Source organism: Tachysurus fulvidraco, chromosome 21, assembly GCF_022655615.1.
Source record: "Tachysurus fulvidraco isolate hzauxx_2018 chromosome 21, HZAU_PFXX_2.0, whole genome shotgun sequence".
Lineage (NCBI taxonomy): Eukaryota > Metazoa > Chordata > Actinopteri > Siluriformes > Bagridae > Tachysurus > Tachysurus fulvidraco.
This window is the reverse complement of record NC_062538.1, coordinates 13880344-13952432: the sequence shown is the minus strand read 5'-3', so window position 1 is coordinate 13952432 and position 72089 is coordinate 13880344. Positions and strand designations below refer to the sequence as shown.

Here is a 72089-nt window from a genome sequence, read left to right as displayed (position 1 = left end):
TCCAGGAAGTATGTGACACTGCCACGCTTCAGGGTCTGATTCCTGCCCAGCCATTCAGTCTCAGCCAGGCCTACACACACACACACACACACAGAGAGAGAGAATCTTGGGTGAAACACTGTTTGCAAGATGATTAAAGAGTACACAAATAAGACTATTCATATATTTCTATTCTCACCTTTTAGCATCTGAGGACTTGGTTCAAAAATGAAAGCCGTACGAAGGCCAGTAAAACCTGACACAGAAGTAACTGCTAGATCTTTTTTTTTTTTAAAAAAAGAGAAAGAATACGTCATCCATAACAAAAAAATAGCTCATTCAGATCCGTATACTAATGGGTCAGCACTATATAACTAAGAAGCACCAGGATCACCTATTATCACAAAAATTATCATCCAGTGCAGGACTAACCACAACAGAAACATTAACATTTACAGCAGGAATACTCCAAATGGTAGTAAAATCTCATCATCAATAAAAGCTGTATTTACAGGAAAAATCACACATGCTTTAGAAACTTTCCAATGGCAGGTGTGTTCATGTAATTATAAGAAAGAAATCAGAATTAGACACACAACAAACTAAAATCACCTTTTTGTTTTAGATTTTACAAAGCCATATTATTGAGATGAATTTATCTATATTAACTTATTAAAACATCGTTAATATCAGAAAACACTTTGAAACTAATATTCCTCTCACCATTTATTTTGACACCCGAAAACCACACACACAATAAATCCAACAAAAGTTCAAGCACTTACTTTCTCTAATGCTGTCATGTTTTTCACTACTCATATTGAGACATTTTGTAGAAGTACAGGTAAACAGAGACACTAACCTGCGTTGCAGCTCCTCTGAAGCCAGCAGTGTGTGAGCTGTAAAGCAAGTGAGGCGTTGGAGTACTGGTGCTGTCCGGCCAAACCCAATTTCATAGAGCTCTTGTACTGATCCAGCTCAGGGCACAAAAACAATGGGCACTACAGACACACCCACCCACCAGAGAATGATGGTTTATTTTTACTTCATAGGAATTGCATTAACCAAACAGTAACAACTGAAAACAAAAACAAATAATTAATTGATTTTTATCCTAAGCAATTGATCAGCTAAAAATTTAATAAACAAACATAAATAAATAAGGAATACACTAGCCCTCCCTGAGGAGCAGTCACATACTTCAGAATAAAGACTGGTGATTGAATAAACAGAATATTTAATAAGTTTAATAAATTTGTGATAAATATGGGCATAAACACAAATAAAGAACTGTTCATTTATTTGTCTGACAGCTAACAGGCAAAATAGTTTATGATACTAAATATACCACAGAGATTATATCAATTATACGTCACAATTCTATATCCTAAGGTGAGCTAAACATAGTCTGATGTTTTCCTAAACGAATATTTCACTCTTGGCCACAAAAATGCTAATAATTACAATTACTCAATTCTGCTTGACAGATTTGATCAGTTTTATAAACACAAACAGTATTCAATCAAAACAGCTGCTACTGTATGTACTGATGTCTAGTTATGTTAAGAATGATAAACAAATGGTCTCTCTTTACTTTACACAGATATTTATTTCACAATGACATGTTTCAGGTTTACTGTATCTATAGCCAAAATTTGGAAAGGGATTATACTGCCAAACTCATTTGAATAGTAAGGGTGTCCACGACACAGCCAATAGATGGCACTGCAAGCTTGTGCAGAGCTATTGGAACCAATACATGCATGAAATAATTGTATTTGGAAAAAGCAGCCTTTGCACCCTGAACATGTTTCACAGTGTTTTGGTCAATTTTCTTCAAGAGCCAAGTCAAGTCAAGAAGCTTTTATTGTCATTTCAACCATATATAGCTGTTGCAGTACACCGTGAAATGAGACAACGTTTCTCCAGGATCAAGGTGCTACATAAAACAAAAAGACAGGGCTAAGGACATGCAAGTAGTCTTAGCCACATAAAGTGCAACTGTGCAACCTGGTGCAAACAGTGCAGGACAAGACAAACAAGACAGTGCAGACAAAGTTACAAGACAATACAAAAAGTACAAAAAAGACAATAAACAGTAACAGAAACCACTCCGAACGACCAGTGTAAATACTGAATGTTCAAACAATATTTCGTGCAGTAACATTAGAATGAACACAGTTTCTTAGCAGCAGGTCCTTTGGATAATATATAGAGTTGTGCAAAAAACAGCAAATGACTGAAATATTGTATAGTAATGGCTGAGATATTGTACAATATGTGCAAAAACAGCAGAAGAGTGTGCAAAACAGTGTGTGTTTTGTGAGGGTCTATGCAGTCCATACAGATGGTGTATGTTGTGCTCAGTATAGTACAGTTCAGTTATTGAGAAGTCTGAAGGCTTATGGGAAGAAACTGTTACGCAGTCTGGTCGTGAGGGCCCGAATGCTTCGGTACCTTTTTCCAGACGGCAGGAGGGTGAAGAGTGTGTGTGAGGGGTGTGTGGGGTCATCGACAATGCTGTTGGTTTTGCAGATGCAGCGTGTTTTGTAAGTGTCCATGACAGGGGGAAGAGAGACTCCAATGATCTTCTCCGCTGTCCTCACTATCCGCTGCAGGGTTTTGCGATCCGAGATCGTACAGTTCCCAAACCAGACAGTGATGCAGCTGCTCAGGATGCTCTCAATGGCCCCTCTGTAGAACATGGTCAGGATGGGGGGAGGGAGATGTGCCTTTCTCAGCCTTTGGAGGAAGTAGAGACGCTGCTGGGCTTTCTTGGTGATGGCTCTGGTTGAGTGTCCAGGTGAGGTTCTCCGCTAGATGAACACCAAGAAATTTGGTGCTCTTGACGATCTCTACAGATGATCCGTCGATGTTCAGCGGAGAGTGTTCGCTCTGTGCTCTCCTGAAGTCCACAACCATCTCTTTAGTTTTGTCCACATTCAGAGAAAGGTTGTTGGCTCTACACCAAGCAGTTAGTTGTTGCACCTCCTCCCTGTATGCTGGCTCGTCGTTCTTGTTGATGAGACCCACCACGGTCATGTCATCGGCGAACTTAATAATATGATTCGATCTGTGCATTGCTGCACAGTTGTGAGTCAGCAGAGTGATCAGCAGTGGACTGAGCACGCAGCCTTGAGGAACTCCAGTGTTCATTGTGGTGATGCTGGAGATGCAGTTCCCCATCCGGACTGACTGAGGTCTCCCAGTCAGGAAGTCCAGGATCCAGTTGCAGAGGGAGGTGTTTAGTCCCAGCAGGCTCAGCTTGCCAATTAGGTGCTGAGGGATGATTGTATTGAATGCTGAACTAAAGTCTATGAACAGCATTCGTACATAAGTGTCTTTATTGTCCAGATGGGTGAGGGCTAAGTGGAGGGCTGTGGTAATGGCATCGTCTGTGGAGCGGTTTGGATGATACGTGAACTGTAGGGGGTCCAGTGAGGGTGGTAGCTGGGTCTTGGTGTGCCTCATGACAAGCTTCTCGAAGCACTTCATAACTATGGGTGTGAGTGCAACGGGACGATAGTCATTGAGGCAGGACACTGTAGACTTCTTTGGGACAGGAACGATGGTGGTAGTTGAGAGGCACGTAGGAACAACGGCGCTGCTCAGGGAAATGTTGAAGATGTCCATAAATACATCCACTAGCTGTTCTGCACATTCTCTGAGCACCCTGCCAGGAATGTTGTCTGGCCCAGTAGCCTTTCGTGGGTTAACTCTGCATAGAGATCTCCTCACGTCGGCCGTGGATAGACAGAGTACCTGGTCGTCGGGACGAGGGATGGTCTTCCTTGGCGTAACGTTGTTCTGTACCTCGAACCGAGCATAGAACTCATTCAACGCGTCTGGGAGGGAGGCGTCACTATCACAAGCAGGTGAAGCTGTCTTGTACTTTGTGATCGCCTGTATGCCCTGCCACATGCGCCAGGTGTCTCCACTGTCCTGGAAGTGGCTGTGGATTGTCTGGGCGTGTGCACGCTTTGCCTCTCTGATGGCTCGGAACAGTTTGGCCCTTGCTGTTCTTAGGGCCACCCTGTCCACTGTTCTGAAGGCTAGGTCCCTAGTCCTCAGCAGAGCATGCACATTAGCAGTCATCCACAGCTTCTGGTTGGAGCGTGTGGTGATGGTCTTGGAGATGGTCACGTCATCAATGCACTTGCCGATGTAACTGGTTACTGCTGACGTGTACTCCTCCAAGTTGACGGAGTCGCCATTGGTTGCAGACTCCCTGAAGATATTCCAGTCAGTGCACTCAAAGCAGTCCTGAAGAGCAGAGGTGGCTCCTGCTGGCCAGGTTTTCACCTGCTTCAGAACCGGTTTTGAGCGTCTGACGAGTGGGGTCTGTATGCTGGAATTAGCATAACAATGATGTAGTCTGAGTAGCCAAGGTGGGGGCGGGGCTCCGCACGGTACGTGCCGGGAATGTTTGTTTAAACAAGATCCAGCGTGTTTTCACCTCTCGTAGCAAAGTCCACATGCTGATGGAATTTAGGGAGCACTGACTTAAGATTTGCATGGTTGAAATCACCGGCGATGATAAAAAGTCCGTCGGGGTGAACATTCTGTAGGTTGCTAATAGCTCCGTATAGCTGACTTAGCGCCTCTTTAGCATTAGCGCTAGGAGGAATGTAAACTCCGACAATGTAAACAGTAGTAAATTCCCGTGGTAAATAAAATGGTCTGCATCTAACAGTCACAAACTCCACTGGCGATGAGCAGTAAGTTGAAACAAGCACAGAGTTCTTGCACCATTCCGTGTTGATATAAACACACAAACCACCACCGCGAGTCTTACCGCACAGAGCTGCATTTCTGTCGGCTCTAAATGAAGTTAGCCCGTCCAGCTGAATGGCGGCGTCCGGAACTCTGTCGCTGAGCCATGTCTCCGTGAAAACAAACACACAGCAGTTTCTAACCTCTCTCCGTGGGACCAAACGTTGGATAGTAGAATGGACGGGAGAGCCGGCCAGATAGGGTTGTTTTTAGCCTAGCATGGACACCCGCTCGCTTACCGCGCTTCCGCTTCCTCGTGCACCGCTTTCGGCGTCCCCTCTCCTGGTCTCTGGTATCAGGCGACACCGGGGACTGGAGGCCTGGTCTCCGCAGCAAGCCAACTTATAAGTGGTATTTTCATAACCATCATGTTCGTTGCTGTTCCCATTTAAGTAAAAACTGAATTATTTAAAAAAGAACCCTCCACACACACACACACACCACATGTTTTTAGGTGCGACAAGCTGTTTGTACAGAGTGAGCGGTAAGCTTTTATTTCTCTGAAGACGACCGCAGTTGCTGCATGAACAGTGTGCATGGTTTTTGATTTAGGGGTGTGTGTTAATCTTTGCTTCTCACCCCAATCTCTTCTGCTCTCTCCTGAAGGACTGCCGTTGGTCCCTCTGGTTGTTTCACAATGAAGGCTGGAACCCCAGGCTGTGACCAGGGGAAAAGGGTATAATTTATATATATATATATATATATATATATATATATATATATATATATATATATATATATATATATATATATATATATATAAAAATAAAACATCAATAAAATAAAACAAATAAAAAACAAATAAAATCTAATGACAATTACTCTTAAATGCAGCACATAAACAAACGCACCTTAAAAATTCCTCCCTTCTGCCAGGCAATCTTCTCAATTGTATCCCCAAGAATGCTGGTGTGGTCAATGCCCAGTGAGGAAATGCCACACACCCATGGCCTCCTGCAGGATTAATAGATTAAGTTTTGATGTTTTATGTCATGCAATACAAGCCCTGTGTTTGACTGGAAAGTTTGCTTTAATAAGCAGTTTACCTTCCTTCACATTTGATATACCAAATTAATAGCTTTTATCAAAGAACACTATACACTATGTTTATTTACCTGAGTAACTTCTCAGAACATTTTTTTTTATTTTACTCACAATAATTTCAGTCAACTAGCTCAATTAGCTCCATGTGTGTATATTTCCGTACACGATTCACTGCAATATTACGATTTATTATTGACCTAACCTAATTTCAGTGTTTTAATGAATATGAATGACTTCATTAAAAAAAAAAAGCACACTGACAAGTTTCTTAATATTATTGGGGTTTGCAAGAAAAATGCATTTTAATTATTGACATATGCATGTTTTGTGATCCAGAATAAAATTAGATCCTTTTTTAATCATGGTTTTATAAAAAATGGTTCAAGATAGTTTTCTTTTAGATGACTAACGGAAATCAAGTGAAGAAGATTGTCATTTTGACCAAATATAGCTGATGCAGTACACAGTGAAATGAAACGACATTCCTCCAGAATCCAAATAAAGACTAAAGCTACACAAGACAACACAGAAATAAGGGCTAAAATAAAAATGTAACTATTAACATAAAGTGCAACCAATTGAAAGAAATCTGTCAAGAAATGAGAGCAATGAAGCAAAAAATACAAGTTTTCACATATCTGCATATGATCAGTCATTACACTGTACATTTGTTATTTAGTGTGACTAAGATAAAGTCTGTGATTCAAAACTGTATAAGCAGAAGATTTGAAACCAAGAACAAAGAATTTTAACTGGATTAGAATCAGTAATTGATTGATGGGAGTTAAGGCAAGCATAAAAGCCAAATGAGACAGTGAAGGATCAAATCAGAAATGCTACACTACAACTGTAGGGAAAGACATCATACCCACAGTCACACACAATTGGGACAGACATAAATAAATTGAACTAAACTAAATATTTTCTTACCTAATTATGTTAGTGCAGTCATAGGCACCACCTATTCCCACCTCAATGATTGCTACGTCCACCTTCACAACACATGTACACACAAACACATGATCAGGTTAATGGTTATCTATGCACACAGTGAAAGACAACGGTCATGTTTGCGAGGCAAAATATCTGGTCAGTGGTCCAAGTCAGTCTTAAAATTGACTAAGGTTTGAAGAATCCAGCATGTTGCAATATAAAGGATGCAAATGCTGTCCGGGCACAAAACTTTGACCAACCCATTTTTCCTTTTACTTTCTTAATTTTAAATGTTAAAGCATTTTGTTTGAATAAGAGAGACGGGTTTGCTGTAGATAGACTCACTCAGAGACTATCATAAACTGCTATTGCAGTAAACATTTGAAAATTTAATCTAGAAGGAATTAGTCTTTAATGAACTCAAATTTTACTCTGAACTATTAGTCCCACAGAAACTCTTGGTTGCACAATTCCACTTGACTACAAACTGTTGTAGAAATTACATTAGTTACATTTACATAATTTACTGTCCAGTGTCACCCAAAAGAGAATAGGTTCCCTTATGAGCCTGGTTCCACTCAAGGATTCCTCCTCATAAGTTCTCAGGGAGTATTCCCTTGCCACAGTCACCTCAGCCTTGCTAATTAGAGATACATTTTAGAAATAAATAGTAGCTCCATGTAATTAGTAGTAATTTCTATTCTACATTTCTATATTTTTGTAAAGCTGTTTTGAGACAATGTCTACTATTATTCTAAAATGTATTCTACTTCCAAACCTGGCACTTAGCTAAGTTATGTTACATGGATCATTAATAAATAGGACTACTTGACAGAGCTACAAGGAAATATGAGAAAGCAAGGAGGATAAAAAGAAAAATACTCTAATTCGGACTTGATCAAAATATTTAATAAACTCTACATATATGTATAGTGGATTACTAGGAGTGTCATTGTTACCTTTATGCTACATGACTACAGATAATGATGAAACAATTTTAGTTGTTTAAATACATAGCAGAACAAGCCAAAGTCAATGCTTTCAGTTTCTCACTAGTCATTTTTATACTGTTCCAATAATTCTGATCAAAACAAAACACGAACTTCTCACAAAGATAACCTAGTAAGGTAGACAGCAACATGATTGCTGAAGTGACATGGGCTATGAGGTCACATACCTTCTCCTGCAGAAACACGTGGAAGGCAAGGATAGTCAGAAAGCGGAAATATGCTGGCATACTGCCACTGTGTGCATCCTAAAAGATCAACAGGTAACAAGATAAAATTAGTCAGGTTTTTAATAAAAAGTATACCTTTTTGCCTCTGTGTGTGTGTGTGTGTGTGTGTGTGTGTGTGTGTGTGTGTGTAAATCCTGCTGTGCATTCCATGTGCTGTCTGTTTTAATTGATAAAAATAGGAGACCTTCTGTTGTGAATGAAGCAAGCAGGTTATGAGAGAGTGAGAGAAACACAAATACAAGTCTTTCTATCCTCATAATGTCTTCCCATTTCGATTACTGTAGCTACTCAATTCAATGCCTAAAACTAAACTTAAATTTAACTACAGAAACCACAAGGTAGGTTTTGGGGTGTCCTTATGGGAACCAGACAAATATCCTCACAAGGTCAATACCATCAGTTTTATTCTTATGGTGCCAATTAGCCCCATCATCAAGTTATAAACACACATGCACACACCTTAGTTTCCTCCAGCCGGCTGTACACTTGCCAAAAGTATTTGGTGAAAAGGTCTCTTCCAATGGGGCAGCCATTCACACGGATCCTCTCCCTGACCTGTACTAGGTGTGGTGAGCTGAAATGGGACAAATACACACCATCAATTCAAACAGCAAAAAAAAAAAAAAAAAAATGGCAAGAGTGGTATTTCCATCCATGTGTACAATGAACATCAGAAAACATACAAAAAATAAAACCAGATGTTCTTATTGTATTCCATTTCAGAATGTTGCTTACTTAAGCTAAATTAACACAATGTGGATTTCCATTAATGTATTGACAAACATATCTCCTCCCACTCAATTTAACATAAAATCCCCCACATACACATGTGAACTAGTGTTGCTCAAATGAGTCTGAAGTCCATTGGAGTTACAAAAAGTTGTATTGCACAACTGTGCTCTAAACTTATAAACTGGCCTTAGCAAACAGACACACACTCACTCAAATGTTACAGCAATACCATCTGCTGACTGCAGCCAGCCAACAAACTGAAAGATCACAAATCTCATCCTCACAATCACCTAATCAAACAATCACTAAAAAGAATTTTTAATTTAAAACACAACTTGGTGAACACAAATGCACCAGATTCACACATGCTTTCTAAAATGGGATACCTGTAAAATCCAGTGCGGAAGCCATAGCTCCTCAGAATTTTCTCTGTGAAGGCACATGTTGAACCCTGACAAGACAATTATGTTGGTCAATTATTTACCACAGACTTTCTATATTTTACCAGATATTTCTTGTGCCTGCTATAAAGTAAGATACATTCAATTCATCACAACCACTATTCACTCCTCACAGTGTGAAAACACTCACTTTATTAGAAATACTATAATGATACTGGCTAGGGTAAAAAATTAAACAAATAAATTTGATGAAAAAGAAAACGTGCACAACCAGTTTACCTTTCCCTTTGTTCCAGTTACATGTATGACGTTAAGATGATCAAGTTCCTCCACCTGAAAAAAAGATAAAAAGCAATTTTAATACGAGAATGTGTCTATAGAAGAACCTTTTCATTTCACAAGCACTTTTGACATGGTGTTCAAAATGAACTATAATTGTGTAAGATTTATTGAACGCAAGCACACATGCAATGAAGTATTGAAATGATTGTGCATGTTGACTCTTGTAATGCACTGCTAAACAGTTATGACAAAATGCCTGTATGATCAGAGATGTGATAGGTGTGTTGAGTGCACAATACCGCGAGGCCTGAACGCTGCAAGAAGCTTCTCATGGCCTGCAGCTGGACTTGTGGGTGAGCTCGCTCCCTGCGCACCTGCTCCAGTGCACTCGCATTGGTCTGTAGTGTGTTCAGTGTGCAAATGGCATCCTTCAGCAGGACAGGCAAAAAGAAGAACAGATCAGCATGGTACATCATCTAAACATCACACCCTCCAAATAATGATACATCATGTACATAAAATCTGTAAAATATCTGCAGTTTAAAAAAAACTGTAAATCTCAAACTTTTACTATGGACTTAATATTCTAATCATTTAAATGTAAAAAGTTACAACCTGCCATACAGGACCAGCAGTTTATTTTTAACTACAATATACTGCAAACCCTAGCAAATTAGACATCTTATAAACGCAGATAAAGCTTCCTCGATGCACTGGCCATTGTTTGGTTTGAAATTTTTTAGAGGTTTTAATTTATTTCTATTCATTCCTTGCATTTGCACAATTATAAATAAAGTTGGTTTGTTGTGAATTCGCTAACGCTGAGCCAGTTTAGCGGCCCGGACACGCACGTGGCCGTGAGGAAAAAACACGAAAGTGGCCGTGAGGAAAAAACACGAAAGTGGCCGTGAGGAAAAAACACGAAAGTGGCCGTGAGGAAAAAACACGAAAGTGGCCGTGAGGAAAAAACACGAGAAGCGTTTCGAATTATTTCATTCAGTCAGGATGAAACGTGTCCTGAAGTTTCTGCTCGTCATTCAGTGCAACATGCTGCTCAGAATGTTGCCGTTATTGTTGGCTGATGCAACATTGCCGCACTTTTGCTTTGAGATTTCTCGTGTTAAATAAAGCACGGATTTTAATAAACGGATTGTTTACTAACAGAACAACAGGAATCGACCCACTCGCTGTTTATACCTACTTATTTTACTAAACTCATTGGTGCCATTTATCTCCAACAAACTACTCACCTGATAATCCATTCTTCTGCAGCTCGGGGCGGCTTTAGTGCTGGACAACCTCAGGGGTATTTCCGTGATATTCCGCCACTTTGCACTCTGCTGGAAACTGCGAAACGCGGTTAGTTGACCTCGCGCGCGCACCAATAACGCCGTCATTACGAACGGCCGCATGAGCGCAGGAAGGTGTGATAAAGATGACCAAATTTGGGAGGGACTTCCTCCTGTCAGTAACGGCTGCTGACGTCATGCCACGCCTCCGTCAACAAAAACACCAAAAACAGAAACTAGACCTTAAGGTTACATTCTTTTTTTTGTAAACATCACTGATAAAGATCATTTTACACACGTGTAATGAATGTCAAAGGATTTGCGAATTTAGTTGTCAAGAAAAGTTAACTATCATGTGCAGCCCGGTTGCTATAAATATTTACACATCTGTTATTTACATCGACGAACACGCAACTTCAGGTTAATATCTAATTGTATGGTATTTAAAACGGTCCGCGTCTGACGTGCATCCCTACTTCACGAGTAGCTTTTACTTCTACAGCTTTATCGCGTCTCATAAACATCAAGCCCAACACCGCCACCAATTGGCCTGGATACTTATTGTAGGGTATCAAACGGAGATATATACACAGATATATACCCATAGATATATGTATATATCTATGGGTATCAAACAGCAGTTTTAACATAACGTTCTAATCAGCTGCCCCTGCACAATGCACACACTTATTTAAAACATAAATCATTTTGTTTTCCATGTATGTTTCTCCTTAGCATCTTTTTTTGTTGCTGAGGGTTTTTTTTTTCAAATCCTGATATTTGTGCGCTTGTACCATTGTGCATCCACTAGGTAGCATCAGATGACAAGTACAGGACCTAATCAGAATTAGAATCAGAATCAGGTTTATTGGCCAAATGTGTTGACGCACACAAGGAATTTGGTTCCGGCTGTTTGTTACTCTCAAAAATACAAACGTAAATAACACTATACTATATATTTAGCTTGGACTATACAAGACAAGACAAAACAAAACAATCAATACAGACAAGACACGACAATACAGACAAGACACGACAATACAGACAAGACAAGACAAAACACAAAACAAAAGACAAGACAAAACAAAACATAAACAAAAAAAGACTATATACACAAAACAGACAAGACAAGACAAAACATACTATACAAGACAATACAGACGATGTGAGACAATATAGACAGTATGAGTATTAAATATGAATACAGAATATATGACTAATCAGTTATGACAAGAGAGTGTGAGAGTGCATGGTAGTGCAAATAACAGTATTGTGCAGTATTGTGCAATATTATTAAATATGCAGCAGCAGTAGTGTGTGTAACCTATATGGAAGCTGTGATGACTGACAGTTCTGATAATGCAGTACTTATAGCTACGAAGCAAGGAACATAATTATGGTGAGTTGTTAATCCGGGTGATTGCCTGGGGAAAGAAACTCTTCCTGTGTCTGGCAGTTTTAATAAACAAAAGAGCGGAAAGAGGTGTGAAGGGTCATTAGTGATTTTCCTGCCCGGTTTCTGGTTCTTGTATTCAATGACTGCAGTGTAGAACATCATCAACAGCTCCTGTGGCAGACCGTACTTACTTCATTTACGTAAAAAGTACATCCTCTGCTGGGCCTTTTTGATAATAGAGTGTATGTTGCACTCCCATTTCAGGTCTTTGGAAATGGAAGTGCCCAGAAACATGAAGGACTCCACAGATTACACAGGGCTGTTGGATATTGTGAGGAGGAGTAGTGTTGAGGGGTCTTTCTTAAAGTCCACTATCAGCTCCACAGTTTTGAGGGTGTTTAGCTCTAAGCTGTTCTGACTGCACCATAGCACCAGCCTAGGAGTTTTCAGGAGTTTAACAGTTGAAACACTTTTGGTCACTTTAAGTGCAGGACTGATGATAAACTTTCTATAATCTACTTAATATAGAACACTTCAGACGATGCAGTCCATATGTCTTTACATCGCTATAGTAAAGTTAATACATTTTATCTGATAAGCAAAACAAGAGAGAGAGAGAGAGAGAGAGAGAGAGAGAGAGAGAGAGAGAGAGAGAGAGAGAGAGAGAGAGAGAGAGAGAGAGAGAGAGAGAGAGAAAGAGTGAGAGAGAGAGAGAGATTCACATTAGAGGGCTGCATTGGGATTGGGCTCCCGCGGTACCCAACGCAAATCTCGCGGTAGCGGGCGGTTTCACCTTTGCCCCGGGCGGGAATGGGAAAAATTTAACGGGAGATCCGCGGGACCTGATGGGATTTGGTGTGTAGCCTAATAATAAGAATGGAGTCAACACATGACGTTGAGAAGAAGATTAGTATTAGCATTAGTATTAATTTATCTTATTTAAATGCAATCATGTTTAATTCTGTTATTCTGGACATTAGCCTGAACTAATAATTAGTCTGATTATTTGTATACAATCAAAATTTTCACAAGCTCTCAAGAAAAAATCTGCGGGAGTGGGCAGGAGTGGACACAAAGATTGCGGGTGTGGGCGGGAGTGGAACACACAGCTTGCGGGCGTGCTCAGTCCTGGTCAGATATTCAACGGGAGCGGGCGGGTGCAGGTTTATAAAAACAGTCCCGCTCAGGGCTCTAATTCTGCAGTAAAGTGCCCATTCCTTTCCAAAGTTTCTGCAGTTTCTTGGGAACTGCACTGTCCTGTTCTATTTGCATATGGACTGCACAGTCCAAGCCATCAACATTATCATTTGGGGAAAAAAGAAGGCTAGTCTTTTTTGCATGTTTTTAAGTAGAGTAAATATAGTATAATGCAGAGTTTGTATGTACATTGGAATGCATAAAAGTTGGTATGTCCGATTATATTATTACAGTAGCACCTGACAAGGGGCAAGATATATTAGACAGAAAGTGAACAGTCCGTTCTTGAAGTTGTGTTGAAAGCAAAAAAGTGCATCTGAGTGACTTTAACAAGAGCCAAATTGTGATGGCTAGGTGACTGGGTGAGAGCATCTCCAAAATAGTAGGTCTTAAGGGAAGTTCCCAGTATACAAGTAATTATTGCCTACCAAAAGTGGTCCAAGGAAACACAACTGGAGCACATGACAGGTTCATGGCCACCCATGGCTTTTTGATCCTGGAGAAGAGCAACAGTAGTACAAATTGCTGAAAAAGTTAATGATGGCTATGATAGAAATGTGTCAGGACACACAGTGCAGCTCAGCTTGCTGCATGTGGGGCTGTGTAGCTGCCCATGATAACCCCTTAACACTTTCAGCTGGATAATGCTCCCACACTGCAGAAATTGTTCAGTTATGGCTGGAGAATACTTCACAATAGGTTTTAATGTTATGGCTGATAAGTGTATATTAGCAACCATAAAAATAGTAAATGCTGCTTGAAACATAAATTACATGTTAAGTATATTTTCTTAGTTTACATGTCTAATAATGTGTAATAATGAAAAGGTCATAAAGAAGACTTTGCTTCTTTCTACCAGGAGAAGATTGAGGAAATCTGCTGGACCTTCACTTCAGCCCCGACTGCACTTACATCTCAGAGTATGCATTCCCCTACACCTTCGTTGTCACATTTCTCAACTGTGGCAGCAGAAGAGATTTTACAACTCATCCAGTCCTGCAATCCTACCACCTGCCCATTGGATCCGCTCCCTACCACTATGCTCCAGACCATCTCGCAAGACCTTTTGTCCTTCATTTCCACTATCGTCAATAGATCCATAGCATCTGGTCAAGTACCAACTACTTTCAAGAGAGCAAGGGATATTCCCATCCAAAAGAAACCTGCTCTGGATCCATCAGACATCAGTAATTACAGACCGGTCTGTCTTGAACGCATTGTCTATAATCAACTGTCTGTCTATCTCTCACAGAACAACCTCCAAGACCCCAACCAGTCTTGCTTTAAAGCAGCTCACTCTACAGAGACAGTCCTTTTGGATGTCTCTGAGAAGCTACATGCTGCTAGATCAGCCAAACTGTCATCCATCCTTATCCTCCTTGACCTTTCAGCAGCGTTTGATATGGTCAACCACAAGACTCTCTTATCTACCCTCAAGAGTCTTGGGATTTGCGGATCAGCTTGGGAATGGTTTGCTTCCTACCTGGAAGGACGCTCATATCAGGTAACATGGAGGGGAGTGACATCTGCTCCGCGCAGACTCTCCACTGGCGTCCCACAGGGCTCAGTACTTGGTCCTCTTCTTTTCTCCCTATATACTCACTCTCTTGGTGAAGTTATTTCATCACATGGATTCTCTTACCACTGCTATGCTGATGATACACAACTTATCTTCTCTTTCCCACCCTCAGATGCCACAGCTTCTGACCGGATCTCAGCATGTCTGGCAGAAATTTCATCATGGATGACTGCTCATCAGTTAAAGCTCAATCCTAGCAAAACTGAACTGCTGTTCATCCCAGGTGATTCATCCCCAGGTCATGATCTTGCTATATCCTTGCACAACGATCTGATCTCCCCTTCAACCACAGCTCGCAACCTTGGGGTAACCATGGACAATCAACTGTCCTTTTCCTCTCATGTTGCTAATGTGACTCGCTCATGTCGGTTTCTTCTCTACAACATTAGAAGGATTCGGCCATTTTTGTCCACACAGACTGCTCAGGTACTTGTTCAGTCTCTTGTCATTTCTAGACTGGATTACTGCAATGCACTGCTGGCAGGTCTACCTATGAACGCAATCCGTCCTCTGCAAATGATCCAAAATGCAGCTGCCCGGCTTGTTTTCAACCTGCCAAAGTTCTCACATACCACCCCGCTGCTGCAATCCCTCCACTGGCTTCCGGTAGCTGCATGCATCAGATTCAAAACACTGATGCTGGCCTACAAAGCCAAAAATGGACCAGCTCCCTCTTACCTCAAAGCCCTCATCATTCCTCGCACTGCACCCCGCAACCTCCGATCTACCAGCACTGCTCGACTGGTTCCACCATCTCTCAGTGTAAGAGGCAAGTATACTACAAGACTCTTCTCTGTTCTGGCACCAAGGTGGTGGAATGAACTTCCCCTAGAGGTCCGGACAGCTGAGTCACTGGCTATTTTCAAGCGGCAGTTGAAAACCTACTTATTCAGGAAACACTTCAACTAGCACTTCTTTCCTTATCTTTTGCATTAAAAAAAAAACACAAAACAAAACAAAAAAAAAACCCTTTGACACTTTCATTGTAACTTTGAACAAATGTTTTAAACTCATCTTAAGTATGTAACCTAGTGAGCATTAATGTATTCAATGTTAGAGATTTAAGCACTTATGTACGTCGCTCTGGATAAGGGCGTCTGCCAAATGCTGCAAATGTAAAATAAGTCATAAAAAGATGAAAAGATGATAAGCCACAGATAACGACACCATCACCGGCTCTTTATTCCCTTAAATCCTATGCGTGATGTGAAGTGAAGCTCAGATTTACTACTAAAACCTAGTGAGATTCAATCTTGATCTGTTTCATTTGAACACACGTACACACAAAATCATACACACAGCTTTAATCCATAGTGCATTCAAGCGTTAGACAATCTTAAGAAGCCACATGGCAAAGATTTGGATTAAGAGACAGTGAAGGAATGAGTAAAAGTTAGAATTCTTTTAGTTCAATAAAATAATTTAAACTTCAGCGGTATTACATTGTATTATTAAGTTTTTCCTAAGTATCAGTAAAACACATTGCCATATAAATTTAGTTAAGTTTTTTTCATCATTTTCTAAACAATTGTTTCTTTGTTTCTATTTGGCTAAACAAGGATAGGACAAAGACTAATTAGTACAAATAAGCATGACAACATCAATGTTCAATCACTTTATTTTCCATGTTTTATTTCATGTTGAAAGTGATGTGTCATATTTTGTGTAGGCATAAAGCCATAATGACTTATTGGGCAGGTAAAACATACACAAATCAGACAGCAACTGATTGTAAAACACATCTCTAATATTATTCGTAATACATGTCATACTCTGACTATAAATCAATTAAATATCTTTAGTCTATTGTACAGTAGAAGGGGAGTGCAGTACTTTCTTAATTGTAAGCAATCAAGGTCATTTTAAATTGGAAGAATTATGCCAGAATTTCAAAAAGCACAGTAAGTGTAAAAGTAAGGTTCAGAAAGATTTAAGAGAATGTGTCTCATTGGGAAATCTAATGCACCTTAAAAAATGTTTTAGCAATTTTAAAAATATACAGATGAAACATCCAGGGAATGGAAATGAACAATTTTACTCACATTCTTACATTCAGTCTATAATGTCTGTCGATGGGTGATTATTCGGTATACAGTAAATGGGCTAGAAGGCTTTTATCTACACATTGCCCCCTGCCTGACCTACTGTATAACAGTGTGCACACTACCAGAAGGCTTTTAGAACCAAAAGCATATAATTAACATTTAACCTTTTTACCTATGCAAATATTTTATCTGATTTGCTCATTTAGATTCCACCTTTCCACCATTTTACTTCATAAAACATGACTCAAAGTTTCTGACACAAACCTAATTGAAACTGCTTAAACATGGACACAGTGGGCAAAAGTGTTGCGTTAAAAAAACACTGCATCTTCCCATACTATATCTTTCCTACTGAGTTACTGATACTGGTAAAAAAAAACCCATTAATAACTGATATTGATTTCAATCTTATGGACTGGCCACTTTAAAAGGAATGTTGTACACCTGGTCATTTATACAATTATCCAATCAGCCATTCATGTGACAGAAGCACAATGCATCACAGCAGCAGATACACAGATACAGCTTAATATTATAAGCTCATTGTTTACATCAAGCATCAGAATAGGGAAAAATGTGATCTCAGTGACTCTGACCGTGTCTTGGTTGGTACCAGATAGCCTGGATTTAGTATTTCATAAACTGCTTATCACCTAGGATTTTCACACACAGCACTCTCTAGAGTTTACACTTTAATCGGGTTGAATTAATACATTAATTTTAAATAACTAATTAGTAATTAAACTAATTAGAATTATTTCTGTTTATTGTCTCTTGCAGATATTAATCTATAATTCACATTTAACAACATTACCTACATATCGTATAAAAGACTATATGCTAGATCAATCAATCTCTTTGTTAAAAAAAATGAAGTACAATAAAAATATATTTGCACAGATGATACTCAAAGTACACTTAATAAAATCATATTTTAATCTCTTCAATAGACATCTTTCATTTACTTTGTACTGTAGAAAGACACAGATTGGGTTTTGCATAGTTTATGGATGATTATTATAATTTGTAATAAAATGATGACAGCAATCTTGTGCATGCTCTTAAAAGAGCTATATTTCATCGCAATCACTTTTTATCTGCATAGATCAAACACACAGTGCCTGGCACAATAGCACTCTAAGAGGTAGAGCTATGATTCAAGGTAAAATATAATAAAATGTACTAATCAGTAAAGTATAAATAAAAACTCCATGTGTGTGCAGCATTGGTTTAGCATAATGTACAAGATCATGAAAGGTTGTTTTTGTTTTTTGTTTTAGAACTGAGGTTTCTATTATTTATATTTGTTTATGAAAAGATTTGATCGATTTGATGTAATTCGCTCATAGACATTCTGCACAAATTTAAGAATCATTATAAGAGAATAAGATATTACATAATAAGTACAAGCTTAATATTAAATACAAAATTCTTTGCTTTACATTTGCCTTCAAATGAAGACTACATGATGTTAACTCATTTCAAACCATAATCTGTAAATGATTTAATTTTAAATATGTACAGTATTATTCAAATATTTAGAGGAGTGTTTTATCAGATAAAATACAGTATTTCCTTCTTACAGTCACAGTGGGTTTTAGGTCCAGCATTAGCATGGGATTTCCTCATACTCTCTGTATCCAGTGAGTTACTGATACCGACTGAAATCTAATGCAGAAAAAAACTGATATGAGATACAGTATACAGAGGTCTTATGGATAAATAATAAAGAAAAAACAGAAGATGCATGCTGAGAGCTTGTTCAATAAATGCTTTGTGCCTGTAATTCTGGATGTTTTTAACATTTACATTCTGTTTGGACTGAAGTTACCTATCTATACATTATTTTTTACAAACACATTCAACCAGCTGCTTAGCATGTATGTATAACTATATATTTTCATAAATGTTTTACTTATAATCCTTTTACATTAGAAAAATAAGTTGTATCATATTGTACACATGTATTTGTATACATCTAGTGCAGTGACTTTTGAAGATATTTTGCAATGCACAACAAACGATCTGAAATTTGCATGTTTACCTTGACCTGGAAGGAAAGAAACCAAGTGAATCAGTATGGAGTGAGGAATGACATGGGCTTATTTCCTGTAAAATATAAACATGAATCATTAAATTCATAGAACACAGACAGATTATAAATGATTATAGGTAAATTGCAGCAAAAAAGAATAACACAGAAAAAAGTCTGTAGCATCCAGGAAGCAAAAAGAGTTAAGGCTGATTCCAATCAGACCAGACTGACTAGGAATATTAGTGAATTAGGAAAGAAGTAAAGAACTCAAGAGGAAAAGTGAGTGAGGCAGAAAAAAAGTCAATGGAAAAAGTACGCTTAAAAGTTTGAGGGTTTTAGGCACCCTGGCTTTCATGCCGACTTTCTGCCCTACTCACTTTCTGAGGGTTTGTCTCCCCTCATTTGCTCCTCCTCCATCGTCTCCATGGATATCTTTATAGTGGGAATATTGTCATTGGCTGGATAGTCTGACTGTAAAGTGCAGAGAGTGGACAAACACACTAAAATGAAGCCATACTACTCATATGATGAATTACGATCCAGTGACCAGTATCTGTTTTGCACAGCAGCTGTTTGTCCTTTTTAGATAATCACAGACACACAACACAGTTTTCTTACATAGTTTAAGTCACTGTCAATGCTGCCCTTCTTTTTTTTCTTCTTTTTCTCATCCTCTTTCTTCTTTTTTTCTTTCTCTGGCATAACATCATCAAGATAGCCAAGATCATGCTGAGAGAAAATATAGTCCATTGCCTTCCTCACAGCTACCAGGGCCAAAATCTATGAAAATTGAAGGGTATAAAAGAGAATCAAGGTGCTAGATAGACATCCAAATAAAATCCCTGGAAAAGAGTGCAAGGGTGCTTTTATACTTTGGCCCTTTCCAAGAAAGTTTTAACAAATAATCCACTGGAAAGTGATTTTCAATGTTATCCAGGGAATTGATGTTTATGGTCCACCAGAAAACAGTGGTCTGGAGTTGTCTGCTTTAGTTTGTCCCCATATATTGTTTAAAAAAAGAAATTGCTCAATTAATTTATGAATTGGGTATAAAAACAGTGCTGTAATGATGAACAGAAAGCTTGAAATAGGGTGGGGCAAAATGTCAACTTTCAGAAACTTCAGACTTACCATGACTGGGAATATTATAGCTGCCACAGTGGACTTTAGGATCCAAAGCAGGGCAAGGCAAAGAATCTGTGCAAACACACATGTAGTCAAAATTAGGACACCCTATGAAAGCCTGTGTTGTTTTTTAAATAGTTAAACATATGGATATTATATATTCATTTCAATATTGGAAAACCCAAGTAATATAACTATGCAAATAATTAAATAATCTAAAAAAATGTAATTAAAAAAATTCTTCTGAGGAAAAAGTAAGGACACCCTCTCATTTATTAGTACTTAAATTGGATAAAATTACTTACAAGAGTAAACCCCCGGGTGCAAATTATTAGAACATTGTTACAGAGCACTTTGAAGAAGGCTTATGGTTTTCAGACATTTAGTTTGTTTTGATCTTAATTGTTAAAATGATTTTTTTATAACCATAGTGAAATCCTGCCAACATGACCAGATCAGGGTATCCAAGCAAATTCACCCCAAGAGCAGACTGCAAGATGCATAAAGAAGTCTCCAAAAACTCTAAAATATTACCTAGAGAAAACTCTTGCTACAGTTGATGTCAAAATGCATAAATCTACAGTAAGAAAGACTGCACAAGGAGGAAACCTTTGCAGTCTAAGAAAAACATGAGGGCAAGTTCGGGTCATTTCCCTGCAATAACACAGCTACAAAACCAGGCTTTATAGCTCGGAGTTGGATAACTGTGCGGCATTCTAAAGCTGGACACTTCATTATATGAAGACACAACCTGGATGAAGGTGAACAGGTGAACTCGGCGCAGAGGGACGTGGCGCAAGTAGATCAGATCTGGCTGGTGCTTTGCTGGCATTAGAAACAACTTTAAGCGATCCATGAACTACACACACACACACACACACACACACACACACACACACACACACACACACACACACACACACACACACACACACACACACAGGAACAGGGAGACAAACATTAAAATATCTCACTCACTATATATTAAATATATATTACCATAAACATTAACAATTGTACATAATATTTGCAATCATTTTTACAGATTCCAACGCACAGACACAGAAACACTTACCTGCACTCCATTTAGAGAAGCTACCCCCATATAGAGAAAGACACCATAAAGCACCGGCATGGGAATAAACTAAAGTGCAAAGAGAGCAAAATATATGCGAAAGAAAACAAATATTATGTAGACAACACATTAGAAATAATAAGTACCAAAATAAAATACATAAATAAGTAATATATAATAATATATAATAATATATAACCTGAAAATAGGCCAATTAGGAAAATTCACCTTTTCGTCCTCATTACTGACTCCCAAATAGGGGTGTTGTAGCAGAGCAGCTAAATCGGTGGTTTGAGAAATTAATATTTCCACTGAGATGCTCATTTACTTGTTTGCTTAGTTTAACTAATTTACGTTTTAGGGCCACTTTTTAGAAAAATTAATTGGCTCAATTGGGGGGTCAAGGCTGATACACCTGATTGTAGAAATCACAAACCATATTTATTTACAATATAAAGCTAAAGTAGTTAACCATGTGTACCTTAAGAACAGGTGCCATGAAGACTGATAGGCCAGTTAAAAGGAAGACACTCACTCCAGTTACTCTTTGTTCCCTAAGTACAGAAGATTAAGCACACACATTATTTATAAACAAACACTAATATGTATGTCTGTTCACATGTATCTGCATGTAATTATGTATATTTGAGAATGAGGTTGGAGCAAAGGCTAAACTGAATCCATCACATCAGGGACTAAAACTAAAGCCATGACATTTCTTGCAAAAATATAAAATGACCAGTATAAATGGATAACACATAAATGACTCATAACATTATTCCTCATTACCATTTGGATGAACAAATATTTATGAACTAAATATTTTATATACCATATTATACTAAATATTTTATATTGCAAACCAATACTGCAAACCAATATTAATATACATTTGCATTTTATGTTTACAAGTAACGACTACACCAGATATGGTCTCCCTTATTCTGTACCTGACTCCCAGGAATTTTGGCTGTTCGCCTGGTGCTGATGTCTCTGTCTCCATCTTAAGTGAGTCAATGTGGGCAATAGAGATGACAGTGGCTGCCACATACCACGGCAGGCCCATGAATGAGCACACGATCATTAGCACAGCCACCCAGAACAGGTCCAAATGGTAGCCAGCACCTTTCTACTCTCCAAACACAAACACAACATTAAGGGAGGAGAAGGACGAGATCCTACTCCCAACTTTATCCCAACTTACTATTCAATCCTACAGTGTACAGTGTAGTTAAAAACATGCATAAACCTCAAACAGTTTACAGTCAAAAGAATAAGCATGGAATGTTAATTAAACAGACTATTTTTTTTATATTATCAGGACACATGAAAATGAACAGGATCATCTATATTGTCCTGAATTATTGTGTTCCTATTGTGCATCCGTGATTGTAAATAGGAATGTGTTGTTGCCCAGTATCAGTTCATTAAATGGGACAACACACCTTGAGTTTATTCTCCTTTCTGTTGACAATGACGGCAGTGATCTGCTGGTCCATAAAGATGAGGATGGTGACAAGAAGTGCAGGTAGGAAGGAGGCCAGGTACACCCACCAGGGGTTTCCACCAAAAGGGGGCACAAACCAGCCACGGGTTGGATTTGTAGGCTTTGCACACACACACACACACACACACACACACACACACACACACACACACACACACACACGAATAAACAAATGCATTCAACAAAAGAGAAATGCTAGTGATACTCTTTACAAAGAATGAAGCAGAAGCGCTCTCTTTCTACATAATCCGTAGTACAGGAACAGAGTTTAATGTAAGACAGTAGAAAAACACTTCTCACAGAAAACACACATTTACCTTGAATTCACTTGGAACTTCTAGTTTTGGTGTGTCCACACCAACCAGCGCATCTATCCCACAGAAGATCAGAATGGCCAGTATAATTGCAAAGTCACTGATCAGCTTACGCACCTGTCAAACAATCAATCAATCATCCCTTTAATTAAACATCTATCATATTTCAGGACATATACTACATCATAAAAATAAAACTATCTTGCCATAATCTTAACACTTTAAATATTCCAGATTTCCACAATACCAACAAATAAACATGCCAATGATTTCTTCTCATTAAGTAAACACCAATGATTAACTGTTAATCATTTTATTAAAATGTTTAGTTTAGTTTAGTTTAGTTTAGTTTAGTTTAGTTTAGTTTAGTTTAGTTTAGTTTAGTTTAGTTTAGGGTTGGGCTGTCCTGTGAAAATGCCACTAAGGATCAAGAAAAAGTAAAAGACTGGAAAGTAATGGAGATTAATGTGCTTTTAATGAGCAAGGATTGGATGTAATAACATAATAACAGATTTTTGATATGATTTAGAGCTGGATATTTTCCAAGCCTGTTTAGTATTTCAGCAAAGATGAGTTTATGACTTCTCATTTCTCTCTCTCTCTCTCCCTCTCTCTCTCTCTCTCTCTCCCTCTCTCTCTTTCTCTCTCTCTCTCTCTCTTTCTCTCTTTCTCTCTCTGTATGTTTGTGTGTGTGGTAGGGTGGCTGATGGAGATAAAAGTCAAAGCTTTTAATGAATAATGGCAAAGTTTAGATAAGAACAAAAGAAAGAAAGTGGTTATTGTTGTTATTGGTGCAGATCTGCAACGATTCTCTCTGCACCCTGTACACACACACACTGTACACACACACACATACAGTATATACATATACTGTATGTATATGTATATATACATATACATACATATACTGTATATGTGTGTATCAGGGCATACAAAGTACAAATCAAATTATATATATATATATAATTTGATTTGTAAGCCCTTGTGCAGCAATACCTGCAAGTAAATTTTCAGGTAACTTTTGATCAAACTTTGATTTTATTGGGTGTCCTCATATGAACTGCTTGCTTCAGGTCCTTCCACAATTTTTTCTTTTGGATTAAAATCAGGACATTGACTTTGCCATTCTAAAACATTATCTTTGTTCCTCTTTAATCATTTTTTGGTAGACAGACTTTTGCTTGTTGTCTTGGTGTATGACCTTTTTTTCCTTGAGATTCAGTTCATGGACAGATGTCCTGCCATTTTCATTTAGAGTTCACTGGCATAATTCTGAATCCATTGTTCCATCAATGATGGCAAGCTGTCCTGGCCCAGATGCAGCAATACAGGTCCAATGCATGATACTACTACATGCTGAAATTCTGTATTTTTTTTTCTAAAAAATAATGTTTCCCATTTTTTTTAAACTCAAAAGATTTATTTTGGTCACATTCCTCCACAATTTATTTTCCAACAGTGCTCTGTCTTGTCCACATGACATTTTCAAATCCTTTTTAAATTAAATGGTCAGAAATGTTCTTTTCTGAGAGTAGTGGCTTTCTCATTGCAACTCTGCTATTTACACCTGGTTTTGACTGTGACATGATTGAACTTCCCAGAGTCATCTGGCACCAACAGACACAATAGTCTCAGAATGGTGCAATAAAGAAAAACACATCCAGTGAGCCTCAGTTCTGCCGAACTGAGGAGAGAGAGGACCACGGAGAATGGCAAGACTAGTTTGAACTGCCAGAAAGACAGTAAAGCAGATAACCTTGTGTGTGTATTTTTACCATGGTTGGGAAGAATCTGCTGGTTTTAAACTTCTTTAAGCCCATGGAACATGTGTAGGTGCCCATGAACAAGATAAATGACATCAGTGTGATGTCTGGAACAAAACCACAGGATTCTCCTTGCAGAACTCCACCCCACTCCAAACACTCAGACTGAGTTAGTGATGACCAGGTAAAATTCCAGTGCTGCTGGCCATGTTTACACACACACACACACACACACACACACACACACACACACACACACACACAATAATGCAATAATTTAATTTATGGTTCCTTCAAATTACATTATTATGTAAAAGTTTCATTTTTTTGTTTTAAAAAAAAATCAATAAAACATTTAAAAACACATGTATATATAGATATATACACACACTCACCTGTCCAGTTGAGTTGAATTTAATTTTTTCATCTGGGACAGACATGTTGCCTGATTTAAACAAACAAAACAGATCTGAGATTTCAGTATGTTCACCGTGATTTAGCTTAAACCTTGAAAATACACTACTGCTTCATTGCTTGCTAGGCAAAAGAAGTGTCACTGTCATGTTGCGTAGTGGACACCATACGCCAACTAGTATTTATACACTACACAAAAACACCAAAAACAAACATAGGGAGATCTATACACAGGTATTTATATATCTCTAATCATAAATACACAGGTGTATAAATACCCTCAGGAGGCATGCATTGGCAGGCATATTGAGTGACCATGTCCCAGTGGTAATTGGTATCGATGGGGTAGTGGTGGGCAAGCTTGAGCATTTTCTTGAATGCATCGTAGATGAAGATAAAGCTGATGAGAGATGCAAAGCCTTCCTCTGTGAAACGTGTGAAGTACTGTACAAGGAAGCTGGCATCTGTTGCCACCAGCACCAGACACAAGAAGCCTGACCACAGTCCAATCCACAGCCGAAATTCTAGGTAGTCTAATGCATGGTCCCTGAAAATAGCCAATCATAAAATCATGTCAGGTAGTCAAATCACAATTAACAGTATCCTGCTAATGGGATTTCATAGAAAAAAGTAAATTAGAAATACAGAGTAAACTATCCATCAGTCTGAGGAGGTTCGGCTTCTATGTACATCAGGCTATTAGAGGAGATGTGGCTTCTCTGTCTATCATTCCTACTGGAGCACTTGTACTAGGAGTACTTTGTGAAAGTCAAGCTAGATACTAGAAAGCAAAGCCTTCAGAAATAAGAAAATTAAAATTTCTACATTCAATATTCTGCAAAAAAGCCTGTATATGTACACCCTTTTACAGATACAGGTGCACTCCCAATAAACTCAAAATTATGACATTTGGCAAAAATAAGCTTTCAATACATCAATTATATCAAAGTATATTAAAATACTGTATAGTAAATACTGTTTAAAGAGACAGTCAGCTTGGTCAAAGTAAAGACTTATCCACTGGAATGCTGATAGAGTTAATTAAAGATTAAATCTGTTTCTGTTAAGTAATATTTGGATAGCTAAATCTTAATAATATACAGAATAAGTCATAAAATAGATAAAATAAAGTAGATAGATAAGACTACGATAAAATGAATTAGCATTTAAAAAATATATTTGTATGTTTCATGTCATTGTTGTTTCATTTTATGTACTCTCATGTCAAGAGTAAATGTTTTAGCTGTACATATGGTGTAACATTGGTATCACCTCACAAGGATGTATAGTGTGTGTGTGTGTGTGTGTGTGTGTGTGTGTGTGTGTGTGTGTGTGTGTGTGTGTGTGTGTGTGTGTGTGTGTGTGTGTGTGTGTGTGTGTGTGTGTGTATACACATGTTAGTCCTCCTCACTTGCTGAAGTTGAACAGCAGCCGCTCGAACACAAGCACCGGCCCTGTACTGCTAAGGATTGTCAGAGGCTGGCCACCTAACAGACAGAACACTGAACCTGCCAATGCTGTTCCCACAAAGCTCTCTATCACACCCTACAGTAAGAGCAAGAGAGGGAGAGAGAGGGAGAGAGAGGGAGAGAGAGAGAGAGAGAGAGAGAGAGAGAGAGAGAGAGAGAGAGAGAGAGAGAGAGAGAGAGAGAGAGAAAGAGAGAGAGAGAGATGAAAGCTTCTGGGATATTAATCAAAGTGTTTGGGCATAACAAAAATCACAAAGGTGCAAGCACTCCATATGCAATGACAATAGGATGGAAGTCTTTTAAAATCTGTTTATAGAGATGGTACATCTGCTGTTTCAGATGATGGTACATCAGACAATTCTTGCTATTTGTGTTGATTACCTCCAGTCTGGGCTTTTTTTCCCCTTTGTTCTCTATGAACATTTATGCCTGTCCTATTCTCATGTATTTTAGATTTTAAAAGTGAAAAAGGAAAAAATTGGTATTTTTTCCTCCCTGCCATCAGGTATCCTTGTCCTGCCTTAATTGTCTCTTCAAGCAGTGCTACATTCAATACATGTCAAAATTAAAATCCACGACTACTGTCTAGAAAACATCATCTATCTGGAATAAAGGTTAATTGTATGATATTAAGTTTGTATTAAATATATATTGTATATATCCATATCAAAGTCAGTACCTCTTTCAAAGTCCTTCAGGATCAGGAAAGCTCAAACTAACACAAATACGCAGTTAAAATGATTCTGAACAAAAAAATCATGTCTGAACATTTTTTCCCAGCAGAACATTACACTGAATCCAGCTTGCCTTCTTCCCATAGCATGTCCTGGTTACATCTCTTCCCCAGGTGACACACAAGTATCCGCCACTCACATGATGTAAAAAACAAGGAGATCAGACCAGGCCACTTTCATCCATTGATCCATGGTATAGTTCAGATATTTGTATTTTTCATTTTTACGGATTTCTGCACCAACTTTGAGAACTATTTACTTGTTGCCTTATAAATGTCACACCTTGACAGGTGCCACTGTAATGTTATCAACGGCTGACTGGTGTAAATGCCACTGCATTACAATACAATCAGCTTCACAAAAGGGGCAAATCCATGCAAAAATTTGAAGAACATCCACAATCACAAACAAAAAGAGAAGCAACATGTGGTTGTTGAATCAAATATTCTGGAATATTCTGGGTACCAAGTGACAGTATTCTGAAGCAGAGGTCAGTTTGAGGATTGTTTGATGTTCTTCAGATTTCTTAATTACAAAAACAAAAAATAAAATTATAACCTAGTGGAATTTAATGGAGTCAGAATGATTGACTGAACATTTTAGAGTGGCTGGGATAGTAGAAGCTCATGTGCGATTTTAATAGTTTTTTTCATAGATAGGAACAAGAACAATTAACAAAACCAAAAAAAATCTAATTTGCATTTTGAAACTTTCCACAGCTGCAACGAAAGGACATCAAAAGGATATGAAAAGAAATGTGTATGCTTGTGTTAGTATGCATGCTTGATGTGTGCATATGAGAGTATGTGTGTGTACTTGCTCACATACTTTGTAATTCATTACTATTTAAAGTGAAGCTGATCCTTCTTAGCTTGAGACTTACAGAGCACCTACAGAGCAAAATAGATTTGTAACAGCCTTCTGATTCCAGAGCACATGGCTATATGTACCACCACACACACCTACTAAAAGAGACATTTCAAAAACATCTCTGAGTTTCAGCATTTGTAACTGAAATGTACATTAACCAACACACTAACACACCTTAAATAGAAAAACTTCGGTAGGTTTTTCAAGATTTTTTTGAAACTCAAATCAGTCCTTTTTTTGATGGAAATCAAAAACACATATACTCTACATATATACACTGTCTTCCCCTCCTCCTACCAAACATATTAACTCATTATTTTAATTAGCTGAGCAATAATCTTCTGTACCTGCATGTTATCTGTGGCATCTCCAAGCAAGCCTCCAAAGGTGATGGCATTGGTTACGGTGCCCAGATAGATAAACAAAATAGTAGACAAGGCCTGGATATTCAGGGCATCGTAAAAATCACTTGCAAAAAATGGCAGCTTCCGCTTAACATCCAGACACAGACCACCACAAAACCTGAGAAAACAGAGACAGATAGCAAGAGAGTGATTAAAAAAGGAGCAAAAAGAAAATAATAATCACTGAGCTAGTGTTAGCATAAGGGCTGTGTTAACACATTAGTGACATTAGTGTTACAGCATTACATCCAATAATCTGTGTTTGCGCTGCAGTTTTACCAATAGAATAAAGGCCAAACACCACTCACTTGCCAGTGAACTTGAGCTCCTCTCCAACATGGTGACCTCCACCACCTCCTCCTGCACCACTTTCAATAGGAGCATCGCCATTAAGCTTGGATCCATCTCCACCTCCAACTCCTCCTGCTCCCAAGTTATTCTTTCTACATGGACAAGAGTGAGCAAATAGAAATAGAAATGTCAAAAACTTTCTATATTTGATTCACTTTTATACCATTTTAGACTGTGATATGGTCACTGAGTGTAAAGGTAAACTACATGCGTACCGTTTGTCTGAGGATGGTAGTGATTTTGGGGGCTCAATACGAATGTCAGGGTCCCACTCTCCAGGGGGTAACACAATGACCTCATCAAGGAATTCCTCAATACCAGCCAATAGGTCACCCCGAACTTTGGCCTTGTATGCAATGTCATGAAACACCTAGAGCACAAAGAATCATGCATCTTCAAAACTCCAAACATGTGTGAAGAATGTGACATGCTAATATTTAGGAGTAAATATTGAAAAGATGATTTAAGTAAATGAATTTGTTCACCACACTGTTTAATTTGTGACAGTTTACAGTCAGATCAAGATCATTACAAACTTCTTGGCATCATCAATCTAATGCAGATATACTTCCAACAGAGTACATCACTGAACTCATATAATGTGTTGCTTTTCCTGGCACATGCATACACAATGATATTTTTTAAAGGTTCCCCATAGCCACAAAATACCTAACACACACACCTCATCTGACATTAAAGTAGCAATGGCTCGACCAATCTCGTGGTATGATCTGGCTTTTCCTGTCGGTCCCAAAAGAACAAACAAAAATCTGAAAAACAATGCAAAATAAATCATATTCAGGCAAAAATATGAGCTTTTAATTTTGCATACATAGCTAAAAACATGCAGTGCATATACAGCAAGTATTTATAAGCACAAGGTCATAATTCAATCACAGTCCATCTGCAAGTGAAATACTAATCTTTAAACTGCGTTTTCCATTTTTACAATTGACTGAATCTGTGCTTTAATTTCAAAGTCATATGAGTTTATCAGCTACTACAAGCCATTATCATATATTTATGAAACTTTCCACTAAAGGACTAATCACATAACAGTTCATTCTTCCCGGAAATGATAATGATTTAGATTTGACATAGTACCCCTGCATGTTGTGCACTGTGTGTACTTCAGTAAGTGTTTACATTTACTATGAGCATTTCTAGTGTTTAGAAAAGAACAAACATTATGTCCTGTCAGTGATTGTTGTAGTGTCTGTTGGATGTCTACCTTTAATCTGTTAAATAGACTTAGGTTACTATTGTGATTGTGTATGTATTGCAATATAAAATTAGATTTGTAAAGTTTGATGTTATCTTTGACGATGCAAATATTCGCAACGGATGGTGCTTTTTGGAGACAAGTGGACATAAGGGTTGGTGTTGCTTTTGGAGGCAAGTGGACAGAAAGCTAGGTTGCCAAAACATTTGGAGGTAAGTGGAGACAAGCATGTGACATTATCCAAATACTTCTGAGGAAGTTCCCCACATGGCTGCTTGTTTTGATATGTCACTTGTCCATGTTGTGATAATTTTTGATTATCATGACGTCACGTGACGTGAGCAAAATACACGTGAGGAAGTTCCCCTCATTGTTCTGAGTGTTTTGATATTTTTTGATTTTGCATATTTTGGGGGCAGGGCTGCGGGACAACAAAAAGGCCAGTCGGTACACCAATGTAAAACTTTGTTCAGAGTATCATCCTAAAGGAGCTGGAAGAGTTTGGTGAAGATAGTTCGAAAGCTTGCCGAGTTATAAACCTCCAAACTTTATAATGGGAGTCTATGAGAAAATATATGCAAAATCAAAAAACTTATGTCATATATGTGATATGTCATATATCAAAACACTCAGAACAATGAGGGGAACTTCCTCACGGGTATTCTGATGACGTCACGTGATGTCGCATGAAAATATATCAAAACACTCAGCCCAATGTGGGGATCTTCCTCAAGAGTATTTGGATGACGTCACATGTTCGTCTCCACTTGACTCCAAATGTTTTGGCACCCTAGCTTTCTGTCCATTTGCTTCCAAACGTAACACTGATCCTTATGTCCTCTCGCCTCCAAAAAACACCGGCCTTTGCGAATACTTGCTTTGTCAAAGCCAACATCAAAGTTTGTTGTGACAAACTTTACAAATCTAGTTACATTTGGCATTTCAAATATGACCTCAATTTGGCTTCTTCTATTATTATACTTTTTCCTAAGCATAGCCTTACAGATTAGTCAGATTAAACTCATAGTGAGTATATAGAGTAATTTTTCATACCACTGCAGCCTTAATTTAGATTGTAGATTACCGTGTAGGCACAGGGACTTCAGTGAGCCCTGCAAGCATGATGGCCTGCTGGAGCCGCACAAAGGCCACAAAAGGAGAATCTAAGAAGTCCACTTCACCCACAAGAATGTTAGATGCCTCTGCATCCCGTGGGATCTTCTTCATGAATTTATTATTTAACTGCACAGAGAGAAAAATTAGCCACAATTTATGGTATATAGAATCCAGTAATCAGAACATTTGTGTCAGTCACAGTCTATAATATGTAAAATGAAATAAAAGCATACCAGGAGAAAAATACAAAATTAACAAATAAGGTAAGACTAATAATATATTAAAAGTACATACCTTAACAACAGGACATAAAATTATTTTTTTTTAATTGAAATATCTTTTAAAGAAAGTTTTTTTAGGTGCAGGGTATTAACTCTATGAGCAGTTCTAGTGTTTAGAAAAGAACAAACATTACACGCTTCTGTGACCACCTTCAGATTCGACAGCAACAAAATGAGAACATTTTTTAGAAAAGAAAATCTGTTCTGCACAACCTCTTAAAACCCAAACCAAAAGGTTGCTCAGGAAATAGATAGATTCGGAAACTGAGTAACCTTTTTATTGTGTTTTTTTCATTTCTAACTGAAGCTTCTGTAAATTTAAGTAGAGACCAACAGACAATTTAAAAAAACACTTCACAAAGCCTATGAAAATGTCTTAAAACATGGTGCGTTTCCCTCTATTGCCTCTATAGACACTGAAAAGAAACATTATGAGCAGTCAGAGAAAAAATTGTCCTGAAACTGTAAGCAAGCAAAGTCTACTACTAAAGGTCATGCAGGGATATGCTGCAGAGCTTCAAGAACACACACAAAACATGCTTGTTCTTGTGTGTGAATGTTTAACCATGAGTTTTGGATAAGTGATTATCAGAGGTTATCAGAATAATGACTCCCATGGTGTGATTTGTCCTGTAGCATTGATTTTACATGACAAATACCATAGTTCTGACGCAAGAAGAGAAGATAAACCAATTCCTGTGACTGGGAGAGTGAAACTGCATCCAAACTAGAGTGCAGGAAACAGAGGAAAGGTACTGTGTGAAATCTTTATTGAAGAAAGTGAGGCCCATATTCACTGAGGAGTAATTTAGAGTCTGTGGCGTTCTGACAACGGGAGAGAATGAGCTGTTTGTATTTGACTGTGTGTGAGAGGAGAGGAAAAGTGAAGCTATCACAGACGTATGTGGGTACATTTGTATGAGTTTGCAATAGAAAGTGAAATATTTTTGAGCTTTTAATGTACACTATAAGGCCAAATGTTTGTGGAAACCTGTAACAAAACCATTGTATGCATTATTGTGAATGCATGAGTGAATTTCCTCACAGTGGGATCAATCAAATGTATTTCATTGCATGTATTTGCACAATGAGAGAGATACAGGTGGGAAACTGGTACATGTGTAAATTAGTATATCTGTTAGTACTTCTTTACAATTCTTGACTTCGTCACTGGTATACCTGATAAAAGTATTAAACAGGTCTTATAAATTGAAAAGGCTATTATTGAAAGTCAAGGCATCTTAAGCTGTAAAGGGAAATGACTGAAAAAATGTAAAGAGTAAGTTTAAGTTCACATGAGGATTTCAGAAAACATTCAGGTACACAAGGTTTTAGGGACACCAATTGTCCTCGTCATTGTCCTACCTGGTCCTTCTCAGGCTTGTCAGAGAGGTCATTAAGGCTGCTGGAGGTCAGATTTTGGGGCACTGCAGCTGGAGTACCTGTGTAAATGAGAAAGAATACAATATTCCTTTGAATCGTGTTAACCCCTAATTTGGGCAGAAAATATTTCTTAATAAGGTCTTCATGTATGTTGAATAATTTCTTTTAATTTAATAAAAAAAAATGTTTTTCTTTTTTTATTTGTAATGAATGTAATGATAATGTTAAAACAGTTTTATGTTGTTATATATATATATATATATATATATATATATATATATATATATATATATATATATATATATATATATGCATAAAAATAAGTTCCATGTTATTTTAGCTATTTAGTAATCATTTCAGTGTCATCTCAACATGTGTTTTAAAAATGTGTCTCAGTGGATCACATGGCAAGTTCTTGTTTTTTTAGTGTAGTTTGGGTGTGTGTGTGCGCGTATCTGCTTTCCAAATTTGCACAAGGATTAAATGTATATACTTCTAGGTTTATTTGTAACTTTGTTTCATTTTAAAGTTTCATAATTCCTAAATTTAAACTATGAATAATGTACTTAGAACAGTTTTCCAGGAACAGATTAAACAATTTAAATGAATAGATTTACATATGTCTTGTACAAACCACTAATCAGCTGATTAGTTCTGATTAGCCGGTTAATAATAGGCTGCAATGGCAGGATTAGAAGTGCAGCCCAGGCGGTCTGCTTCTTTGTGTAATTAGTGAGGATTATTACTCTTAGTGATTAAATTTGTGCCAGTAATGACTATAGCCCTTCTCTCATTGTGCAACCAAAAAAATCTGCAATAAGATATTATATTGTGTTATGTATTCTTGGTAATTATATGACCTTTCAGTGCAGTAATAATGGAGGCTGGGTTAGTTTGAACAGTAAGAGGTGTCAGATTAGAGTGTGTGTTAGTGGCAAGTTGTATAGATAGGTTTTACATCTATATTTTGCTTGTGTTGTAGACCTTGAACCATATACAAGCATGAACATGAAGGACAACAATCCACTCTTGTAATCAAACAAAAAGTCAGTGAAAGATATAATTATAAGGATAATATAGAGATCAGAGAAAATAAACAAGAAAATATCCAAAGGGTCAATGACAAATATAGACAGAATGACAGAGACCAGGCCTCACTGATGACTAGATAAACTGAAAGTGTATATAATGAGAAATTTGCAATTCATTACTGCTTAGAAACATTTTTGTGCTAACTCGCCTTTATCTGTGCTGTGAGAATGACATTGTTGTAATCAGATGCAAAGGTGCAAATTGAAAGGCAAAATCACTGACTCATTTTAAAACGTTGTTCACTTTTATAAGTTGAGAACATTTCTATATCCTGTCCTCATTATGTTGTTAAACATTTTGTGTATTGTATTTTTTTTTTTTTTTTGGTTATTTGTTATAGATAAAGCCATTTAGTTATAGTAGAAGCACACATAATACACACAGTGGAAAAAAAGTAAAACAAATGAAAACTATATATTATGCAGCCACAAAACTGAGCTGAAACAAAACTAACAGGCATTTTAAGCTTTTGCTTGAAGCCAAAAAAATACTGCCGTAGCATTGCATCATTATTATTAGGGAGGGTTTTGTAAGTGCATTTCTGAGATAAAGTAAGATATCTTTATTCCACATTATTAGCAACTATGCACAGGAAAATAATCATCTTTTGCTATAGTTTAAGTCTGTTACCTCTCCAGCTTTTAGCATTTTTTTTATTCCCTTATCTCTCTCACCTCTGTCCTCTGTCCTGCTCATTTGGGACCTTCTAGATCTTATTATTTATTTATTTATTTTTATTTTTTGTGAAGTTCTGAAGAGTTTTATGAGAATTAAAATAAACTGGTATACGGATCAGAGAGGTAGTCTCAGGTCTCGAAGGCCACTGGAACAAATACATTGACTTTCCTCAGTGAGACAGAGGGAGCACAGCTTTGGGGGCGTGGAGGCATTAGTTACCCTATGACCAAAAGCTGGATCAATATACTGTAGTTACGCTGCTGTTTTTTTAGTTTGTTAGTTTGTTTGGTTGTTTATTCTTTACTTTCAATTTATTCTATACAGTATTTGTGTGAAACACAGCAACAAATCTGGTCATACTGGATTATTATTTTACTCAAAACATTTTACAAGGACAAAGTTTAATTTAACACTGTGAAGTTTTAAGGATCCTTACAATAAAAAGTTACGATATTCCCTTTCCTAGGAACTGTTCATAATGATGTAATACCTGTGTCTAATATCACAAAACTTAAAAAGGGATATGACTTTCAAAGATCCATGATACAGTATGCATATTTTTGTTCTTTTTGTTAGTATTTTACAACAAAGTACAGTAATCTATTTAGCTTTTCATTGCACCTAACAGGAGTGTGATCTTTGTACATTTTACAGTTAATCTTTTATTCTAGACTTACAAAGCATACCCACGCTGTTGCTTCTCTGCATCTGTATTTGGCCTTCAATTTCAGAGATGCTAAAGCGTGGCACAGAGTGGTCAACAGAACCACGCACTGTCATGCCACGCACACACGCATAAATAGGCACACACCAGACACAGACAGACCGACAGGCAGACAGGCAGACAGACCGACAGACAGGCAGACAGACAGACAGACAGACACATAGAGGAAAGCAAACCATGACAAAGAAGAGAAAGGGAAAAAGGAACAAAGAAGAAAGTATTGTCAGTTTAGATCACAAGATACAGAAAAGGTTTCTGTAAAACATTATGCTGATTTTCTTTTTATTATAGACATAGAAAGCTCATTTACTTATTACAGAAAAAGATTTTTTATCTTCAAAATTTCAAATCTCTTTAGTGTCTTACAAGAATGCCAGCCACTTTAATTGTCCATAAGAACACTCATTTAAAGCCTAACAGAGCCTAGCCCCTGATGCTAACTACTGCATACATAAACACTTCAGCAGGCAAGTATTTAAAGATATTTCATCTACTGTAATAAAATCAGTTAAATAGCAGATAAATAAGCACACATACATACATACATACATACATACATACATACATACATACATACATACATACATACATACATACATACACACACACACACACACACACACACACACACACACACACATATATATATAAAATCAGTTGTAACTTGCTTCATGTTTATAGCAGGTAAATAAGCACACATACATACATACATACATACATACATACACACACACACACACACACACACACACACACACACACACACACACACACACACACACACACACACATATATATATATATATATATATATATATATGTGTGTGTGTGTGTGTGTGTGTGTGTGTGTGTGTGTGTGTGTGTGTGTATGTATGTATGTATGTATGTATGTGCACACACACATACATACAGACATACATACATACATACACACACACACACACACACACACACACACACACACACACATACACACACACACACACACACACACATATATATATATATATATATATGTGTGTGTGTGTGTTTGTGTGTGTGTGTGTGTGTGTGTGTGTGTGTGTGTGTGTGTGTATGTATGTATGTATGTATGTGTGCTTATTTACCTGCTATAAACATGAAGCAAGTTACAACTGATTTTATATATATATATATGTGTGTGTGTGTGTGTGTGTGTGTGTGTGTGTGTGTGTGTGTGTATGTATGTATGTATGTATGTATGTATGTATGTATGTATGTATGTATGTATGTGTGCTTATTTATCTGCTATAAACATGAAGCAAGTTACAACTGATTTTATGCATCATGACGTAGTAAAAAAGCAAGAGGCTATTTGGGGGCTTAAAGGCATATCATTCAGTTGAATGCCTGTTCAAATGGCTGAAATTCTAGTAAAAGCACCAAATTGGGATAGATAATGAGTGTTAGCAAAGAAATGTAAAGCCAAAGTTCATATTAGCTTTTAAACACAGATATGGAAAGAGAATCACAAAGAATGAGAGTTAGAGTAGTTTTTTGTAGCAGTAAGACAGCTTTACCATTCTCTTGGTTTGAAAACAGCCTACTTGCACTCGAGACAGTTCGGCCAATGTCAGCCAAAGAGCGTAGGTTGGACTTCTTGGTCTGATGGCGGTGTTTTCGCAGTAGTGTGTATGTAACCTTTTCCTTTAGCTCAGCCTTCAACAGCCCCGTCTCAATCTGAGTGTCTGTGATCATTTCTGAGAGGACGAGCCAGAGGATGGCAAAGACAGTGAATGAAAAAGAATAAGTCCATTTTTAATTTAAAGTAATCAAGTCTTCATTTTTAATTTAAAGTAATCAAGGTTTTTCAACCATGTTTTCATCTTGCTTACTTGGTTCTAAATATATAGGTGCATCTCAATAATTTATAATGTTGTGGAAAAGTTGATTTATTTCAGTAATTCAACTCAAATAGTGAAACTCTTGTATTATATAAATTCAGTACACACAGACTGAAGTAGTTCAAGTTTTTGGTACTTTTAATTGTGCTGACTTTTGGCTCACATTTAACAAACTCACCCATTCACTATCTCAAAAAATTAGATTATCATAAGACCAATAAAAAATTGTTGGCCTTCTGGAAAGTATGTTCATTTACTGTATATGTACTCAATACTTGGTTAGGGCACCTTTTGCTTTAATTACTGCCTCAATTCAGCATGGCATGGAGGTGATCAGTCTGTGTCACTGCTGAGGTGGTATGGAAGCCCAGGTTTCTTTCACAGTGGCTTTCAGCTCATCTGCATTTTTTGGTCTAGGGAGTTTGCTGGCCAGTCAAGTACACCAACACCATGGTCATTTAACCAACTATTGGTGCTTTTGGCAGTGTGGGCAGGTGCCAAATCCTGCTGGAAAATGAAATCAGCATCTTTAAATAGTTGGTCAGCAGAAGGAAGCATGAAGTGCTATAGAATTTCACAAACACAGTGGACCAACACCAGCAGATGACATTGCACACTAAATCATCACAGACTGTGGAAACGTAACACTGGACTTCAAGCAACTTTTGCTATCAGCTTCTCCACCCTTCCTATAGTCTCTAGGTTACCAAATGAAATGCAAAACTTGCTCTCATCTGAAAAGAGGACTTTAGATCACTGGTCAACAGTCCAGTTCTTCTTCTCCTTAGCCCAGCTAAGATGCCTCTGACATTGTCTGTGGTTCAGGAGTTGCTTAACAAGAGAAATATGACCACTAGGGTTGGAAACTTTCGGTATTAACGGGAATATATAGGAATTAACGGGAATATATGGGAATAAACTGGGAATTTAAAAAATGCAGAGTTGCCTATAACAAGGAACTTAAATGTATTTAAAAAAATCTTGCAGCATAATTTTGTTTAAAACAACAAAATTTAATGCAAATTAAGTTGAATTTGTACTCTGCATTCCTCGGCCACTTGCACACAGCACACTGCTTACTGGAGGGCCATTGAGGCCAAACCCCTGTATGTACTTGCATTCTTCCATAACATGAACAGTAACACTTTATTTTAGGGTCATTTAACTAGTTGCTTATTAGCATGAATAAAATATTGGCTATTTATTAGTACTTATTAAGCACATATTAATGCCTTATTCTGCATTATCTTATTCTACGTTCTTAATTGTACCCAATACCTAAACTTAATAACTACCTTACTAACTCTTAATAAGCAGTAAATTAGGAGTGTTACCACATGCACAGATAATTTGATGACCCTCCCCCACACAGTCACTTGAGAAAAATGCTTCATTTGACATTTGACTTTTTTTTTTAGAAGGGCAAGGGTGGGGGATGCTTTCATTTTACAGCAATCATAGGGAAATATGTTTATTACAATTATTAAGTTTATTATGTTTATTACAAGCATAATAATGTTTATTATGCTTTTGTGTTACTCAATGAAATAATCAATTAAAGTTCTACTTACAATTAAATCAGTCAGGACGTCATTTTTAAAATTTGTATTACCTTGCATGCATGTCTTCTTATGACCAAACAAAATATTTATTTATGATTGTATATGATATAGTCTATATACATTTCCCTATATTTCCAAATAATTCCCATAAATTCCTGTAAATTCCTGTAAATTTCGAAAATTCCCCAGATTAAGTTTCCGTGGAAAGTTTCCGGAAATTTACCGGAAACTTTCCGCCCCTTTGCAACCCTAATGACAAATGTAGCCAAATTCGTTGACACGTCTGTGTGTGGTGGCTCTTGATGCCTTGACCCCAGCCTTAGTCAATTCCTTGTGAAGTTCACCCAAATTCTTGAATTGATTTTGCTTGACAAGCCTCTTCAGGCTGTGGTTCTCTCGGTTGGTTTCTTCCACACTTTTTCCTTCCACTCAACTTTCCTTTAACATGCCTGGATACAGCACTCTGTGAACAGCCAGCTTCTTTGGCAATGAATCTTTGTGGCTTACCCTCCTTGTGAAGGGTGTCTTCTGGACAACAGTCAGATCAGCAGTCTTCCCCATGATTGTGTTGCCTAGTGAATCAAATTGAGAGACCATTTTGATGCCTCAGGAAACCTCTGCAGGTGTTTTGAGTTGATTAGGTGATTGGCATGTCACCATATTCAGATTTTTTGAGATAGTGAATTGGTGGGTTTTTGTTAAATGTGAGCCAAAATCATCACAATTAAAAGTACCAAAGACTTAAACTAAGTCATGGATACTTTGAATAAAAGAATAATGAATCTTGAAATAATGGGCTCAGGTGCATTGCATCATAGAATGTGATGAATGAAAATGGCTGTAGTTTTTACCAACAATCTGCTGCAGTGAGTTAGCCTCCATGTCAAGCATGACAGTGCCCTTCTCTATGCACTTCTTCAGTTCAAACAGTGAGTGCAGATACAGAGTGGCAACATGGGGCTTACTCCACCTCTCTCCACCCTCTTCTACCTTCTCCTCAAACTTGATCCACCTACAGAAATAAACACATTAATAAGTACATATAACAACATGTATAATTATCAGCTTGTGTATATGACAGTTGTTTATGTTCTGTAAAGCTGCTTTGAGACAATGTCTATTGTAAAAAGCGCTATACAAATAAACTTGAATTGAATTGAATTGAATGATCCCTTACCTACATGTTTCTTCAAACGGGTAATAACAGAAGCACTGGCTATGTACATAAATCTTTTAAACTAGCATTTATCAAATCCCTGATTTAAAAACTCGACCTTCACTCCCTGTCAGCTGTCCAACTGTAAGTCAATATCAAACTTACTTTATCAACAAGGTCCTAGAAATGGTTTAGCACAGCAGTTGTGCTCAGAGTTTTTTTAATGCCAGCACTACCTCTGGATTGTTCATGTGGGATAAATTTATAATTTTAAAATTTTAAACTGCTTTGTGACAATGTGCTATGGAAAAAAATAGAACCAAACTGAATGCAATCATAGATAATTCTATGAAGTCTAAATTTCCAAGCCAAGTGTATTTTTCTTTTTTCATTGTAGTTATCAAAAACATTTGTCAAATTTGCAAGTCAGAAATTTTTATACTTATTAACATACACTGGAGTATTTCTATGAGTGTTTAAGTTCTTGAACAGGATCAAAAATGATTTTGTAATTTAACTATATCTGTGGCCTTAAAGAGTATTTTGAAAACTTGGAAAAAAAAAACAACAGGTGCAGTGACTGACCCAATACAGTGTCATGTGATACCATTACCACCCTGAACTGGGTTATTTTCCATTCCTCAAGGTGTTTTATCCTTATGCCTCAGCCTATGATTGTCATTTTTACTTTATTAATGAACAACACTTCATGCTTCAATTTAATTAATGAAATTAATATTGTGGATTTTCTGGATGAGTATGTATGTATTTCCACTTATATTTTAACTGCCGTAAACAGACACTCACTTACATTTTTTTCTCTTAATAATACAAAAAACACAGAATAGCATGTAACAAAAAAAACACAAAGTACAAAATGTGCTGTCCTAAAGACTTTCCCATTGCAAAAAAAAATGTAAGATAATCCATTTTATAAGCTTCTTAAGATTTGCTTGTGACCCTTTACACTCACCCAATGAATATCTGTACTGTCATGTATTCAAAGAAAGAAATGTAGTCTCCTACATAATGGTCAGTGATTTCAGCTAAGCACAGCACTATGATACTGAGACACATCAGTGACACAGGGCTAATAATAATAATAACAGTTTGTGGCTGATTTGCCTCTTTGTAGTAATTTATGGGCTTCAAGCTGAAATTACACATATTATGTCACATGTGTCTGTCACACTGCACAATTCTTGCAGTTCCAAGTTTTAGAATAGTGTGTGCTGGTGTATTTTTCTCTGTTCTCATGAAAAAATTAACTGCCACCCTTGTCTTCCTATCTATATCATTCCTTGTGTCCATTGGCCTGTGGGGGGTGTGTGTGTGTGTATGTGTGTGTGCATGACCTGGCAGTCTCTTTCCACTCAACCTCGTTGCCATCAGTGGTGAGCAGTTCATCAAGCTCAGTGAATAACTGTGGTGGTGCGGGGCCACTTTCCTCCTCACCCAGAATAAAGCGGATCCTTTCGGCTGCCGAAGAGACTGCAGAAAGACAAGTGACCAGTTAAAGACCTAAAACAATACAGCATGTACAAATTCATGAGTAATGTAACAAGAGTGTAAAAAAGGTTAAACATAAACATGTTGACAGATTTTTCAATCATGTAAATAGTTTTGCAAAAATTAAACAAAAATTAAGTGTTATACAAATAATAATACAAATACAAATACAAATACAAATAATAATAATAATAATAATAATAATAATAATAATAATAATAATAATAATAATAATAATAATAATAATAATTTAATAAAAATAAACATTTTTGAAATCCTATTCAGCGTTCTGGGAAAATTTGCATCTACTCTAAACTTTCACGCCCATTTAATATCCATATAACAGTGTATCCAAAGTAGCATCCATGTGACTTGGCCTATCATTATTATTGTAATATATATTTTTGATAAAAAATAACAATGTGTGTGTGTGTGTGTGGTTGTGTGTGTGTCAGCACTGTCAGGATACAAAATCATAGTCTTGGATGCAAGGGCAACACTTCTGTAGAGCACTGGAAAAAATCCATAATGCAGGTATCAACTGATTTTCTGATACTGTAGTTTGATTTAATCGGGGAGTTTTGGCAGTATGTTTATTATAGCTCTGGTTTATGTGTGTGTGGTATGTATGTATCCCCCTCCAAAAATCTTGGAACAACATGGCATTTGACATCAAAAGATTCTATATTTCTATATTAATCAACTTAGAACATGGCACCTCCGAATTTTAGTTGGAAAAAAATAGGAACAGGTAATCTTGAAGGAAATGAAAGTAAATAATAGTTAATACAATAATAATTTTCTCTCTCTCTCAAGCTGTACATGGCACTCACTGGTTCCCAGTTTGACTGCTTCTTCTTTCCGGACCTACCTGATCCATCTTGACACCCTACCCCTGGTTGGTCTGCTGGGATGGATCTTCATGGACAGCCCGTGACCCATAGGATTACAGAGAATAGAGAACCTTGGAGACTATCACACAGTCTTTAAACTCCCATTCACTCACACACTGTGACGTATCTCCAGGCTTATACTGCACCTTCTTTCAGTTTTTAGAGATATTAATTGTTTACACAGTAAATCTAACAGCACAACCAATTTTTTAAAAATGTCCAATATTATTTATCACTTGAGAAATGGTGTCATATTTTAAGCTTTTTAACTCATTTGGATGTAAATATCAGGAAATGAAATTCCATCTCAGGTTCTCCTGTTGCAAAAGAATTCAGAGGGACTGTTTGTTACTTTTTGCAGCTCGTTCTACTTGATCTTCCTGTTCCTACTAATTAACGAATCTGGACTTCAATTTAAGTAGATAAAGGAAATTGAAAATCGAGGTTCAAAATGGATATTTTATCCCCATGTGACTTACTGAGAGGTTTGAGGATGCTGGTGGAGGAGTCATCCACATTCTCAGTGTCCGATTTGTCGCTCACTCCTTCAATTAATCGCTCTTTCTTTTCTTTGTGACTTGAACGTCTTCTGTGTCTCCGACGGCGATGGTAACTCTTCGGTACATGGACACCGATGTACACTGTGTGATGGCCTGTGTACACACACCACACACAAAAATACACACAAACATTAATTGTATAGCTGGAACTATCATAAGAATGTGTAATTTTTCATATTATAAAGGTGATTTCCATATAAGATATCTTAGGTCTTGGGTAGCAACATATTCAAATGTAAAATAATTAATACTTAAAAAAAAACTTTTTCAGCTATTAGCTGCTGTTTGCTGTTTGATCTGCTTTGAACAGGAGGTAGTTGACATTTGTGCACAGACTAGGGAGTTACAAACACACACACACACACACACACACACACACACACACACACACACACACACACACACACACACACACACACACACACACACACACACACACACACACACAGTATTAGCTGTTTACCTGACATTTGTTGCTTGTATATGCATTTGTCTACCTCCCAGTACACCCAAATACTGTCAAATTGTATGGAAGCCATTGGTAAACATCAATTTTCAAGCCTTGCAAAAGGTTATCACATGGATTGGTCTGAGCTTTGAACAAGCCATTCTAACACATTCAGATATTCTTGGTTTTAAACCACTCCAGTGTTTCAGTGGCAGTGTATTTAGTGTAATTTCCCTGTTAAAAAGTTAAACTTTTCTAAGTCTGAAGACTCCTGTAGACTGGAACAGGCTCTTTTGACAAATTGCCTTGTTTTGGATATCTCTGTAATATCCTACTCACTGATCACCACAATATAATGCTAAGCGTTGGTTGATGAGCAGTGTTTGTTTTGTGGGCCAAGGCCAAAAAGTTCAGAAGGCAGTTCTAAACATTGTTTTCTACAAGCAAAACCAACGTGATAAACTTGCAACATAATCTTCAAGAGAAATGTTGACAAGGCATGCATCACAACTACAAAGAAATATTCTTCCAAGAACAGTGTCAGGCTACTACTGAAAGCATAGCCAGCAAAGCTGTGGGCATCCAGTCAAAAAATATTGCATAATTTGTTTATATGTAAAATGTGTTTATATGTCAATATTACTTGGAAGGATTAACATTTTGAACAACAATGAATGTGTCACCTATACACAGTAAATATGACAAAAAAAACAAGAAATGGGATTATAATTTTCATGGGATTATACTTGCAATACTTCTATCCCTATTCAACCTTGACAGTGTCTACCAATTTCTCTTTTTTTTTGCTTCCTTTTATAGACACTCAATTTATACACAGTGTGACTAACCGAGACTACTATCATGCTTAAGTAGGTGGCACATTCCGATTACAGCCAAGACTTATTATTTTCAGACTGAGGCTGTGTGTGTCATATTGTATACCCTAAAAGTTCATGATCAGGTAAGTAATAAATAGATGACATATGAAAACAGAAAAAAAAAAGGTTTGAAAGAACTAATGTGGCCACAATGACTAATGTTTAAGTGTGCGTATTGTGGTTAGAGGGTTTTCTATAAATAGACTCACCAAACATCAGTTGGATCTAATCCTGAAACAGTGCAAACACGACAAATCTAACACCAACGTAGAAGATCTTCTGTGTGCACTGAGGTTTAGACTGTTAAACGTCTTTACATGTTTTTAGATTCTAACATCTACATGTTACCTTTATTGCCCATAATCCTTTCTTGGGTTAATGTATGTGTGTCATTACCACATCAACAATGGACACCGAACAAACAAACAAACAAACAAACAAACAAACAAACAAAGGAACAACTATAGATTGTTGGGAGAAATGTTTGTGTGTGTAAGTGTGTGTGTGTCATACTCTCAACCTCCTCCTTGTCACAATGTTTGACATATGAGGCACCTCTGTCCACCACAGCCTCTTCATCCACCCTACAGAAAAAAGAAAGATGCAGAAAATGAAAGAGAATTAGACAATAGAAATGATTACATTAAAGGTATAGAAAATAGACAAGAATAAACCAAATATAGTTATACATTTCTCAAAATTGTAACAATGGCTGTTTAGCAAAGTGTGCAGGACTGAAAAAAGAAAAAAGAGACTTAATGGTCTCTCACTTAACATGTCAAAATACATAACAAAACAAAACAAACAAACAAACTATATATATATATATATATATATATATATATATATATATATATATATATATATATATATATACACATGTGAATGTATGTTGAATCCTGTTGTGTATTAAGGTCTCTTTGCTCTTACCACCTGAGCAGTGATACAAACACAAACACACACACACACAATAAAACAAACTCATACAGTCATCTCCAGAATTATTGCCACCCTTCCAGAGAAAGGGGAACATTATAATTACACAAAAACAACTGACAAATTGTGCTCAACTTCGCTTTCTGTACCGCTTAACCTACACGGGGTCTCCTCAGGTGTGTCATGGTACATTGCATGATACATTCACACATACACAGACATGCCAAACTGCCTACAACACAAGCCTTTGGACTGGTAGAGGAAACTTACCTACCCAGATGAACACCCCTGAAGCACAGGGGGAACATGCCAATAATATTGAAGCTGACTACAGTGACTGCTGGAATACAACATACTTGTACATCTAGACAAAAACAAGGTGACGCACAAAGATGCATGACAACCAATACAGAGTGTACATGCTCACAGAAAAATCACAAAGCCACTATACATCTATCTCTCTCTCTCTCTCACACACACACACACAAACACACACACACACACACACACACACACACACACACACACACACACACACACACACACACACACACACGCACACACATACACACACACATACACACACATATGTCCACACCCTGGCAGCATACACACACATCAAGTAACAATGCCTTTCAGTTTAGCAGTCTGCAGCTGTTCCTCCCTCCTGTTTGTTTATCCACTTCATATTTATCACACATCAGAAAGTCATAAACCATACTCTGAAGTTTTGTATAATCCCACTGACTGTTTAATATTCTACTATATTCTTTGTCACTTAAACACATCCTCAGCAGGGCTGTAAATCTTCACCAGTTCAAATCAGTGTGTAACAGGCAAAAGCTTGGAGGTTTAATATAAGGTTTAATATATGATTTTTTTTAACTATCACTGCACTATTATTTAACAACATTGTTAAATTCCTTTCTTTTCATTATTAATCTCTTGATCTCTAACATTCCTTCTGCTTCTGCTGGTCTTTTCTCATCAGTTGTGGTAAAGACTGTCATAAAAACACATCACTCAGCACCATGCTGTGTCCGTTACACTCCCATTCTAAACAACATGGATCTTTCTTTGACTGTTAAGCTGTCAGCTCCAATCTGTATGTCGTGAGAGTAAAGAGAGTAAATTTCTTGTTGATGACTGTGAGATCCTGGTGCTGTGAAATTAGTGTTTCATATATAAATGTCTCATAGTATAAAATGTTGAACAAATTAGTTATTTTAATATTTCTTGCACAAAATTTTTGTTACAAAAAAAAAAAAATCCCCAGTATATCCTGAAGAGAATTGAAAATGTAATTTTAGTCTGTGTGTGAAGTTAACTAAAAGTGTGGTTTAACAAATTCTATATTTAAAAACAAATGTTTATCTTTGTTTATCAGCATTTTACTGAGCATTTCATAGAGTGACTGAAATAAACATCACATTTTATCACGTCTAAACTTTATCTCAATACTCTTATACCTAAAAAACATCTATGATCGCATACTTATCTAGAAAATGTAAATACATTTTCATTCATTATCACAAAGAGATCTTTGGTTTGTTCTTCTGAGGAAGCCACTACAAGATTTGGAAACAGTTTTGGAACATTATAACTATTAAACAGAGAAACCTTGAATAAATCATTAATTTAACTAGTCTCTGTATAGGTTTTCTAAGAAACAAATTCAACTTTCATATTGAAAGCAGTGAAGAGGAAGCCTTATAAATCTGGATTGTGCAGCTTAGAGCAAGAAAGTGAAAGAATCCTTATTGCCTTTTTTTCTTCTCTTAATCAAAAAGATGAAATCAAGAAGAAGGCAAAGAGGAACACTTACTTTGCCTTACCCATACTTAATACTTACAATGCTCAATATAGAAGAGAATAAAACTGATTCATAGGAATCACAGTGGAAGCTTTCTGAGAGCCAAAAATACTCCAAGCTCAGAACTGGTCATTATCAAGTTTCCTACACATGCTGAGTAAAGTGCATGGCTGCTTGCCATGTAGATATGAATCTAAAGGTTCAACTCTATGTTTAAACTCAAATAATTGTGTGTGATGATGCACAGTGTACCTGATAGTGATTCTGATTCATAATTTCTGGGTTACTTTAAAATAAGTGATTATCAGTCAGAAGTATTAAAAACATCTGAAGGATTTTCAACATTCATTGCCCTTATTGTCTGGGTTTTAACTTCTTGGTCTCCAAGCGGATAACATTCTTTTTATGGGACACAGATTAAAATCCAATGTGACTTAAATTTCTTTTTGGTTTGTTGCCAACCTTAAAGATTAACTTTATTGATTCCCAGTGGAATACAGACAGGAAACAAGGCACGAGTGGACTAACAGATGTTCAACTTCACAGCAGTGACTCTTTAAGGCAAACAAAATTATTCAATACTAAACTCATTAAAATTACCCAGCAAAAACATATAAATGGCAACATAAGTAGGTATTGCTATGTACCATGTTAGACCATATCCTTAAATAATATCAGCCCTACTTTAGAATGTACCTTTCAAAACCAGAGAACCAAAGCAGCTGCAGGCCTAACTTGACAAGGAAGTTAAAGGTCATAAGGATTGCAACACTGTAATGCATGCAAAGTGTAAGAGTGTGATTTTACACAACAAACACATTTGTCCAATGTTGTTGATATTTAATACCATAGCAGGTGATGGAGCCTGATTAGCTTTTCAGCAAAGTGTGTGTGTGTGTGTGTGTGTGTGTGTGTGTGTGTGTGTGTGTGTGTGTGTGTGTGTGTGTGTGTTAACAGAATGCCAAGCAATCTAAATGTGTTAAAGATCACAAGAGTGTGGATCTTTTAAATAAATACAATAAACAATTCTTTTATTTATGTGATTGGATTTGTTTCATATAAATATATACTAGACACAGATACAAATCTTGCAAGAACACACACACAAACACACAGACGCAAACAGACACACACAGACACACACACAGACACACACACACAGAGACACACACACACAGAGTATCATTTCATTACATTTTTTTTTCTCTAGTCAGCTGTTGGGAACACAATCCTGCCCTTTTGACTAAACACAGCCTGTGCTAAAGCCTTTTACGATGCAGTATTTAGCATGTAACACCTCAATTACACAAGATGGAGACTTTCATTTAAAACACTGATCCCGTTCCCTGGGATTGTTTATCACTTTGACCAGTTATGTGAACTTTCGCTACTACTACCCGTGTGTAAGCCAGGCCCTAAAGTGAAACTGATACTGATGTTAGCATTAGCATTATCATTAGCATTAGGTGTTGTATTTCAGGAGAGGTTAGGTTACAGGCATACTCCTGCATTAGGAAACTTAAACACCAGTGGATTTGGGCTTTTAAAACAATACAGCCCCAATGTTATTCAGAAAGACCCTTTTGGATCCATTTTTGTTGCTGAACCAAAAACACAAAAAATTACAATTAGGCATCTAACCCAATATCCAATATAGAATAATCCAATACAGACACAAATAAATTAAACTCATAACTCATAATATGCCTATAACTTAAAACAAAGAAAGTATGCAGCTTTAGCACCTCAAGCTTCTTTGCTATCCATATGTGATGATCCACAACAGGTCTTCACATAGGCTGTAGCTCTACTGTTTATTTATAATGCTCTAATTTGCAGGCAATAAAAATAATAAAATAATAGCTGTGAACTGTTGACACACTTGTGTGGAATAGGTACATTCTAGGGCATGTGTGCAAAATATCATGTATCAGTTCCCTGAGCATAGATGCTGATAAGCACAAACAACTCTATTCATTTTTTGTGCTCTTTATAAACAATATACACAAAATTTCAAATGTATTTAGAAGAAATAAATGTTTAAGAACATTCTACATTAAATGCTTGTCATTTTTATGGGTGCACGTTCTGAGCTGTGTAACAGTATACAGTATGATATACCACAACGGAATGGTGGTATTACTGTAAAAAGAGAGAAAAAAGTGTAGATGCACATGTTAACAATAGTTTACAAAAGAAAAAGAATGGACATATTCTGAAACAGAATGAAATGCAGCGATTCTGTGGTATAACTGTAACAAGCCATTTCAGCTCAAAACTTCCAGTAACATGAGCAACATCGACAGTGTTGACTAGATATGGATGTGTCTAAGGTTTAAATTTATGCAAATATAGAGTGAATTTGTAGTGTAGTGACCTTTAATGGCATCGAAGAAAGAAACATGAACACAATCCCTGACAAAGAGGACAATCTGCTGTTCCTTCATCTCATGTGATATCATGCAGATATATACTGCTATTATACACAAGAACCAAATCTCCACTCAGAATGTTTCATTTTAGCTGCAAGATAACTGATTTTGAATGCTAGTTGCCCCGCTTACTGATAAACATTATGACAACCATTAGTATGAACACCTACTGGTGACTACATAATACAGTGATAGCAACTTGCAGAAATAAAATTGCTATATGTATGAACAGAGCATCATAATTTGATTGCTTCCCAAATTAGAAACATCCAGATGGAAAAATTTCCTGTACTACATTGCATTTTATCTCGAGTACTAGAACATGCACTCTGATCCAGCTGTGGCTGGTTTTGAGGATGCTTCTTGCCTATTTTGATGAATATGCAGGATATAAACTTCTTAACACTTAACACTTGCACTAATGTAATAAATATTACATACATTAACACAAACAGTAATTAGCAAGTGTTGTTTTGTGTAGAAGTGTTTTATTTACTCTACAGCAATTTGCCAATTTATTTGCTTATAGAAAAGTCTTAATAAGATTTCAATGTTTGCTGTGAGTTTCGTGCCTGTGTCCGAGTTTAAATTAATTCTCTTTTTCCTTAATATTTTGTGCTGTTGTTTTCGTTTATTAAATTTTTTTACTTTTCTAACACAGTTCTATTTTTTTTCAGGACAGCCTATTTGTGTTCTGTCTTGAAACAGCAAGTGGAGGAAACCCACTGTAGACCTTTTTTCCAATATCCAAGGCCCTCAAACCTCAATTGCTCAGCTGTATAAAAAAAAATAGATAATGTAAGATAGATAGATAGATAGATAGATAGATAGATAGATAGATAGATAGATAGATAGATAGATAGAGAGATAGATAGATAGATAGATAGATAGATAGATAGATAGATAGATAGATAGATAGATAGATAGATAGATAGATAGATAGATAGAACTTTATTGTCATTGCCTTGAAAAGGTACAACGAAATGCAGTTTGGCATCTACCCAGAAGTGCAAAATGTAGCAGTCGTGCAAAAGTGCAAATATACAGTGAATAAATATAAAGGCTGTAACGGTGTAGAGATGTGTGGACATACAGGAGTACAGTGAATAAATATAAAGGCGTACAGTGAATGAATATAAAGGCTATAACAGTGCAGAGATGTGTGGACATCATTAAGAATTACGGAATTACATAAATGGTTCTAAGGCTATGGCATTGAAGAGGAATGTGCAGAGTGAAAGGTTAAGAGATTAAAAGATTATGGCATTTAAGGAGTCATTATATATATATATATATATATATATATATATATATATATATATATATATATATATATATATATATATATATATATATATATATATAAAATACACACACACATACACACACACATAGGTCACTCTGGATAAGGGCATCTGCCAAATGCTGTAAATGTAAATGTCTAGATAATCAGTAAGAATCCAGAGCCAGGGGCAGGGAGCAGACAAGCAGGCTAACCTGACTGTCTGCTAGCTGCAATGAGTCGTCAGCCAGGGTTCACAATATAGAGACTGTGTCTGATTCCCGAGCTAAACAAAAATGTATAAACACTCTGAATATTTGTTTTAGTAACCTTATTAGTATAAAATTCAATCATAGTGAATGCACAACAAGTAAATCTGATCTGAATCTAGTACTGTTAAATATAAGATCTTCTAAATCTTGCATCTAAACCACTTACATTTACATTTATGGCATTTGGCAGACACCCTTATCCAGAGTGATGCACAAAAGTGCTTTGCAGTCTCTATCATTAAATACATTAACACTGGTTCACTATGTTACTGACTTAGAACACCATCGAACTAAATCTCTTAAATATACACATAAAACAAACAGCCTGAGCAGCCTGTGTTTACAAAAAAGTCCGACTCCTACCGATGTTGTAAAGAAGAAACAGACATGAGCATTAGCAACATTCGAAGAAAAGGGAAGTTGATTGTCCATGGTTACCCCACGGTTGTGAACCATGGCCGAAGGAGAGATCAGATTGTTGTGTAGGGAGATATTGTTATTATTGTATAGTATATTGCACTTATTGTTAATGAAATTATTTCTGATCAGAGATTTAGTATTCTGTGTAACTGAAACATGGATTAAACCAAACAAGTTTGTCACATTAAATGATGCTTGCCACTCGGATATAGTAATATACATCAGTCACACCTAACAGGCAGTGGAGGGGGTGGTGCAGTAGGCACCATGCTATATACTAACTTAACATATGTAGCCTCAAAAAATAAGTCCACTAATTGTTATTTACAGACCTCCAAGGCCATATTCTGAATTTCTCTGTGAATTTGCAGATTTCAAACCTAATTAATTTCAAACCTAGCTGTTTCTATAGACAAAGCAGTCATTGTGCAACAGCATAGTGCAATACTTACATGAAGGTGGCCAATTGGAACCAACATACACACACATTACAGCTCTTTGAATATGCTCCTTTAAATGTCCATTTTGATATGTTAGATCTTCTGAGAACAGTAGTAGTGTCCATCTTCGATTTAGTAGGGGTTAAACAGAACATAATATAAGCCAGTCATAATGGAACTAACACTCTGTCTCATTCTAACCTTTGGATTAAATATAATAAGAAAATATAGTCACACTCATATTCCACATTCAAAAGACTATTATCTTATTTCGTTTAAAATGCGTCTGGGACATGATATATGCAGTTTGCCATGTCACTGTTTTAAAGATACATTTACATCTTCTACTGCAGAGAGATTTACCAATAGTCTCTCAGAATTATCATCAATTGATGATAATTCTGGCCCCACAGAACTTGATCAGGTGACTAATCACTTAGAGTCAATGTTTCAGTACACCTTAGATATTGCAGCTCCGCTTAAAAGCAAAATAATTAAAGGGAAAAAATTACCAAGCTACCACCCTGGTACACTGACCACACATGAACCTAAAAAAATAAAAACAATCAACTACGGAAAAAAATAGGGTTATTAAAGACCTGATTAAAATACCCGACCTCGACCCCTGCCAGCTACAGGCCAAAATCAAACCTCCCCCTTGATTTTAGAAAAGGTCATAAGACAGCAGTTATGCACATACCTACACAGAAATAACATTCATGAATATATCAGTCAAGATTTAGGCCTCTGATCAGTAAACCAACACCTTAACCACTGATCTAACAATACAAATTACCCTGACCTATTAGTTCCTAAGGAGCTCTTGGTTTCACAATTCCACTTGACTACAAACTGTTATAGAAAATACATTCATTACATTTATATTATTTACTGTCCAGTGTCACCCAAATGAGGATGGTTACTTTCTGAGCCTGAAGTTTTCTTCCTCATATCATCTCAGGGATTTCACATTTTATATGTTTGTACTAAGAATACGCACCACCTAAGTGGATATGAATTTTTTTTCCCAGAAGTAATAGGGGCATCTCAAGGCTCTATATGGGTTATAGGGGCCCAAGGCTGCAAACTGCCGAGGAATAAAGGTGCGTGGGAATGCGGGTTTGAGTTTTTCTCATACATAGTGGTACACACCCATTTGCTTAATTCAGTTATGTCACATTTGAGGTTTCTACTAATGGTCAGAATTTTGCTGTATTTGTTAGCATTATCTGAATTGTTTTATATTCATTTATTTATTTATTTGATTAATGATTGATTAATTTAATTATTTGATTGACTGATTGAAGACTTTTGTTTGCGTTATTATTGAATTTGAAGACAAATTTTTTTTTATAATAATTGTCTTATCTGATACAAAAAAAAAAGTCAAACTACACTGGATGTGTTTTTTTTCTTCCCAGAAGTACATCACAGACTGCATCTTTTTTCACGAGCCTTTCAGTACACAAAAACGGCATCAGAGGCACTTGCTTATCAGCATGTTGCACTCTCTTTGTTTTACACTTTGTTTCACTGTCATTTCACTGACAGAAAATCCATAGAAATCCATTTTCCTGCTGTTACGGCAGAATACGTTCTTCATATGCACACAATATGGAGCTGCCCTCTATGCAGCAAGTTGGAGGTAATGTGATCCTGTAACCTCCTCTCATCCTCTTCTGCCCTTGTAAGTATGTTTTCTGTATATTATATTACTAGCTAAGTAGATAATACTTAGCAAGTTCACTATGTTACCTCTGTATAGATTTGGTCTCCACTCAGTAAGCTGTAATACTCCTCTCTGGTTCAGATTCTTTCTTGGTGTTGTTTGCTCCACATATTCCACATTGATGACATTCTAATATGAAATTATATTGAACATTTCATAGATGTTGATCCCTCTGTAACAGAGTTGAAGGATACCTCACTCCTAGAGACACAGGGCCAGAAATGGTGTGACTCTCTACTAACTTGGTTTACACACAGAACACAAAGTTGTTCGTCTTTTGGCTGCTCCCTGTTTAGTGTCACCACAGCGTATCACCGGGTCTGCACATTTGGGAAAAGTTTTACGCTGGATGCCCTTTCTAATGCAACCCTCCCATTTTATCTGGGTTTGGGACCAGCACCAAGAGTTAATCTGTGACCACCAGGGGACACACGCAGTGTCAAGTACCATTAGCAAATGCAAATGACCCTTGACACACAGTGTCAAGTGTCATTAACAAATGCAAATGACCCTGCAGAATCTACCTTGCATGATCTTTTTTTTTTTTACAGGTTTTTTTTTTAAAGGGTCCAGGTCATCAGTCTTGAACGTTCTTTCAATTAAGTAGTACTGTTTGACTGTATAAAATAAAGATGTAGAAAAATTCAACGACACATTCACAGATTCCTGCTTGTGGCATCAAGATGGTGAGCAAGATGTTTGTTTCCACTAATGAAATTCATTACAAGCCTATGCAAGATGCTGAAATGAAATAAGTATCTCTGCAAACTGCTGTAATGCGAGCAATCTTTTTATGCATCAGATCTGACCTCCTGCCCCAGAAGGTCCCCATGTCACTGTGACACATCAGACTAAACATGCTGAATGTATGCTACTGCCCCTAGCAATAACTTGTAGAACCATGGTTATGTATTTAGCCTTCCCTTATCTATGTCACAAAATGGGGTTCCACTTTATCCTTTAATGGTATGAAAACTGAAATTAAACTTTTTTTGGTATGAAAACTGAAATTAAACTGAATTTTGCATGATGCTCAGACAAAAAACCCATGCTAAGCTATTTCACTTACTGTAGCTAATGAAACAAAAACAAAAGCATTATGGTGTATTGAGGGGTTTGAATACTGTTCAATAATTCACTGAGGCTTTGACAATGCAAATTCAGATACTAATATTCAAATCTTTCTCCTTTCCACTTGTGAAATATCTTACATATACTGACAATCGTATATCCTTTATAATTCCAACAGACTAAAATTACATTATGTTCAAAATTTGTTAATTAACTTGAATAATTTAAAATAATATTTTCATGTTGACTTTGTAGGAATAAGCAGAGAGCAGTATTATTTGGCATTGTTTCATTGACTACTTTAAACCTGGACACTGGGTCACAGTAATCATACAGTGATTTTTGATCATGGAGTATCACTCCAGTTTCCACTTTTTTATTTGCTCAATCATTCCCTCACCCTCACTCCAAACTTCTTTGTTCTACATACAGATAAGTAACAACACTGGTCTCACACTAATATTGTGAAGAAAGAGTTGTGAATATTCATTCTGAAGGTCATTTCCTATCAAGTGTGAGTTAATTCTGTTTTTTTTTCCTTTGTTAATCTCATAATCTTTGTTCTCATAATCCTCGTGCAGTTAAAACTGCTTGCAAAAGCATAGCAGGAAGTGTACTTATGTGTATTTAATCCGACATCACTGATAGAGTTTTAAACCGTACAGTACTATTTAGATAACAGACAGAAACCAGATTAACAGGTGAGTTACCTTTCCCTCCCTTCCCAGTCATAATAAAGCATGAAGGAATTAATTTAACTAGCTAGGGTTAGCTATGAGATTCGTTTAGCTCATCTGACTCATCTGTTGAGTACATAATGATGTTTAGAGCCAGTTCCTTATCATACTGTCTTTTCAGCATTTGATGCTGGACTTGCATAGTTTAATGGGAATGCATGCATATTTTATATGACTGAATATTACAAATCCCTATCCCTGGTTCAACCACACCTGAGCCAAATATAAAGCAATGATGCCTTAATACATGATATGTGTTATGAACACAAATGTTCTAAAAGTCTGCACAGTAAAGCAATTTTATAAGGTAATCTATCTGAACCAGCAGCAATAAGGAAAATGCATAAGAGGCACTGTTCATTGTCAGACAGTTTCCTGTCAGATGCAAATTTAAACTTTAAATCAGATTTAAAATTTCATGTTTGTGAATATGGTCTTTGATAATCTGTATAAATTTTCCAGTGTTGCAAATTGCTCATTTATTAATCTAAGCACAGGGACCATTGCCTAAGGTCCTGGGCCATGAATAAAATACACAGAAGGTTCTGATGTGCTGGGTTTTTTTAATGTACAGTATGTTGATACCAGCCATTGAATAATTTATATTTTTTTATTTATATTTTATAACATTTTTTGTTTGGAAATAATTGTTTTCTTACAATTGTGCTGGACCTTTGCAACATATTATATGTATACACTGTATAATTAATGTTTGTTTATGATGCATGCTAGGATGTGCAGTATATATACAGTATACTACTATGATAAAAAAATATTAAATGGGTGTCATTAATGTTATATAAAAAAAACAATGCAGAAATGTCCAGTTTTGAAACATCCTGGCTGAATGGTTAAGGCCGAATGGCTGCAAGTGGAACTGGTTCGCTTGCATTCATTAATGATGTGACTGCAGACAAAAGCACTACTATCTCTGTGTCCATTCAGTTTTGGTTCCTTAAAGGTAAAGCGGAAATAAAAGCTTCTATAATTCCTACACCGTTTAGCTGCGTTGGAGAGAAATATTCACAATTTCAGCTCATAATCATAATTTCAATTGATGCAGGATACAGTGGACTGTTCCAGTATGTGCCTTTTACAAGGTAGTGTTTCGAAGACATACGTACAGGAGACGGTCAAGAGTGTGTGTAAAAGAGTAACTTTCTTAATTTGGCAACAACTCACCAGTTATCTCACACACACTCACACTCACACACACACACACACACACACACACACACACACACACACACACACACACACACACAGAGCTAACATAAGGTAGCCCGCGTGGTAAAGCTTCGTACAACACATACAGGTCACTGAAATAACTAATCGTTGGTCTTACAACTCGTTATTTGTTACTTGTTTTTATACTTACTTGTTTTTATCGCTCATTACGGGAGTCCTCCTTCTTCCCGAAGTGCTTAAGTGCGTAATGGTGTCACAGAAGCCGTCCTGTCAGTGTGAAACAAACGCGCTCACTATTCTCAATGTCGAAATTTTGTGAAAACGCCAAAAACCGAAACCCAATAACTGCAGAAGAAGCCAAGCACTCTGGCACTTTGGTTAAGTTTACTCACTTCGACCTGTTCGTATTCTATCTGTCGGGATTTAACGTTATGTCACTGGATCTACAAACTACGATAAGTTCAATAAATAACAAAACTCAGATACTCTGGACAGTCGCTAAAAGTGAGGAACGTTCTCTTGTCTGTTCGCTCGTCTCCGAGCGTCAATGGCACTTCTGTCTCCTTTCCATATTTAAAGAGCTCTCCCTCCTCCAGCGTGACGAGAGAGAGAGAGAGAGAGAGAGAGAGAGAGAGAGAGAGAGACTGTCTATTGGCACTAACCAATATTAGCGAGCAAGATGAGCAGCTTATTGGCGAGTGTAGAAACCAACATTTCGTACATAGATTTAAAGAAAATGAATAAAGAAATCAAATTAAGAATTGAATGTACTATAATTAGCAGAATTAATTGGATTAGCAGATTTTCCTTACTGAGTGTGGGATTTATGATCTTTAATGATCTGTACGCATGTTTGTGTTTGACTTTGTGTTTTGTTATAGCTGCCTTCAGCCTTTCAGGTTGTCTGAGAAGCTTTTGGATCCTTGCATCCATATGGCTTATCTGTTCTCTCAGTGAGGTTAAATCCTCACATTGCTTTTCATCACATTGCTCATCATTTGAATATATATATATATATATATATATATATATATATATATATATATGTGTGTGTGTGTGTGTGTGTGTGTGTGTCTGTATGTATTATATATATTTATTTATTTATTATTATATATATATTATATATTCTTCCATGGCATGTTATTGTTGTGTACAGTGGGTACACAACAATAACATGCCATGGAAGCCCATCATATGGGCCCAACCTGCCCATATGATGTGATGGAATGAACTTCCCCTGGCTGTCCGAACAGGTAAGTCACTGGCTCTTTTCAAATGCACAATGAAAACTCACTTTTTCACTACAAGCATAAATGCCTCACATTAACTCCTATGTATCATGCTTAGCCTTATGGTATTCTTAACCTATAGTCTATTAGCCGAGACATGAGGACATGACACAGAAGCTTCAGTACAATTCTGTAAATTGTAAATGTAAATATAAATGTAAACTGCTAAATGTAAATATAGTTGTAATGTCTTACATTACCTTCAGTCAGATCTGACCAGGGCAAGGTGGAAAAATATTTGCTCCAAACTATTTTTCTTATGCGTTATTATTTGAATGTAGTCTAATTTATTTTTTACTGAGATATTCATTAGGAATACAAACATTTGCAGTCAACTGGTGAATTCTTCTCTGTAGTGTTCCTGGGATAGGGTCCCCTGTAATTATGACTCAGACCCAGTGTTTAATGAAAGTGAATGAAGAGTGTAAAAGTCTTTGTTTAATTTATTTTTGATCAGTTTATTCAGCACCTAATCGGACAAAATCCTAAACTCTTTTTAGAGTTTAATCCTTTAATCCAGTTGTGCAGAAGCAACTTTGCCTCTATATTGTTTTACCTGATTTTTTTCTTATTCATTTTGAATCTTTACCACTTACATGTTTAAATGATATAGATTTCCACTAGATCTTTTGTAATAATCTGCACAGTAAAAATAGATTTTCCCCTTAAGGATGAGAATACATTTTTTTTCCTTTTGAGTAAGCCAAACAAAGCCCACAAAGCTTACTCAAAACATGGTAGTCAGCCCATTCTTGAAAAACAACCTAATTTCCCTACTAGAATAAGCCTGAAATGTTTATAAAACCTTTCCAAGAAGGATGTAAGAGAAAATGCAGCCTGACCAGTCTTAATCTTTCCATTGTTATATTAACATTTCTTATGGATATTTACACAAAATTATTAAGACATACATACAATAAATTGTTCACTGTCTTATTAAAGATAATCAAAAATGTCAGTATTTAATCAACTGAGAACAGACTGTAGACCCAGGTCATCAAAAAAAAAAAAAAAAAAAAAAAGTAATACATTTGCAAACTGCATCATAAAATAAAAAAGACAAATTTTCCACTCCTATATTAGCAAAATAAACAATATTTAAGGAAACTGACATTCATGCTTAGGGGTCCTCCTGGTGGTCAGTGCGTGCCCAGTTGGGGAAAAATTGACAGCCACTAAATATTTCAGAAATAATGACCAGTCATTCCCCCTATTACTTTTATGAAATACACACTGAACATAATTTGTATAATATAAATTTGATGTTAAGAAATGTTTTTAGCTAAGAATTAAATTTCCTTTTCCTAATACTGAGGTTATAACATTTGTTGCTGTTAATCTGGAGTACAATATGTTTAAGGGTTTGCTGGGATTTATAACTAATTTCATGACTGTCGGGCCATTTGATGTTAGGATTTGATGTTGATTGGTATAGTTCGACCTTTTGTAATTTATTATTATTTCGATTAACACTGAATGATTTGAAAGGGCATTTCAGGTCAATGGTTCACTGCAGTTTATTCCTAATAAGTTGTCTTTGTAGGACATGTTGTTCCCATAATAGCCCCCAAAATTGTTATCAGTATATAAACAGAATATTACGTGTTAATTTTTTGTGTACACCTGCATTTTGGTCCACGTTCTGAGTAATATGTGCATGAAAATATTTTCTTATTTTTGAATTACTGAGCAAAACACCAACCATAACAAACCAACTGTGCCCTTTGGCAGTTTTACTGGAAAAGTGTATGCCTTACAGGACTAAAGTAAGGTAACCCAAATTTTAATGAAACAAAAAGGAAGTCTTAACCTAACAATTTATACATCTTAATGCTATTTTGCAGACTTGCAGAGGCAGCCAATTTTTGTAACGAATAATTGGATCAGCAATTTAATTTCAATCTATCAAATAACTGAAGCACACAGAATTATTGGATTAAAAGAAAATGTGCAATATGCATCAAAATGAAATTAGACAGGTGCATAAATATGGCCACCCTTGCCATTTTGTTGAATTATTTTGGTGAGCTCATTAAGCCTTGAACTTCATAGACAGGTGCATCCAATCATGAGAAAAGGTGTTTAAGGTGGCCAATTGCAAGTTGTTGTTCTCTTTGACTCTCCTCTGAAGAGTGGCAACATGGAGGCCTCAAAACAACTCTCAAATGACCTGAAAACAAAGATTGCTCAACATTACGGTTTAGGGGAAGGCTACAAAAGGTTATCGCAGAGATATAAGCTGTCAGTGTCCACTGTGAGTAACATAGTGAGGAAATGGAAGACCACAGGCACAGTTCTTGTTAAAGCCAGAAGTGGCAGGCCACATAAAATATTGGAGAGGCAAATGTAAAGGATGGGAGAACAGTCAAAAACAGCCCACAGACCACCTCCAAAGACCCACAACATCAACTTGCTGCAGATGGTGTCAATGTGCATCGTTCAACAATTCAGCGCACTTTGCACAAGGTGAAGCTGTATAAGAGAGTGATGCGAAAGAAGCCTTTTCTGCACACATGCCACAAACTGAGTCAAGGCTCTACATAATAATGATTTGATTTTTTTTTTTTTCTGTTGGGGTGCCCAAATTTATACACCTGTCTAATTTCGTTTTGATGGATTTTGCACATTTTCTGTTAATCCAATAAACTTCATTTCACTACTGAAATATTACTGTGTGCTTCAGTTATTTGATAGATCAAAATGAAATTGCTGATCCAAACACCCAAATATTTCTAAATGAAAATCATGGAAATTGTCGGATTCCTAAACTTTTGAATTTTACTGTATGTTTCTCTCACACATAAATATATATTTCTGGTGTGTGTATATATACACATGAATTTTATTTTAATGGTCAAAAAGTTACAGCTCTGTAGGTTGTTTGAAGCAAATTATACACTTCAAAATGTAATCTATTTATTTATACTTTCTTGCCAAACTTGCAATACACTGCTTTGCCCTTACTCTAACTATAGCCTGTAATATTTATTTTCTAGCCCATTTAAATTAAACTGGCAGCCAGGCATAGTCTTAGCAAGAAGGTAACCAACCAATAAACACTGAAGCACCTGCCACCTGTCAATATGTTTTATATCCAGTGCTGAGAAGTCTGAAGGGACTAACATCACAGGCAAATTCATTGCATTAGTGGAATGATAATAGTTATACAGGTAAGACAATAATCTTTAATAAGGCTCACATGCAAACACAAATATATCCAAATATTAGCACAAATATACTCTTGTCGGTCATAGAGTGCTGAGAAAGTCTTTCACCTGGGGAGAAAAAAGGGACAACATTGTAGTCTATAAGATTTGCATGTTCAGAACTCTTATCTGATATGAAAGACAGAAAGATTATGTATCTATGATGTGTATTTATGTGAACAAAGTTTTTCTGTTCTCTCTGTGCAATTACTCCTGTCTCCCTCTTCAAACAAGTCAATCTAATCATTTATCTCAGCTTCATTAGGGACACCTCCAACTCTAACATACAGACAGTTAATATGTTCTCTATTGGGGTCATTGTTGTGTAATTGGCTTTTGTACTTGTAGTTTTAAATAGCCACATTTAGCCACCTAAATACACTCTTCCTCTGAACAAATGCCACATTCATTGTGTGTGTGCAAGTGTGTGTGTGTTTGTGTGTGTATAACCATGAGGGAGGAAAGAAAGGAAGAGTGTTGCTACCTTTTCAATCATGTCTGCACATTTGAATTTATCGCCTTTAAAGTCGTCATTGACATCCAGTGTGAGAACAGGAACCTCACAGAGATAGTCAAAGTCCATACTGCACAACACACAAAATATACACATATGTATCACAAGTATAATGCATGCATAAATGTAATGTTTTGAATATACTTTAAGGTTTAGGGAACCTACAGACTTGCTCAGCCACAAAATGGGGAAAATGTGATTTCTCATTTTGACAATGGCATGATTGTTGAGGTGCCACATAGACTGGTCTAGATTTCTATCACTGTTGATCTGGGATTTACATGCACAACAGTCTCAAAGAAAGAAGCCAACAATAATGGAAAAACATCCAGAATGTGTGGTTGGATCAAGCTGACAAAGAGGCTTGAACTCAGATAACCACTCTGTACAATTATGGTGAACAGAAAAACATCCCAGAGACTAAGCATAAAACAAGCATTACCATTAGATCTTTTGATTATTGTCTATTAGTACACAGTGTTCATTGTATGGGTCAGGGTTCTGTGTGTACCTCAGCGTCCTGTGCTGCAGCCAGGACTCATGCTTGTAATGGAGCTTCTCTAGATACTCCAGAGGAATCCCTTGCTCTTCCTCTCTGCCTCTAAGATGCAACCTCTCCAGACACCTCTAAGGAACACGCACAAATTAAACACAACTTATTAAACCCAATCAAATACAAAACTGGAATTCCATATAAAACATAAAAAACATATAATGCTCTAAAATATTTCACAAATAATTATTTGTGATCCATTTAGCTGCTTCCCACAACTTTTTAAGAAAACGGAGATAAATATGTTAAATGTAAAGGTTTTTTTTTTATTATAGTATAATTTGAGTTAAGGAATTAAAGTCTACCTCTGGTTTAGCCCGCAGGTAAATGATACCATCCAGTTCAATGTGTTGGCCGAATAGTTTATGTAACCAGCTGTGCCAGTCCTGATAAATGGCCCACTCAGTCTCATTTAAACACTCACTCTCATACAAATTCGCTGCAAAGATGTACCTGCAGGACAGACAGAGACTGAGGCGTCAACATAATCTGAAATCCAATAGGATCCAAAATACCATAAGTAAGACTTGCTTTTTAATAAAACTTGAAAGACCATGAAAAGGGAATTTGGTTTGATCCAGTGGACAAAAATACATAAATAAATAAATGTCAAAGGTTTTAATTAAAATAATAAAATCCATAAGCACATATTAAGTATTAAGTATACATGTCTTAAAGTAGTATCAAAATTAACACTCATTTTACTTCATCTTAGGAGGATCTTAGAAGGTGTTTACCATAAATCTTTATTGGTCAACTATTTATGGAGTGGGAAGTGCTCTGAATGTTAGCCACACCCACTTCACTAACAGTGTACTATGGGATACATTATGATATGATAAAGAAAGCATCTACAATGAAAATAAAGGCATCTACAAACAATTAAGGTCTTATTTGCTAAATATTTTAATTATTAATATTTTTAACAGTGGTGTGAGTATTTATTGTGTGTATTTATTATTATTTCTTCTCCTTCTAGAAGGATAAATGTTAGAGATCAATAGTAACTTAACTTTATACTTGTGTAATGTCCATTGTTAAATGTGCTATACTTAAAAAAATTTAATTAAACTGTTTTTTTTGTCCATAAAATGAATAGGAAATAAAACACACGTGTCACAACTTGTACACTGGCTGACATGTATGATAAATTTAAATTTGTAATATATACCCAGAATTTATATATTTGTATAATATTCATTATATATTATTATATTGTATTTGCATTTATATATTTAAGTTAAAAGAGCCATACAAAGAAAACTGAATTGAATTGAGTAGGCCTGGCATATACCCGTTGTGTTTCCATGTCTGGAAAATAATGTTACTTCAGCTCAATATGCAATAATGGAATATTTTGGACACCACCTAACCCTGGTTAGATTTACTATGCTAATAAGGAAACTTTTGCAAATAATTAATCCTGCACTGCTTGACTCACAGACATGGCTCATACCTCAAATCAGAATTATCAGGAGGCAGTTAAAATGCCTTTTCTTGATATTTCTAAATGTGTAATCAAAATTCTGATCAAATTTTCCCTATACAAACTAATTTAGCAGACATGTTATACCTCAAAGTGCTCAGCTCATAATTATATATCATTTAAATATAACTGATATTATACATCATAGACCCCCACCCCCAGTGCGATCCCCACCTATCACTGTACACAGATCTCTCGAAGAACTGCACTGGGTTCTCAGCGTGGCGCAATTTCTCATGGGCCAAGTTGATTTGTGCACGCACACGGCTCATGCATGCATAACTCTGGAATGTGTAAGCCCAGCGTTCTGGCTTCTCATACATCATCTGCAACACATTCCCCCCACTCTTTTGAGATGTGGTCAGCTCCTGCCAAACACACATGCATACACACACACACAAAAAACACTCATAAGAATAACCCAGTAACTTGCTCTTTACAGAATTCTGTTCACTATTCTGAATGTGCAGTCTTTTAAAATTAATTATTTTAAAAATTAAATTAATTATTTTAATGTCATTTCATCCTCTGCATTCAAAAATCGCATTGTAGCATCAGTAAGTAACTTAAAAACCCTATCGCACTCTTTTCTGTTTTACCTCTGGGTTATCATAGTTGATGTTCATGTGAGCATGAACAAGCTGAAACATCTTTAATGCAAAAGGTTTTTAATATTAAAAATGCAAAAATGCATCTATAAGAATTTTCTATTCCGTTTCAATGTAGTCTTTCCAAGACTTGTTTGGCGTTAATATACTTTAATGAAGAAGCTCAATTTTGATATCTGACATGTTCAGTTGATTTGGCCACATTTACGGTAAATGGAACATTTGTGTGATCTTCTGAAGCTTTGTATTGAAGCACAGTATTGCTTTGTAATAAAAAAAAAAACTATCTGGTTGTGCAGTGTGCAGTTGACTGTACCATTTGTTGACTCTCAAGAGACATGTGGGGTGTAGGGTGTATTACTGCATCCCACAGCTGTTGATGGTAATACATTTGCAGAGCATGAACAACAGTTGCTCTGAGTGGCTCAAGTCCATTCCACACAGTGATATACAAATTCCCAACCAACAGTGTAGGCTCCATGACACCAGTACTTACACCACTTTGAACACAACCTGATTCAAGTACTTGAAGAAAAATGCCGGACATTTGGTTTCTCTTAAATATTACAAGCAAGAAAGCATCCATGTTTCTTATAAGTCATAGTTGGATTCTTCTGAGTCAAAGTTAATGCATTGAATATACACACATGGACAAAATTGTTGGTACCCTTCAGTCAATGAAAGAAAATCCTCACAATGGTCACAGAAAAAACATTAATCTGACAAAAGTAATAATAAATAAAAATTCTATGAATGTTAACCAATGAAAGTCAGACATTGCTTTTCAACCACGCTTCAACAGAATTATTTAAAAAATAAACTCATGGAACAGGCCTAGACAAAAATGATGGTACCCCTAAAAAAGACTGAAATTAATGTGACTAAAGGGACATGTTAATTCAAGGTGTGCCCACTAATTAGCATCACAGGTGTCTACAATCTTGTAATCAGTCAGTGGGCCTATATATAGGGCTCCAGGTAGTCACTGTGTTGTCTGGTGACATGGTGTGTACCACACTCAACATGGACCAGAGGACGTGAAGGAAAGAGTTGTCTCAGGAGATTAAAAAGAAAATTATAGACAAGCATGATAAAGGTAAAGGCTATAAGACCATCTCCAAGCAGCTAGATGTTCCTGTGACTACAGTTTACATATTCAGAAATTTAAGATCCGTGGGACTGTAGCCAACCTCCGTGGATGTGGCCACAGGAGAAAAATTTGATGACAAATCAAAGAGACGGATAATCCGAATGGTAACAAAGGAGCCTCTAAAGAGATCCAAGGTGAACTTCATGCTCAAGGAACATCAGCTCTATGTTCACAGATGGAAAAATTAAGCACATCAAGAAAAGAACACTGTCCCTACTGTGAAACATGGAGGAGGCTCTGTTATATAGCTGAAAAGACTGGAAAAGACACCCTTCAAACCAGAAACAATTGGAGCAGGTTGCTCATGAGAAGTGGGCCAAAATACCCGCTAAGAGATGCAAAAGTCTCATTGACAGTTTCAGGAATCGTCTGATTGCAGTGATTGCCTCAAAAGGTTGTGCAACAAAATATTAAGTTAGGGGTACCATCATTTTTGTCTTGGAGTGTTCCATGAGTTTTTTTTTTGTTGTTTTTTTTAAATAATTCCGTTGAAGCATGGTTGAAAAGCAATGTCTGACTTTCATTGTTTAACATTCATAGAATTTAGTTTTATTTATTATTACCTTTTGTCAGATTAAAGTTTTTTCTGTCACAATTGTGAGGTTTTTCTTTCATTGACCGAAGGGTACCAACAATTTTGTCCGTGTATATGTAGTAACCCATGTCTCTTGTGTAATATACTTTAAATGAAAGTAAATCTGGTTCTGCATTCCAGTAGACTAAGCTGTTTCAGTGCAAGCATATTTCAGAAATAAGGAAGCTGATTTTGCTATGATTTTTATGATTTTGAATTTCTTTATTTTCTGTTTCATAGATTTGTCACAGTGGGTGGTGACAATGTTCCAAGAAAAGGTGAGTGAAATTCTGTATAACACCTTTCTCTCCCCACTTTACTAAGGTGCACAACAAAGCAAACAGTGTTTTAAATTAGATTAATAATTTATGAAACCATCACTGACAGCTGTTAAATTGCACAACATTTAAAACATTTCCTTCTGAGCAGATTAAAGTCAAATCTACATAGATTATCTACATACATGGGCTAACAAACCTTAACAGGCTAAAAGATATACCATCATTAATACTATATCCAACCGTCCCAGCGATTTTTAATACTTTAGAACTTTGTAACGCTATACATTTAAAGCTCCCACATGCAACATCATTTTTGTCTTTGTTGTAATGATTGTACTGTATATATTAGAGCTTTGTCCATAAAGTGAAGTCAAACTGGCTACATTCCAACACACACCTTAAGCTCTAAACTGAGCTAACAACGGGGCAGTTTCCGGGATGTTATTCTTTTGATGTCTCGTATATTGTATACAGTCGTTGGTTTGGTATTGGACTGCGTTTGCCTGAAAGTTACCCGGACGTTAAAACAGACTGAACGGTTAACAGGTGTTAAATATGTAATAATGTAGGTATGGCGTTATTATAACAACTGCTTCCCCAACCGCCAACACGTGCACACAACATTTGTCATTTAATTACCTCAAATTCGCCATGTTGAGTTTGTACATTGCACCACCTGGCGATGGGCTCGGGCACCACTTCCCAGTCTTTATCGTGCTGCTCCAGCAGGCGGACAAACGTCGACTTTCCCGCCGCTATAGACAAAGTATGTGTTAGGAAACACAAAGCACCAGTTTACCGTGTAGTTACACGGTTTACTAAGTGTACCTTTTTAAAACATTTCTTTCTGTACATAAAAATATATAGATGTATTCGAATTTAGTTATCGCGTCAGTTAAACACGTCTAAAGGATTTGAACAAATTCTTTTTGGAATTCGAGATGTTTTAATCTTTGTTAAATATACCGGCAACGTGTCAAATTGTCAAATACCTATTTAACTAGTTTAAAACAGTAATTAGCAGTATTCAGAAATAACCTTTATACTGTTAATTTATCATTTAAAAAGTCAAAAAATGGTCTCAAAAGAAGCGGTCATTGACACCCCCACACACAGACACACATACACACAGATACAGACATATAAACACACACACACGCATGCATACATACATACATACATACACCTACATATACACTTTAAGGACAATCATTAAAAACCATACGCATTCATGTATAGTTATATGTATATACATATTTTCATATTTTATAGTTTTTTAGGTTATACTTTTTTATTTCTCCTTTTTGTTTTTATTTATTTAGTCATTTGTGTGTGTGTGTGTGTGTGTGTGTGTGTAGATAGATAGATAGTCAAGTCAAATTTTATTTGTCACATACATACAGGGCACGACATGCAGTGAAATGCTTTTTGCAACTGTCCGGTATTTAAGCATAAAAGGGATGCAATTAGGGGTAAAATAATTATTTTACCCCTAATTGCATCCCTTTTATGCTTAAATATGTGACAAATAAAATTTGACTTGACACACACGCACACAATTGTGAATACTGAGCGGAAGCCCTGTTGCTAATGTTCACTACTTACCGATGTTTCCCTCAATTGAAACCCGTTTTAATCTCTTCTCTAGACTTTCGTTTAGAAGACTGGAACAAGCTCTTTTTGGAGTTCGAGACATTTTAACACTTGCAGTAAGCGTCTTTATGCGTTCGTAATGTCAAAAACACCGGAAACGTATCAGCGCGGGTTGAATTTTGGCGCTTTTTTAAAAAAAAAACCCGGAAAATAATAAATATAACCAATGGCGGATGAGCTGGCCGCCTAGGAACGGTTGTCATTGGTTGGCAAATTCATCCAGTGAATAGTGAGCACTGTGATTGGTCAGACAGTTTAGGCGTTTCGAGCTGAATGCTAAGACAACACAAGTAAACCAACCAAATTGAACATGCTTGATAATACACAGCATTTATTAATGTGAAACAATCGGTCACAGATTTAAAAAAACAAACAAACAAAACATCTTTCCCCACAGCCACATTCATACATATTAGATCTAGAAAAATGCTTTTAATATTATACAGTGTAAGGAAAAAAATATCCATCTCATTGTCAATAGTAAATATTTAAGTTTTCAATAGCAATCATTCGTTGGCACATGTATGGTAATATTTGTGAGTACTGTACAAGTTTAATTTATTAAGTTAAATTACACCTAAAAAGCTAAGGTATGTAAATAGTCAACAGATAAACCTTTGTGAAGACCAGTTAAAAGTAAAAAAAAAAGTCAAAGATTGGGAAAATAAACCAAATAACAGATTAGGAATTCCTAAATAATATTTCTGAAACTAACAAAAATGCATTCATGGTATTTGACAGATGCCCGATTTAACATTTATAGCTAATGGACTTATTAACAGAATGCAAACTAGTTGTGTAGTGAAATCTTGGAAAGACAACAATCTACACACAGATAATGCTGGAGTGTTATAAGATCTGAGGGGAAAAAGGAACGGATAAAATATAGGCACCGATAAGCATTAGCATTATGAGAATTAATATTAACATAATTACAAATCGTCAGAATAATACAGCATAGTAATTGCATAGGGAAATAGACTAGACTGAAATAGACATTACAGAATTTGTTTGCTGTTCGCTTGCATTGACATGCTCACAAACACACAAGCAAATCATCAGATATTAATAGACTGATGCTGTTACAACTCAGTGCTGGTAGATTTGTCACAACAAACTGAAAAACAATGTTTTGACGTTGAAAAATATTAAAGAAAAACACTCCTATCATGAAGTTTAAAGGGTTGTGGAGTTGTGGAGCAGGAACCCATGGTTTACTGATGAATCTGTAAATCAACAAACCTATAATTAAAGGCTGGAAAACTGTGACTACCATAGGACACAAGCTAACTCCCTTTTCAGCCAGTAGTATTGTGCTAGCACATTTTATGGTATTATAGAATAGCATTACCTGTTGCCCGGTAATGTTATCTCGACATGTGTTCTAGGGAATAAACCAGAGTGGGGCATCGTAAAGAGAACAAAAGCAATCAAGAGATGCAGAAAAAAAGGGAGATGGAGATCAGTAACTTGACAGAAGAATTTTTTTTTCATGTCCATTTATCTGTCCTTGGTTGCCAGTTTGTCAATCAGCTCTTGAAGCGGTGCAAGTTCCTTGCGGTCAATCAGGTTAAACTCCTGCAAAAAAAACCCCACACCAACAGAAAATAAATGTAAAGGAGAAACTGAATACAAATGCTGTCATAAATGTCTGACCATCATCAAATGTGTATGTGTTCTTAACCCACTCCCTATATTAGGTCTATTAGGGCTATATAAAATATATAAACATACATATGATTTTCATCTGTTTTTTTTTTTTTTTTTTTTTAAACAAATGAGACTTATCAGAAAGCAGTTCCACTGCACAAGCTTGTCTACAGAACATAGAATGTTCTGGATGTGATTATGGAAATTTTATAGTTTACACTTTACAGTTTAGGATTTTATTTGTTACACTTTTTGAAAAGTAATATAAAGTGAGATTAAGAATTTGCTATTTTTTGTTTACTCCTCCTTGCCTTCACTACAGTAAGAAAACCTAATGCTGTAGCTACTGTAGTGTTTAAAAAAAAGTCATGTGAAAAAAATAGAACACAATATTAAGTTCTTTATTAAGAAATGTCAACATGCTAATTTTGGATCTTGTTTAAATTTTTACCTTTAGATGAAAGTGATGCAATTAATTGTAAACAACAACAAAAATCTTTTTTTTTTTTTTTTTTTTTTTTTTTTTACAAATTAAACAAAACAAATCAACAAAATGAGTGTTTCAACTGAGGACCCTATTCTCTAATAGCTAGTATTAGCCCCCTTTGGCTGAAACAACCTCAATGAGATGGTTCTTGTAGCCATCAACTTTAAGAAAGTTTCCCCTAATGTTTTTCTTAGACAGCAAAGGGTCCTCCTTGCACACCTTCCATGATTAATTAAAGTCATTAAAGTCAATCAGTCTTTTTCTGATTGTAGATTCAAGCACTTTGACATCAACTGTAACAAGAACTTGCTGAAAGTCCTGTGATGCTATTTTAGGGTTTTTGGAGACTTCTGGCAATGTTGGCAGTTTTTCACTCCATTTCGGATGGTGGAACGGCTAATTTCAAATTCTTTTGAGAGAATTTTTATATCCCTTAACAGACTCATAAGCAATCATAAACAATATTTTTTCTGAAGGCCTCAGAGAGCTCTTTGGATCTCACTTTGGTGATACCACTTACTTTAACAATTAAGAGCAAACTAAATATCTAAGGTTTAAATAAGTCAAGCCTTCTACAAAATGCTCTGTAACAATGTTCTAATAATTTGCACCTGGTGTAATACACCTGTAGGTAATTGTACCAATTTTAAATACAAATAAATGTGGGGGTGTCCTTGGATTTTAATAAAATGACAGTTTACAGATCATTCTTTTTCTTTATTTGTTTAGTTATATTAATTAAATATTCCAATATTGTTAAAATGAAGATAAAATTCCCATACTATTTTTTAAAAAAAAGAAAGAAAAAAACCCCACAGGCTTTCATGGGGTGCCCTTTCTTTCACATGACTGTATATAATATTTTTGTATATCGTATATTATAAATATAAATTCATTGAATTTATTTTTCAAGTTTTGGGATAAAACATAGTACATTTATACATATCATTTATCTAGAAAAAACCCTGAACAATTATTCTACAGGTAGGTAATCAACAACAACTTGATTATATACAGCATACATCAACAGCCACAGGTTGCAATGGATGCATAGCATGTGAATTTGCATGTGAGCAAAAGCCAGAATGGTACCTGGACAAAAAAGATGAAGTGCTTAAAGGAGGTGTTGAGATGTGCCTCCTCCTGCAGCTGCATGACTGAGTCAAAGTGTTGGTGGTAAATGTGAGCATATACACGAAAAAGACGCTTCAAAATGGTCTTGGCGACAGACATGAAGTTCTTGGGAAAGGGGACACCTGAAGGATGCAGGAGACCGTGAAAGCAATCAGAGAAAGCAGGAATAAAAGCAATCTGATTTATTTCAACTCTGAAAAATAACAAGCCTTGACTGTGAGAGAGGTTTCTGATTCAGTACAAACTCTAATTACTGTTAGTTTTTATTATATTATTTGAGTGTCTGCCAAAACAGTCTAATCTGAAAATGTATTATGGCTTTGAATTGTTATTGTAAAGAATTTAAATTATTAATCTAACCATCAGTTTATAACAAACACCTAAATTATACTAGAATATTTTATAAATATCAGTTTAGAAATGTTTTAAAGTCATTATTATACTATATTATGTACATTCTATGCTACATAATAAAGAGTGGTTCTGTGTTGTTTGTTTAAATAAAATCTATCAGCATAATCACCAATTTTGGATGGGAAGAGAGTTTCATCATCAAGCTGATCCTGCACCCAGGTCATCAGGTAGTCAATATATTTAGGAGCGGAGCATTTAATTGGCTTTTTGATGTTAGTTCCATCAGCCCAGTGATACTCGTATCTGTGAAGAAAACAGGTAAAAACACACAGGCTAACATATGTCTCCAGAGAAGCAGAATAGTGAAACATATACACTATTAATGAAGCTATTTAAATATTAAGGTTATAGACTTATGATGTCATACTGTCCCACTTTGTACTGCCATAGTATGCTATAGAAAATCGTGGAGGACACCACAGTGTAGAAAAATGTTCTTAATAATGTCCTGCACAGTA

The 72089-nt window shown here is 36.4% G+C and overlaps 4 protein-coding genes across 8 annotated transcripts in view; all 4 read right to left on the bottom strand.

The window, feature by feature from the left end:
* fpgs (folylpolyglutamate synthase) overlaps positions 1 to 11173 on the bottom strand; it is a 17035-nt gene extending 5862 nt beyond the window's left edge. Inside the window, exons 1-12 of one of the 2 annotated variants that reach the window (XM_027152859.2) lie at positions 10632 to 11172; positions 9681 to 9809; positions 9379 to 9432; positions 9085 to 9149; positions 8426 to 8540; positions 7907 to 7984; positions 6727 to 6788; positions 5604 to 5706; positions 5332 to 5409; positions 842 to 980; positions 179 to 259; positions 1 to 70 (exon numbers count right to left, since the gene is read on the bottom strand). The exon at positions 1 to 70 is cut by the window's left edge and continues 81 nt beyond it. In XM_027152859.2, the coding sequence (XP_027008660.2) occupies positions 1 to 70; positions 179 to 259; positions 842 to 980; positions 5332 to 5409; positions 5604 to 5706; positions 6727 to 6788; positions 7907 to 7984; positions 8426 to 8540; positions 9085 to 9149; positions 9379 to 9432; positions 9681 to 9809; positions 10632 to 10793 (1136 nt within the window). In that variant the 5' untranslated portion in view covers positions 10794 to 11172. Of the gene's footprint in view, positions 71 to 178; positions 260 to 841; positions 981 to 5331; positions 5410 to 5603; positions 5707 to 6726; positions 6789 to 7906; positions 7985 to 8425; positions 8541 to 9084; positions 9150 to 9378; positions 9433 to 9680; positions 9810 to 10631 lie in introns of both variants that reach the window. The other variant, XM_027152860.2, reaches the window with a different exon arrangement.
* Positions 11174 to 16444: 5271 nt separating this feature from the next.
* Positions 16445 to 57217, bottom strand: slc4a4b (solute carrier family 4 member 4b). Of its 4 annotated transcripts, none has more exons than XM_027152863.2 (28): positions 56823 to 57217; positions 44826 to 44896; positions 42906 to 43079; positions 41380 to 41515; positions 39720 to 39880; positions 36983 to 37162; positions 35398 to 35493; positions 32933 to 33009; positions 31255 to 31412; positions 29631 to 29718; positions 29164 to 29318; positions 28906 to 29040; positions 28541 to 28715; positions 26532 to 26665; positions 25399 to 25667; positions 25102 to 25151; positions 24719 to 24907; positions 22947 to 23060; positions 22568 to 22729; positions 22073 to 22251; positions 21604 to 21676; positions 21123 to 21191; positions 20799 to 20906; positions 20054 to 20119; positions 19541 to 19702; positions 19300 to 19393; positions 18932 to 18996; positions 16445 to 18555 (listed from the first exon to the last, which is right to left on the bottom strand). In XM_027152863.2, exons 1-27 carry the CDS (start codon positions 56837 to 56839, stop codon positions 18962 to 18964), a joined length of 3327 nt encoding a protein of 1108 aa, XP_027008664.1. In that variant the 5' UTR covers positions 56840 to 57217; the 3' UTR covers positions 16445 to 18555; positions 18932 to 18961. The 4 variants fall into 4 exon arrangements, with proteins under 4 accessions (XP_027008664.1, XP_027008665.1, XP_027008666.1 ...); XM_027152864.2 differs by having other exon boundaries at positions 24719 to 24904; XM_027152865.2 differs by having other exon boundaries at positions 35407 to 35493.
* A 3869-nt stretch (positions 57218 to 61086) lies between these two features.
* Positions 61087 to 68077, bottom strand: dck (deoxycytidine kinase). Its single transcript, XM_027152855.2, has 7 exons — positions 67899 to 68077; positions 66933 to 67048; positions 63855 to 64048; positions 62500 to 62647; positions 62153 to 62268; positions 61612 to 61711; positions 61087 to 61196 (listed from the first exon to the last, which is right to left on the bottom strand). The coding sequence occupies exons 1-7, from the start codon at positions 67987 to 67989 to the stop codon at positions 61170 to 61172; spliced, it is 792 nt and encodes a 263-aa protein (XP_027008656.1). The 5' UTR covers positions 67990 to 68077; the 3' UTR covers positions 61087 to 61169.
* Positions 68078 to 68260: 183 nt separating this feature from the next.
* mob1bb (MOB kinase activator 1Bb) overlaps positions 68261 to 72089 on the bottom strand; it is a 14738-nt gene continuing 10909 nt past the window's right edge. Inside the window, exons 4-6 of the mRNA XM_027152856.2 lie at positions 71741 to 71874; positions 71176 to 71339; positions 68261 to 69524 (exon numbers count right to left, since the gene is read on the bottom strand). Of these exons, the coding sequence (XP_027008657.1) occupies positions 69447 to 69524; positions 71176 to 71339; positions 71741 to 71874 (376 nt within the window). The 3' untranslated portion in view covers positions 68261 to 69446. The remainder of the gene's footprint in view (positions 69525 to 71175; positions 71340 to 71740; positions 71875 to 72089) is intronic.

What these genes read in the sequence shown, in the direction of transcription:
- slc4a4b (XM_027152863.2), bottom strand. An exon ending in CAACAGCGTGGGTATGCTTT is followed by an intron (nt 33,010 to 35,397) that starts GTAAGTCTAGAA and finishes TCATTTACACAG; the next exon opens with GTACTCCAGCTGCAGTGCCC. An exon ending in GAGCTCAAGTTCACTGGCAA is followed by an intron (nt 28,716 to 28,905) that starts GTGAGTGGTGTT and finishes CTGTTTTCTCAG; the next exon opens with GTTTTGTGGTGGTCTGTGTC.
- dck (XM_027152855.2), bottom strand. Translation starts at nt 67,989, where the DNA reads ATGTCTCGAACTCCAAAAAGAGCTTGTTCCAGTCTTCTAAACGAAAGT. An exon ending in CTCAACATGGCGAATTTGAG is followed by an intron (nt 64,049 to 66,932) that starts GTAATTAAATGA and finishes TGTGTTTGGCAG; the next exon opens with GAGCTGACCACATCTCAAAA. An exon ending in GTGCAGACATGATTGAAAAG is followed by an intron (nt 61,197 to 61,611) that starts GTAGCAACACTC and finishes TTTTCTCCCCAG; the next exon opens with GTGAAAGACTTTCTCAGCAC.